General features: G+C 33.9%; 1 protein-coding gene across 1 annotated transcript; it reads left to right on the top strand.

The window, feature by feature from the left end:
* The first annotated feature begins 39,903 nt into the window (after positions 1-39,903).
* LOC129218158 (peptidyl-prolyl cis-trans isomerase FKBP4-like) lies at positions 39,904-71,784 on the top strand. Its single transcript, XM_054852373.1, has 7 exons — positions 39,904-40,524; positions 46,853-47,116; positions 48,109-48,356; positions 50,718-50,801; positions 52,106-52,342; positions 53,485-53,670; positions 71,553-71,784. The coding sequence occupies exons 1-7, from the start codon at positions 40,092-40,094 to the stop codon at positions 71,706-71,708; spliced, it is 1,608 nt and encodes a 535-aa protein (XP_054708348.1). The 5' UTR covers positions 39,904-40,091; the 3' UTR covers positions 71,709-71,784.
* The last annotated feature ends 305 nt before the right edge of the window (positions 71,785-72,089 follow it).

The raw sequence follows: 72,089 nt of genomic DNA, 5'->3' as shown, positions 1-72,089 counted from the left end.
AACTGAACTCGTTCCTTTCCAGCACCACGTTCCCGGTGCCGTCGTCGCTGGTGGTAAGTGCCGGGGGAGGAAGAATTGACCTACCTCCGAAGGAACTGCGAGTTAGCGTCGACGAAACCTGATAACAGGCAGAAGAGGGAGAAACGTAAACGCTGGGACGAGATCTGTACCCACCATGAACCGAGGCGCGGCGTTTGACGCAATTGAAGAGGTGCTCTCCTTGCTGTAACTTTGTTCCGAACTCCCAATGAAATCTCAAACACCACGCGCAAGACATGGTGCTATTGTAACCGTGCTGCTCTTTGACGTGTCTTTCGAACTTACGGATGAGAATCCAAGCCCCACACCAATGACAGATAATTTCGGATCCGCTCGAGCTTAGGAACCTTTTGTAACGAGTGTAGTCACTGTACGGAAAATGACTCGCCATGACTCTCCCAGGAGAGGGAAAAAAAAACGATGAGAACCAGAGTGTTTTCCGTTCCTTTTTAAGCGTTAACCCAAGAGAGGGAGGGAACTCCGAGAAACGAATTACGTCGAGCATTTAGTATTCGCAAAACGACCGAGAAAAAAAAAAACGGCGGGCGGGGAGGTCGGAAATACGAATTGGAAGAGAATTCAGTTGGGAAAGAGAAAAATTGCACGAGAAGGTTGAAAAGAAAAACAACGCGAGCAACGTGACGCACACGACCCTCCCGCGAAAAAAAAAATGACAAGGTCATTAAGTGAAATCAAACCAATTTTGGAACGATCTTTACGAGTTCCAATATTCTCGTGTTTTGGGTTCTTACATTTTTACCAATCATCTTAACGCAGTGATGTTGGCATTTAAAACTTTACGATTAAAAAAATGACAAAGTCCAGCATTTGCGAAATAAACGAACATTCAAACCTCCATCAAACACTTTGGGAAAATATATATATATATATATATATATATATATATATATACACACATTTTTTTTTCCTAAGAGATGTTTTTATTCGTTGGAGATTCTGAACCAAACGCTTTTTCAGTTTCAAGTTCAGGACTTTGTCATTTTTTTACGTCAATGATTTAATTTACCATTTTTTAACAACAATGACTTTTTTTTAAAAGCTTGACAAAGAAAACAATTCCATCGGTCGGAGTTAGAACCGCAAACGTGTTTCGCGCTAAATTTAAACGAATTCGTAACTCGAGAACGAATCGACGCACAGAGGGGCATTTGAGCCAAAAAGCTGGCCAAAAGTCGAAAATGCAAACTTCAATGAGTAGCTTTGACCTTAAATTTCAGAAAAGGTAGATAAATTTGGCATCACGTGGAAGTGTTCCCTCTGCACTGAGACTAACCAGTCGAATTTACCAACAGTCAGAACTTAGCGCTTTCGAAATACGGCTGTCTTCGTTTGAGTCATTACTTATAACCGGGGTTGCAGTGTCAGGCCAATTTTAGGTTAGGTGATACAAGTTGGAAGCTTTGAAATTCTAGAAATTTGGAATGTTTTTCCCTCTAGACTATAGCTGTTTCAGGGATACGGAGTAATAGTGGAAATTGGTTTGCTTTTGGAGTAAAAGCAGGGCAGCTGAGAGCCAAGGCGAACCTGTTGTTAGTTTGGTCCCCAGCCCCCACTCTCCTCATAAAACTGAGCTGTGACCCCTAGTTTTCGACTAGGCTGCAATGGTCTCTCGTTGACCCTGCGTAAACAAGCATGAGATTTAAAAATTCAAATGAATTGCTGTAATACAATTTTCCCATCACTGCCGCACGTAAAGGCATACATTGGCCTTAAACCAGCCATGTACTGCATGTAGTATTACAGAGCTGCATGCTGTATAACGCGCCACAAGTCGAATCGCACCATGCTGCGGACACTCACTGGTGAGAAAAATTTACTTTGTCTACCAGTTTGTTGGCGTTCTCAGCTCCAATGAGTTGATATCTGCCTCCAGCTCGGTTGTTCACACTGTTCCAGACTGATGAGTTCTAATAAGAGCCAAACTGCAGTCTTTGGATGTGATAAACAGACTGTCTGGTACAATTGCAGGTTATTCTCTCGTACATCAAGTGCCGGATTCAGGGCGAAGGAAGCATGTTGTAATATAACTAGATGCAAAACTCAGCTGCAGCCACCGACTGTGCAAATTTTGAAGTAAATGGGCAAAAACATAGCCATCGAGGATACAATGCTGTTTCCATCTTATCATCAGAGGCTACGGCAGAAGTTGTTTCTGCACATCTTGTCAGGGGCGGATCCAGACTATGGATTTGGGAGGGGAACTTTTCTAGCAAGTATGTTTATGGGGGTGGGAGAGTTATATGAAATTACTCATTAAAAAATAACCATAAATATTGAGTTTTACAACGTATCTACTGCTTCTTAATGCCTCTTATGAAAAAAATGTATTCATTACAAATTCTAAAAGTACAATTCTTAAATAATTAGTTTAAAAAGTTTGTTCATTTTTCTATTTGTATGTGCTTAAAGGAAATAATATTTGCACCAGTGGTTCAACCACAAAAGTTTTATAGAGGGTGCACTTTTAAAATTTTCACCATCTGATAGGGCGGTTGTTGAAAAAAAATGTTGAAATTTTAGTCTTAAGGACGCAGTTTTAGACGGCCTCTGGTGATGTTTCGAAAAAGAAAGGTTTGGGGGCCGCCTGCGGAAATTAAAGTTTTAAAAACGCAATTATAGGCGATATTTATTGAGGGTAGGGTCAGAGATGGGATTTTTTTGGGGGGCTGCCTCCGTTTTTTTGTAAAATAGATTCAAATCGAAAATCCCTCCGCTAAATTTTCTGAAATTTAATTTCCAAAAACGCAGTTACAGAACTTCGAGCAGTACGGTTCTGGGGCTTTTCCCAAAAAATGTTTCGAAATTGAAGTCCTAGAAAACGAAGTTTTTGAGCGATATTCGGTGATAAAAGATTTAAACGCTTTCCCCATTAAATTTTACAAAACCTTAATTTTTTAATGTTCAGATTTTCTACAGGAGCATTCGGACCCTTGTCCGGAAATTTTTCGTTATCGACATCTTAAAAAAATGACTGTAGACCATATTTGGTAACGTCAGGGGTTTGGCAATTTTTCAAAATTGAAGCTCCAAAAAAGCAATTTTAAACGATTCTCGATGTTATTAGAATGCGAGGTGTTAGGTAGTTCTCCCCTTTAAAATTTTCAAAATTGAAGTCCTGAAAACAAGATTTGAGACGCGCTTTAAAGGTATTGGCAGAGGAAGCGGACTTCCGACATTATGAAGACTTTCTTATTTTTAGACCGACTAAAAAAGGCGACTGTTTCCAAGGTACGTTCTATTGTTCTCTTTAATTATAGGAAATGTTTTACAAAAACATTCTACTCGGCCTTCTGGGGGATCACGGATCCTGTCGCCCTGTGTCCCCCCCCCCCTCCAGCCTCCACCTCTAATAGAGCCACTGAATTGCAGTAGCTTTAAATATAATGATCAATCCTTCTCCAAATAAATGCAAAAAACAGTTTAAACAGGTTTGTCTTTATTTATTTATTTATTTTTATGCAGGGAAGAGGGGAACATTCCCCAGTTCTCCTCTTTAGATCCGCTTTTGCAATTCTCTCCTATCTTTTTCTTGCGCCGTTCTTCAAGCTAAAGTTCTATATAACTGGAACACTTCGCTGTAATACGTTGTGAAAATTTTTAAGTACACATGAGAATTTAGAGGAAGGGGAACGTTCCCCCAGTTCCCTTCCAGGGATCCGTCTCTGCTATTGTTTGATCGAATTTTCTGGAGCTTTTCCTCGAGTTTAAGTTCTATAAAACAGAAGATTTTTTCTACACTCTATTCTGAAAATTTTTAGGTATATATGTGGGTTTTGAGGGGAGGAGAAGGTTCCCCCAGTTCCCTCCATGGATCCGTTTCTGTTGTTGTCTAATTGCTTTTCCTGGTGCCTTAGTTCACGTTCTAAAGTGTGTGTGGGGGGGGGGGGGGACATTCCAGCAGTTCCTCTTTTTAGATCCGCTTTTGAAATTCTCTCCTTACTTTTTCTGGCGCCTTTCTTATAGTTCAAGTTTTGAAAAACGGAATTATTTTCCCGTACTCTCTTTTGAAAATTTTTAGGTACACTTGGGATTTTGGAGGGGGAACGTTCCCCCAGTTCCCCTCCCGTGGATACGGGCCTGCATCTTGTTCGACCACTTGTCTATTTACTAAAAGGTCTAAATTACCTACGGAACCATTTCTTGTAGTGTATTACAGTCGAATTTGCTTATAACGAGCCCTGTTTTAACAAGAACTTGGAGTTAGCGAGGGAATCAAAAAGCTTTGGCTGGTACAATGTTAAGCCTATAAGAGCGTAACTCACCTTATCGAGCAAACCCCGCTTCAAGCGAGCAATATTTTTGTCAGTCATAAAATTTCTGTCAATTTCCACTGCAGAAAACATTATTCTATTTCTCGAAAAATTTCATTAACATTTTAAATTAAAAAAAAAAGACATAAATCCTGAGAAAAAGTGACACAGCCTTTTTAAAAAAAATTTGTGGAGTTTAGGAGGATTTAGAAATTATATTTGTTGAAGCGAATGTTAAATCATTTCCGAGATATATTTCCAAGGATATTGTAGCTCTAAGCCTTAAGCCTTGGACATACTGTCAGACCGGCTTAATCGAATATCGTCAGTTCCAAGAAATATTATTTGATTAAGCGGGGAAATTTTATTTATCTTTTTAAATTTACAACTTGTCTTAAAACATAATAATAAAAAACAAGTTTTTAAGGGAAATAATTAGTGTTATTTCTTAAGTTTTAGAAATAACCTAAATAAACAACAAAATAATTTCTTATATAAACAAGTATATTACAAGCACGTATGAAAATTATGAAAAGTAGCTTACAACTTCAGTAATGAAATCTTTATTTTTGGCACTTTTTTTTCAGAACAACATTGTTTTTTGAAAAATTTCATAATAGGCGATTGCTCGCTCAAGATCTTTTGGGAACACTTTCTGACACCCTTTTCCCCCTCCTTGTCTACCGTATCTTACATTAAATATTTGTCAATTTATCATCGTCTAAATTGTGTACAATATTTATTTGTGTTATTTAATCAGGTTATCGACTGCGCTATTTTTCTTAATGTAAAGATAGTTGGCAATAAATATTACTTTATAGTTTAACTCGATGCTTGCTTGCAACCGGCTCAACCAGTTAACCGATCACGTGCTTTAATCAACCAATCAACAGCTTAAAATGGTAACCGAAAGATGATAGAACGTTACGGTTAGTAACCCGTTACTCACCGGTCGACCGGTGAGGTTCGTCGAATCCAAACAATAAGTGTTCTTACTTAATTTTTTTCTAATGAATTCAAAATGTTTCTCATCAAAATTGTTTGTGAAAGCTGATTAATATTTTTCGATTATCTGGGGAAATTATTCGATTAAGCGGGGATCTTTAGTATTGCATCTATGGGGAAATATTCGGATCCAGGAGGTTTTATTCGTATAAACGGGTTATTCGTTTATCCGTTACCCGATTAAGCGGGGCTTACAGTATTCAATAGTTTCTAAAGTGCAGAAAAAATTCAAACTATTTTAAGCCGCAGATGCCATTGGCGATGTTCTTCATATCACGAAATCCTTGAAAAAATAACAAGAAAGAGAGAAATAAGACAGTTCAAAGAAAATAGCTAACTTTGGTGTTATATTGAAATATAAAAATAACTCAGTATGTATAAATTTTCATGATTTTTTCCACAAACCCTTTTTTTTACGAGCACTCTGGTATATATAACAAGCAAATGCTGCAGTCTCTTTGCGCTTGTTTTTAGTGAGTTGGACTGTACTACATATATGGGAGCAAGCCCTTGCTACAGGCGACAACTTCTGAAAGGCGGCAAAATTCACCATAATTATTTTCTTCAAATTTGTTCAAACTTGATATAAAACCTTGAAGGTAGACGGGTAAGGACTAGTGATGGGCATAATCGAATCACTCGAGAACTCTTATTGTCACGAATTCTTGGGTATTGATTGACTCAGCTGGAGTTCTCGATTTCAAAAGATCTGGATTATCAATCGCTCAAGTTCTCGATTTGGAAAGATATTGATTATCAAAAGGTCTCGATAATGCCCATCACTAGTGAGGGCATCAGTTTCAACATTTGCCACAGACATATAAAAATAACAGAAAAATTAAACATCTGGCACTGCTCGCTTTTCACCATCACCCCCTCCCAAACCAGTATTTAACGACTGAATTCGAAATTTGCCCCCCTTGTCTGACTATGTTTTGCATATGCACCTTTGTGAAGTACTGCCATTATTTTTTTCCTCATTGGAAAAAAAAAACAACGGGATTTGAATGGTCATTTATTTTTTCATTTACTTACAGCGAAATGTTTCTGCCAATTACTTTTTTTTTAAATCATGGATATGCAGTACATATATGTTACTGCAAAACACCAAAATTAAAGAATTTACTGACGATTCACCAGAAATTGTAAGTATATCACCGATGCCTTTGGTATGTGTATGTTGATATGCACTGACTAGTGTTGACATTTACCAGATTTCAGACTTTCACAATTTACCTTTTAATGGGAGTACAATGCATGTCATAGTAGGAACTTATGCCGGGGCCATGTAGCTAAGTTTGATGCATTTTGTTATTGTACCATAATGCGCAAGTAAATGCAATTTTAGCAAATAATTGAAAAATACTAGCCTAGAAAAATACTAGCCTTTGCCAATGAAATAAAATTTTTAAAATTATGAAATAAGAAACAGATTTAAATTTAAATGGCATTAATTTTTACTATTTAAATTCGGGGACTTTTGGGAGTCACTTGTCAGCTAGGGGTTGCCAGCCCTCCATAAACAGTCACTTTGTCCTCCAGTCACCTTGTCAGCTAGGGGTTGCCAGCCCTCCATAAACATCACTTAGATTCCAAGCTTGGCCCACTATAATTGGGGCAAACCTAACCTGGGAATATTCTGAAGCCGACGCAAATCCTAATCACAGCATTACAAAGCTGCCAGTTTAAGTTTACCTTAGGCAGACATGGCCTCTTCCCAAGCAGCACAAAGGAGTTCAAAGCTCGTTCTATAACACGTTCAGAGCACACCAGCCGACACGTTCAAATTACGTTCTCTCAGAACGGTCTAAAAAGCGTCTATGTGTCTCGTCGATCGATGTCGTATAGCACGTCGAAATATGATGTTGTACCACCACTTTTACACCAATTTTGAACGTGGAATATTACGTTATGTTAAAGTGGTAGGATGACGTTTCATTTTGGTGCTAGCAAAACAATACTGAATATTCTGCTTTCACAAGTAAAAAAAAATTGAAAAAAATACTTGTGTACCTCATAAGAGGATTTTCCATTGACAAATTCAGTTTTCGTCAGATCTCTGCCGAATTTCGAGCTGAAGCCTTTTGATGATCGAAAATTCCTCATAGAAAGACCCCCCCCCCTCCAAAGAACACCACAATGAGGATTTTTCTTTACAAAAATAAATCCAGTTTCTGTGGGATGTTTGACAAACTTGGCACAGTCAATTTTGTTAAATCATTTGATTGTCGAGAAGTGTCATAGGGGAGTCTTCGCCCCCCTTCTATGGTGTGCAGATGCTCACATTCAGGACTTTTCCTTTTACAAAGTGAGTTTACCAAATCTGACCCGTAGATACTTTGATGCTCAAGAATTCCCTTGGGGTTTTCGCCCCCTGCCGATGGGGAACGATGTATAGAGGGTTTTTCCTTGTACACATTCAGTTTACGTCGGATCTTTGCCAAATTTGGCTCATAGGTCTTTTGATGCTCAATAATTCACATAGAGGCTTTCGCCCCTCTCTATAGGGGCGAAACTCTCCATAGAGGGTTTTCCTTCTTACAAAAATCTAGTTTACACTGGGCCTTTGATAGAATTTGCACATAACTTTCTTTGATGCTGAAAAATCCACATAGGGGAGTTTTCGCCTCCCTATGGGGGTGGAAATTCCCCCAAAGAAGATTTGCCCTTATGCAAAATTCAGTTTATGTTGGATCGTTTAAGAGATCCTTTGATGTTCAGGAATTCACATAGGGGAGTTTTCTCCCCACCCCCGAGGGAAGAAAAACCCCATAGAGTGTTTTTCTTTTAATAAATCGAGTTTATGATCTTTGCCAAATTTGGCACACAGTTCCTTTGATGCGCAAAAATTTACAAAGGGGGGGGGAGTTTGGCCTTCCTTCATAAAGGGTTTTTCCTCTGACAATTCAAGTTCACGACGGATCTTTTCCAAATTTAGTACATAAGTGTTTTGATGCTCGAAAACTCAAGTAGAGTTTTCGCTTCTCTAGTAAAATGCAAAAATATCTTATACAAAATCCAGGTAATATCAAAGCTTAGCCAAATTTAGCACACATAAATTTAACGTTTTGCAAAATTTTGGCACATTGAGAGGAGACTTCGATTCCTCCCGTAAATACTACCTTGAATTACAATACTCAGATTTTGTGCAATTTTAACTAAAAGTAATTTTTTTTTAACCTTTTGTTTACAATATCTGCTAAATGTGTACAGTTTTTGTAAATTAGGGTTTTATATTTTCTGTTCTGCAGACTAAATAATAACACAAAATTTACAAAAATACCGATTAATTTACAGATTTTGATGAAATGAACACTTGTAGAGGCTTTACTGTCCTGAAATGCAACTCCCTAGAGCAGTTTATAGCAGTGCGTCTTGCAGCCACACCACAATTTCGAGGTTCGACTCTTGGGCTTATTCAAGGTGTATTACAACATCACTTTAAAAGTAATTTCCCATGAGTACATGAACAGGGTTTGAAGAAAAACCGGGGTAATTTAAAAAACCTTAGTTACCCTGGATTTTTTTTTTATGAAGTACCCTGGTCATTGTTGAAAATTACGGACTTTTGCGGACAAGAAAAAAAAATTAATCTTGATCACTATTTTAACATTGTTTAATCTGTACTACTTTGTTACTTTTTTTTTCATAGAGATATGAATAATTTTAAATCCTGAATTTATTTCTACTTAAATTTATTACAAAAATCGTCAAAATTGAAGAAAAAAATGAATTTGAAAAACCATGTGCATTTACATAAAATACATAAAATACACCGCTAGCTAACTTCTGAAAAACTTACTGAAAATATTTAGCATTTAGGTGAAATATTATCAAAATTAATTTTTCTGAAACATGACCACACCATAAATAGAAAACAGATTCATCCATAGAGAAGCAAGTATGTCACATTTTGAGAAAAGCTTTCCTTTTAGTCTCAAAAGGCATTTAGTAGTATTTTATTTCTTCAGTTTGTTTAAAAAAAAAAACCTCTGACTAAATTTTGCGTTAAAAAGAGCCGCATGAACCATAACCATGAATCATATCAAGTATTTTATATATCCTTCCACACAAGAAGTTGGAAATAAAAATTTGAACTGTATAAAATATTAAAATTAGTAACTATAAAGTCACAAAATAATTTTGCACACAATAATTCAGAATATGTGAGAAAATTTTCAGGTATGATTACAGTTCATGGAATCTGGAATAGTCATCACACAGATTGGTTAATTTTATGTGATTATTGTAATCTACCTTTACACTTTGCAATCTTGCATTAAACATCTATTAAAAAAAGAGATTTCCTGATGCAGTTAATCAAATCGTTTTTTTTTTTCAACAATACAAAAAAAAAAAAAAGGAAAGGAAATAAAATAAAATCTTCAAAAATGATTGAAATAAATTAAGTAAATTGCTTAGTTTGGCTTCCCAGCAAAAATATATTTTTTTAATTTATCGTGAAATCCATATGCAGTTTTAATTCCTAAAACTTAAGAAATTGTTCAGAAAGGCAGATGCCAATTTTCATACTTGGTATTATTTATTTTAGATCTAATATGTAGTTTGTTTCTGAAGTAAATGCTTCAATATGCGGTAAATTTTGAAAAAAAAATTAACTTTATCGAGATAGTTTATTTTTTTTCAAGTGGCCCGTGTTAACAAACCCACGAGTTTTTTTTTTTTTTTTTTTTTTCGTGCTGTGCCCGGTTTGACGAATCCTGTACGTTAACAAATTTAAATAATTCAATAAATAAAATACATATTTTAAGGGGAGTTAGTACCCCCTATACCGTCAATGTTAATTTCCACATGTTCATATACCTTTTTCTGAAAATCTATTAAAGATACAATTATGAATTTTTTCTTTTCCTTAAGTAGACTTTTTTCTCTATACTGAAGTAAAATTTTACAGAAATAAAGCTTTTTTTCTAATTAGATGTATGGAATTGGTGGCAAAAATTTCAAAACCTAACACAATCTAGGTTCTGAGAAAAGGAACATTTAGTTTCAAAAATACCATTTCTCGATATAGCAATTTAAAGAAGAAAATCATACCTTATCAAAATATATTTACATTTTTTTAAAAGCTTATTTTAACTTACTTCTCATATGAGCACAATCAAAAAGTTTGTATCATTAAAAAGGTATTTAAATGGAGTATCAAAATATCTAGAAATCAAAAAATCGAATTTTTGAAAGTATTTAGGGTATTGACTCCCCTAAAAGTTCTTACAATTTTCAAATGATGCACTATAATGGCTAAGATGTGTCTACTACATATATGGAGATATAAATTTTAAAAATGAAATACAGCGATATTAGTTAAACTATCACAAATGTAAAAATTTGCAAGGGATTTTTTTTTTTTTTTTTTTTTTTTTTTTTTTTGAAGTGCCTGCTTCTTTTTAGTTGGTCTGTGATGAATAACATTTGGATGATAAAAAAATTACTTTAGTTGAATCATTTTATGATTCTACTTGAAAAGGGTCTCAAATTTTCAATGGACTTCCCTATTAAAGCTATTTTACGCCATTAACTTTTTGATTGATTAAAGAATTTTATGGTTAAAACTCTGAATTTACTCTACTCCCCCTTTTCTCTCTCACCAAAATGCAAAATGTTCCTTAGACCTCAGAAAAACTCATGTGAATTATATTCTTCTATTCCTTAGTTAATTGCAAAAGAATCACGTAAGTCACACAGAAAATCAATGAAGTAATACATACAAGTTAATAAAAAATTTAATCACAAAATACCCTTCATTTTACATGATAAACTCTTACACATATTTTGATTTTAGGAACAACCGAAAAGGAATTAAAAAGAAATGCGTTGATCGTTTCGTCCCATTAATGACCTTGGCTGCCTGAAATTAAAATACAAATAAAAGGACAAAAATTGCAGCTTATAATAAGATTAAGTGCGTAAAAAATTTGAAGTACAGTCAGAAATCACCTGACGTAAACATTCTTATTTTTTGAATGATACAAATTAAACTAAATAAGTTGGAAAAAAAAATGTAACCCGAAATGTTCAAATCCAATAGTACAATACAACCGTTGATCATACCTTGGGAGCCCAGTATGTTTATCATTTTTTAGAAATAGTCATAGAGAGGCAATACATTATTTAACAAAAGAGACAATTTGACTTTGATTTTCTTTGATGAAAAAAATTACATAATAATGTATGTGAAAGAAAAAACATAAAGGATGATTCTAATTTTAATCATGGAAAAACCATGCTGCTTTTAAAGGAATTTCAAAATCCAACTCGAGTATCCGTGTTTGTGACTTGGGTGCTATATATCGGTCAAGACCCTTAATTTGTCCAAATGGGGAAAAAAAATCACTAAGAAAGTTCTATGCGTTTCCTATGACAGTACTTTTTTCCCACCATTTCATTCTGCAAAAAACATATTTTCATTATTTTAAAAATAGATACTCTTTATTTCTGCATTTATGCATCATTTTCGCGTGTTTATTTGTTGTTTGATTTGGAACCTAAGTTGGTTAGTATTTTTAGTCTGATTGGGTAAAAATATTAGGTGTCATAACTTGATTCTACTTCTACACAGTAAAACTAGTTTGCACACATATAAAACATGGCTTGCTGCTTTCAGGAGAAGATGCTAGTTGCATTACTTAAATTATCTATTTTGTGCACATCTCAGAGTAAATAATGAAGAAAGGTAAGAATCAATGTACCACACATATATTCAGAGATATTACTAGAATTATTTTCAAGATATGAAAATATTCATTGATATTTTTCCAAAATCTCGTTTATTAAGACTTATAACAAAGGATGAAATGGAAGTTGTCGGACAAATAAGAGATGTGCACTAATTTGTTTTTTTCATTGTAAAAAAAACCCAGAAATGTTCCTAGAAAATAACGGACAGCTAAAGTATCTTATTCCTGCCGGTAACATATCCTGCGAAAAACAGAAAAGTTTTTGTCCCTATCAGAATCTTCCCAAAATTAACCTAGTATTTTTTGGAAGTATTAAAAACCTTTCCAATACAGACAAACAAAGCCTCTTCACTAAAAATGTTCATGATTGGATGGAGTAATTTTCTCTTTCTGATACTATTCACTATTTTGAGGTTGTAGAAGACCCATTATGTATAGAAAAGCACATGCTGTATCTTTTATATTGAGAATACGTGGGGTTTAATGGGAAAATGTCATTTAATTATTTGGCGTGACATATAGTTGTTTTGATTATTTTGTATGCATCTTACTTTCATGTTTTCAAGAAACAAAATTATATGCGAGGATCACATGTCTAATTTTAGTTGTTTTTTTTCCCCAAATTCATGCTATAAAGTATGTAATTTAACACACTTGTCTTCCAATAATTTTATAATTACGTAACGAATTATAACAAGTGTATTAATGAGCAGTGGCGGATCCAGCCGATTGTTTTGGGAGGGGCCATCCGAAATTTTTAAACAAACTCCCCAGGGCCGAATTGAGCTCCATTGTGTCACTAGGCAAATTTGAAATCTGCCCCCTCCCCTAAAAGAAACAAAATTTCCTTGACTCAAAAAAACGTAAAAAAAATGTTCCCCACATTCAAACTGTCAAACTTATGAAGAAATGAACGCGTTTCACATTCTGAGGCGCCCCGATGAAATGATCACAGTGTTCTCCCAAAAAATTTTTTATTCGGCAAATTTTGCGGACGATTCGGCAAATACCATGATTGAAAAATATTTGACTTTTATAAGATGTGTGAAAGTAATCATTATTAAATTACAAGAAAAAATAGTCTCTGTGGAAAATGAAAGAATGCTAATATTTTACTTTCAAGAAACAATTTAATTTAAAAAATGTGTTTTATAATAGCAAATTTGCCGCCCTAGGCAGCTGCCTACTCTTCCTATTAGGAAATTGGGCCCTGATAACTCCCCAAAAATTTTATTAAAATGAAGTTTTAAAAACTCTATTTTCGGGGTATCGAGACATTAGGTGAGGGGGTAGATTTAGGAATCTCCCTCGAAAATGTTTCAAAATTTAAATTTCTGAGTAGTTTTTGAAAATTAGGAAACTAAAAACGCATTTTGTCTTTTTGATGATGTACGGAGAAAGGTCAGGCTTCGGGCGCTTGCCCCAAAATACTTTTTGAAAATAAAGCTTAAGAAGCAAAATATTCTGTCATTATACATTGAGAAGTTAGAAGAGGAGGGGTGCTCTTCAGCTGTCCAGCCTAAAAATGCACCGTTCGGTAATGTTTGCTTACATTAAAAGAAGTGTGAAGCTGCTTAGAATCCTTCCTTCCTGGAAATATTTTACCTTTGAGGCTCTAAAAATTCGATTTTTAACTATATTTATACATATTTTAGAAAGGGATGGAAGATTCGTGAGCTCCTCCGAAAACTCCTTTTAAAGCTATCATCACGATATAAACTAGGGAGGGAGGGGGTCCTATCAAAAATCGTTTGTAATTGAAGTCCTAAAAAATTTCATTTAAGTTGCTTTTAAGCAAGTTAAGTGATAAGGGCTGGATAAGCTAGTTTCCGTTGACATTTTTTCCAAATAAAAGACTTAAAATGCAATTTTTGGCTATCTATCAAGGCCTTTGTGAAAGGGCATGGGAAAAGGGGGTTCTCTCCGTAGTTTCGAAATTAAAGTCATAAAAACGAAAATTTAGGCTCTCTTTGGTCTGGTGAAAAATAGGTATACTCTGAGAACAACAGCATTTAGAGATCTAGAAGTGTCTGTATTTGGAATCAAGAAATGATGTAATAAAGGAGACAAATTTTGGAAATAAAAGTTTTGCTTTGAGGATAGGGACATAATTTGTCTCCCAATTAAGGCCTATAATTTTTCAGTAAAACACATATGTTAAATTTTGTTATCTTCTCATAATATTTTTTTCTTTTTTTTTCTTAAAAAAATTCCTACAGTCGCAAGGCTTTGGGAGGGGCCATGGCCCCCATGGCCCCCCTCTAGATCCGCCCCTGTTAATGAGTGTTTAGATGCTTTTACCTGTTATTTATTTTGCAATACATGTACTTCCTTCAACTATTTTATTTTGTTTATAATTCGAAAGATGCAAAGATTTGTCATTGACTTTAATGTCTAGGAGTTGTAGACAGTATAATTCAAAACGTATTAATAAGCTTATTTCATTTGTTACTGTATTAATTTCATTGTGTTCTATTTCGTATTGGGTGACTTCATGTTAAATCAGGTGGGCACTGAACCTGACCATTTCATACTAACATAAAACTTTCAGAAATATTGCTCTTTTGTATCATAAAGATACATATGGTTTTAAAAAAATCTTTCCTAAATCATCCTACATAATTAAAATCTGAGCGTCTGTACCTATCAATCTATTATTAATCTATATACATATGTCCGAGTAACTTCTCCCGAACGCCAGTAAACTGACCATCAAACCAGGTACAATTGGATTCGTAATTTTCCCGTCTTATATTTGGCTGTTTAACATAATCCTCCGATAATAATTAGCAGAGATGTCAATTGAAAACTATTTATTACTAGAATGTCATCCGTCATAGTATGACAGGTGAAAATTTGCTTCTACATTTGAACGCAGCCATTGCCTGTTTGGTGATATTTTGGTACTTTTAAATTTTAACCCTAACTCCAGTGGATCAACTCTAAACTCTAGTGAAAATTTGTTTCGATATACATTTAAACGCAGCGAATGCCTGTTTGGTGATATTTTGGTAGTTTAAGTTAAATTTGGCAGTTTAACCCTTAACTCCAGTGGATTAAACATTAACTCCAGTAGATAGTGGTCATTGTTGACCATTTTTACGTTTCTTTATTCTCCTAAAATGAGTCTTAGTACCAGTAAAACAGTTAAGTCATCGGATCGAGTTCAGCCTTGTCACGATTAAGCACTTCCCTGCATGTTAAACATTACCAAAACATTCTCAGAGTTTCATTGTTGAAACACGCGGGTTACTTGATCACCGACTATTATTTATATGAGGATAATACATAGGATAATACTTAGATTTCTCGACATGAAATCTCTATTTTTCGATGACTTTCATCCATTCAAGTTATCAGTGCTTCATCTCAACTTTCCTTAACAATGCTTTTATTGAAATTTATAGCGTGAAGAAAACCAAGGAAGATCTGTTGCCATTTTATTTCTTGAACATAAACAAATAAAATTCTGGGTTTTGCTTTGAGGCTTTTCCTGCAATCGGTAGACTTAAAACGTTTCCTTTTCGGTTATTTTTCCGGAATTTGTCGCAAAATTTTACTGTGTTTTTTTTTTTTTTTTTTGAGCAATCACGATTGCTTATTGTTCTCATTTGACTGTTTTTGATGTTCCGTGCCTTTTTCAGCTTGGACCAGAAGCCTCTGCAGCACCACCGCCCACCCTCTAGACCAAGAGCCGAGCCCCCAAAACACGATTTATCTCTTTTATGGCTTGTGACCGGTTAAAATAGTAAAAAATGCAATGAAAAAACTTTGGCTCTAATGCCCCCCACTAATTTTGGGTCACACGGCTGCGTGGGTGGATGAAAGGTCAAAAAAAAGAAAAATATTAAAGTGATGAGTTAAATGGCTAAAAGTTATATAATAACATTAAATTAATAAGAAAAAACACGTAGCAAATTTCTCCCCCAGCTATGTTGGGGCAAACGTGGTGCCCCCCAGGGGTAAAGTATCGATTATTAAGCTTTAAAAAAATGATCACTTTCGTGTGGGGGAATTTTACAGGGTATTAGTTTCATTATTTTGATTGCCAAACCCCCCCCCCCCAGTAACTATGGGTCAATTTGTCAAAAAAAAATTTTTTGTTCCTCTTTATTTAGTCCAAGTCGAGTATTATTCGAACTTACGCATGACTGTTTAAGTTGCAAAAAACCCCAGTTTGAACGTTTATTCGTTAAAAAAAAACTCGTAGCAATTCCCCCCCCCCCACACACACACCTATGGAGGGGGTCGCTACGCGGTGCGCGGTTTTACAACGTGGTGCCCCCCCCCCCCCCCAGGGGTGGATTATCGATTGATTAAATTAAAAATAAATGATCACTTTCGTGGAGGGAATTTTACAGAGCATACATTTAATTGTTTTAATTTCAAAAAGAAAAAAAAAATCTCTCCCCTTCCCCCTCCAGTAACTATGGATCAATTTGTCTTTTTTTTTTTTTTTTTTTGTTTTTTTTTGTTCCTCTTTATTTGATCCGAGTCGAGTACTATTTGAACTTTAGCCTGACCGCTTAAATTGCAAAAAACAAAGCTTGGATGTTGATTCGTTAAAAAAAACTCGTAGCAAATTCCTCCCATCTATTTGTTGGGGGGGGGGGGTTGCTACGCGGTGCGCGGTTTTACAATGTGGTGCCCCCCCCCCCCCCCAGGATTGAACTATCGATCGATTAAATAAAAAACAAATAACTGTCGTGAGGGAATTTCAGAGTATACATTTAATTGTTTTAATTGCAAAAAAAAAAAAAAAATCTCCCCCTACCCTAGTAATTATGAGTTTATTTCATAAACAAAAGTGATTTAATGTTAAAATTGCAATAACGATTTTTTTTACTTGTAAATTTTAATGCGTTAATCCGATGCGTTAAAAGAATTTTTAAAATAATAATTTGGTAATTTATATAGATTTATTTACCTTCATCATATTGGTTGTGATAGTTCCTATCTAGTTTGATAAAAAATTTCCTACAATCTCGATGATCTGCTTCTGTTAAGAACTCGGAAAAATCTAAATCACGGAATCTCAGTTTTCAGTGTTTTCGAATCTTTGAAACTTTTATTCCTTCAAATAAAGTTTCTGTCAAGACATTCAATCTTTTATCTAATGGCTGGCTTACACTTAAAATTACCCTTTAAAACACTCATAATATAAAAACATCAAAATTTATTTTTGAAAAAAGGACTTTTTAACGTTTTCAGTTAAGGATGGCGGTACAGCGTGCTCCGAAAAGAAAAAACCAACAGCTATAACGACTTCACTGTGTTGGCTACAGTTGAACACTGATGTACGGACGATGAATTGCTTCCTTTCATTTTGAAAAATATTTCAAAATTTCTAATTTAAATTAAGAAAAAATTTGGGGGTGGGGGGGATTTTTTTTTTTTTTTTTTTTTTTGCTACAATTAAATGTAAACTCTGAGAAAATCGCCCCTCTCTACGAAAGTAATCTTTTTTTTTATTTAATCAATCGATAATTCACTGCTGGGGGGCAACAAGTTTGCCCCAACATAGCTGGGGGGGGGGGGGATTTTCTACCTGTTTTTTTTTACCGAATAAATAATTGCAATTTTCTTTTACAATTTAAGAGGTCATGGGAAAGTTCGAAATAGTACTCGACTCGGACCAAATAAGGAGAAACAAAAAAATTTCTTTTGACAAATTGACCCATAGTTACTGAGGGGGGGGGGAGAGATTTTTTGGCAATCAAAATAATGAAACAAATACCCTGTAAAGTTCCCCATCCCCAACCCCACGAAAACGATCTTTTTTTTTTAAATTTTAACAATCGATATTCACTTCTGGGGGGGGGGGGGCTCCCACATTCGCCCCCAACATAGCTGGAGGGGGGGGGGATTTGCTACGTGTTTTTTTTTTTAATTAATTTAATGTTATTATATAATTTTCAGCCATTTCACTTATGTTAATATTTTTCTTTTATTTTGACCTTTCATCCACCCACCAAGCAGCGTGTGACCCAAAAATTGTGGGCGGGGGGGGGGGGATTAGAGTCAAAATTTTTTAATTACATTTTTTATTATTTTAATCGGCCACCCACCATAAAACTGATAAACCGTGTTTTGGGGGCTCAGCTCTTGGTCTACAGGGACGACGGGTTCGAACTGAAAAATTCATTTTGTGTTGAATAGTCAATTTATTGAGAAAGGCTATACTGCCGTGCTAAGCACAAAAGTGGTATCTACACTTTTTGTCAAAATTGAGTTATTGTCACGAGGTGGTTCTTTATAACATGTTTTTACCCCTATGCAATGTTTTATTGTCATTTGTGAACTGGAACTATTTTTAAAAAAAAATCTAAAAAAGTGAAATCTGGATCAAATACATGGAGGCGTAAAACTTTAAAATAGTTGTTTTTTCGGTTTGACCTCAGCTGCAGATACGACTTTTGCGCTTAGCACGGCAGTATAGGCTATATAACATTGCGCTTTGACTAATAGCAGTGGAGCAGCAATAAGAAATGTAATGAAAACGGGAAAATTTATATAATTGTATAAAATGTTTGGAACGCCGAATACACGTACATTTTTGAGGTAGACCGTGCAACGCCGGGCAATGCAGCTAGTAGACTCATAATTGCTGGGGAGGGGAGATTTTGTTATTGCAATTAAAACAATTAAAACTCTGTAAAATTCCCTCCACGAAAGTGATCATTTTTTTATTTAATCAATCGATAATTCACCCCTGGGGGGGGCGGGCACCACGTTGTAAAACCGCGCACCGCGTAGCAGCCCCCTCCATAGGTGTGTGTGTGGGGGGGGATTGCTACGAGTTTTTTTTTTAACGAATAAACGTTCAAACTTTAGGGGTTTTTTTGCAACTTAAACATTCGAATAATACTCAACTTGGACCAAATAAAGAGGAACAAAAAAATTTTTTTTTGACAAATTGACCCATAGTTACTGGGGGGGGGGATTTTTTTTTGGCAATCAAAATAATGAAACTAATACCCTGTAAAATTCCCCCCCACGAAAGTGATCATTTTTTTTTAGTTTAATAATCGATACTTTACCCCAGGGGGGCACCACGTTTGCCCCAACATAGCTGGGGGAGAAATTTGCTACGTGTTTTTTCTTATTAATTTAATGTTATTTTTGGGGGGTCAGCTCTTGGTCTACTCCTCTGCAGGCGGCGCGACGCGGCTGCTCTGGTCCTGAGCTATCCGCTTCTCCTGGTCGAAGGCGTCCATGTCCTACACACACACGTACACTCACACACACACGCCTACGTGCATACACACAGGTCTACGCACACACGCACAAGCCTACACACTTACACACACAACTATGCACACGTAACCGCCCAGGAGGAGAGGCAGGCTTGGGGGGGGGGGGCGGAGCTGTTTCTAGAAACAATAACTCCAATGAGGAGGGTCCTGTCTCAGTTCGTGATTGCGAAAAACATAATTTGAATTCAAAATTTCAGAATTCAAATTAATTTTCTTTTTTTTTTTTTTTTTTTTTTTGTTTTGTTCAAGCGTGATTGTTGAACACGCGTCACTTGACACAACTTTCATTTTCGAGGTAGACCGTGCAAAGCCGGGAGAGCAGCTAGTGCGTAATGAAGTTTTGAGGTTTGTTAATGTACCTTCCTTCGGTGCTTTTGAAATCATATCTCAAAGCTATGGGAGCATCAGGATTGTGTAATAGCTGACAATTACATGCACTTTGATTTGTGTGTGGTGGTCAGTAACTTAAATACTCTTCAAAAAAATTTTTTCACATAATTTAATATTTAGAAAAAAAAATTCTCAATTTTAAGATATTGTCTTTTTGAGATTAAAAAAAAAAGGATTTTCACTGGAACTATTGAGAGATTAGCACCAGGGGTGATAGTGAATTCAAGTAAAATTTTCTGGAAACTGAAATTTTTGGAAGTTCCCCCCCCCCTTTACCCTCCCCCCCCCCCGTGAAAAAAACTTGTCAAATATGCATAGAAAAATAATTTGAAATCATTTGAAAAGTACCACTTTAAAAGATTTTTTTTTAATATTTTTTTAGTTTTAGAATCTGTGGGCCGAAATTTTTCGGAAATTTGAGATCACAAACAACCCTGATTAGCACTCATTTTTTGAGATGAAAGACAATATCTCAAAAAATTTTGAAATTTTGTGAGAAGCATTTTTTGAAAAGGTTTTCAACTTACATATCGAATTAAAGAGCACGTAGTTGTCTTTTAAAAGGAGCTATTTTACAAGACTGAAGTTCCCATAGAATTGAAGTTAAGCATGAAAGCACTGCCGACCAGCAAAACAAATACTTTTTAACGAATTTCAAAATCATAAGTTATGGATGATTGAATTCTTTTTTAAAATTATTTACAAATTTAAGATGTGGAAGAGTAAGATTTTTGAAAATTTCACGAAAATATGAAAAGGTCAGGTTGGGGATTTTTTTTGCCCCTTTATTCGACATAAATTCGATCCCATTTAAAAATTGCACCCAAAACATACTCAACTCATAATTATATACAATTTAATTCCACATATAAGATGCCGATTGATTCAAGAGCAAGGCTGTTTTTTTCCCGTCAAAAAGATGTTACAAATTTAAAACCCGAATCTAAAACTCTAAATAAAGACTTAAAATTAAAAAAAAATTAAAAAAAAAATCTGAGTTCAAACACTTTATTACACGGCGAATATTTTTCTAATGCAGACAAAAATAGCAGATAATTTTAACTCTTAAAGCCAACGCTTCTGTTCAATATTATTTTTCTTTCCCCATCAGTTTCCAATTCATTAGTTGATTTTTGCCAGTCTTTTTTGTTTGTTAAGTCTGTGAAGAAATAATAAACGCAGAAAACTTTCAAGCACCAGGTGATGACAATCAACAGCTGGTAACCGCTCGCCATTTTGTTTTGTTGCGATAAAATAAACAAGAAATACGCATTCTGCATGGATAATAACTAAAACAACCCCTTTTAAGGAAATAAAGATAGCAATCATTTCGGATTCAGATCAGAAATGAAAATTTCACAAAGAAATGTTAGCAAAAAATGTATCCGCGAAATAGTTTTGGAAGCCCAGTTAGCATTAGGGTGTAAGCCAGTTGTAGAGGGTATAAATGTTCCAGAGATTCAGGGGGAAGTTTCAAATGAGGAGTTAGATTGGGAAACTAAGGGTGTAATTTTGGGGGACTCTATGGTAAGGGAGGTGGGTAACACAGTTGGGAGAGTAAAGCGTAAGGTGGCTAGGTGTTGTTTACCAGGGGCTCGGGTAAAAGACGTTAATATGGTTGCTGAAAAGAAGGGAGTATTGAATAAGGAGGACATGGTTACTTTGTGGGTGGGAACAAATGATGTAGGCCACAGTAAAAATGAGGAGTTTTCTAGGGAATGGGAATCCCTGTTGGATAAAGCAACCAGCTTTTCGACAAATGTCCAAGTGGTTGGTTTGCTTCCCAGGTATGGAGTGCATAGGAGCTGGCTAAATCAACGTGCGAGGTGTATGAACTTGCTACTGAAGCCAATTTGCGAAAAGCGCAGTATCAAGTTCATTGATGTATGGAGTCATTGTAAACGGGATTGGATTGCTAGGGATGGCCTGCATCTGAGCTCTACAGGGGTCAAAATGGTTAGTGGATTAATTTTAAGGGCTTTGGAGTCAAAAAACTAAGTTGGAATGGGGGGCATGGTTCAAGCACCAGGTATCGAGAGAATGATATGTTTTTGGGTATTGCTAGAAATGGAAATAAAGTGACAAACAAGAGTAGTAATGTTAACAATTGTAATTTAGGAAATTTCAGGGTGTTAAATAAAAGCAACTTAGGCATGCTTAAAGTTTTCTATACCAATGCTCGCAGTATTAGGAACAAGATGGATGAATTGAAAAGCATAGTTATGGATGAGAAGTTGGATGTTATCGGAATTACAGAGACATGGGCTACCGAATCTGATGCAGAGTTATTACATATTGCTGGGTATAATTTATTCAGACAGGATAGAGTAGGTAAAAGAGGTGGTGGGGTTTTATTTTATGTTAGAGACAATTTTATTTGCAATGAATTGGTCATAAATGATAAGCCTACTGATATTGATATGGTTTGGCTGGAGTTGATGAGCAGTAAGGGCATAAAGCTACGCTTTGGAAACATTTATAGGCCACCTAATTCAAACCAGGGACAAGATGAACAGATGTACCGTATTATTAGTGACATGTCCAGTAAGGGATCCGTTATCATAATGGGGGATTTCAATTTTCCGGGTATTGATTGGAATAATTTTTATCCTGGTAATGGCAAAGAAGAGGAATTTTTAAAAGTAATTGGTGACTGTTTCTTAGATCAAGTTGTAACTCAGGGAACTCGAGAGGAGGCCATTTTGGATCTAGTTTTTTGTGACATAGGTAGTTTTGTTCAGGGGTTGAGTGTAGGGGAGCATATTGGAGATAGTGATCATAACAGCATTAGGTTCCTGGTTAAATTTGAAGTGTGCAAAGATGATAATTTTAGGTTTGTGCCCGATTTCAGAAACACCGATTTTGTTGCACTTAGGCAGAGCTTGAAAGAGGTTTTTTCGTCAGGGTTGGAAAAATAGCGACGTAGATCAGCAGTGGACGGAATTTAAGGATAAACTTGCTAAAACCATTGGGGACTATGTTCCATTTAGGAGAAAAGGTGTTAGTACCAAAATTTGGCCCATGTGGTTCTCCAGGGAGACTAAAGAAGCTCTTAATTATAAGCAAGCCACTTTCCGTAAGTTTAAAGAAACTGGTCAGAGTGCGGAAAGGCTCCAGTATGGTAAGGCAAGGCGAAATTTTAAGTATTTGGTACGGATTCAGAAAAGGGAATTGGAGCAAAGGCTGGCAGATGACATTGATGGGAACCCTAAGAGGTTTTTTGCTTACGCTAATTCTGGGAAAGCTCGAAACAGTCAAATTGGGCCTTTGGTTGATGAGCATGGAAATTTAATCCAAAACGATAGGGATATTGCAAATGTTCTAAATAACTTTTTTTCCAGTGTGTTTAACGATAACTGTATCTCAACAGTTGACACTAACAAGACACAAGCTATTATACAGCTTGAGGATTTTGTATTTTCCAGGGAGGAGGTTTTATTTCATTTGAAAAAGATTAAAGCAACTAAAGCTCCGGGACCAGATAATATTTATCCAAAAATTTTAGTTGAATGTGCAGAGGAATTAGTGGATGTTATTTTGAATATTTTCAATGCTTCTTATAACTCGGGGACGGTGCCAGAGGACTGGAAGCTGGCTAACATAATGCCACTCTTCAAGAAGGGGGTCTAAAGGTATTGCTGGGAATTATAGACCTGTAAGTTTGACTTCGGTGATTTGTAAGATTTTCGAAACTTTGATCAAAATTAAGATCATGATGTTCTTAGAGACTAATAGTCTGTTGACTAGTTTGCAGTATGGTTTCAGGAAAGGTAAATCCTGTACTACTAATTTATTGCATTTCTACGACAAGGTTACCTCAGCTTTAGATAACAAAAAATGTGTGGATGTTGTTTATATTGATTTTCAAAAAGCTTTTGACAAGGTACCGCATGTTGCTCTTCTCAGCAAGTTAGCTGACATTGGAATAGGAGGAAAAACTTTACTTTGGGTTAGAAATTGGCTTACTGGTAGGAAGCAAAGAGTAGTTGTGAGAGGAAATCATTCTAATTGGAGTGATGTTTTAAGTGGGGTTCCTCAGGGATCAGTTTTAGGGCCTCTTTTGTTTATTATATTTATGAATGACATCAATGATAATATTTCTGGAAGCATGAATTGTTTTGCTGACGATGTAAAAGTTATGGGGATTGTCGAAAATGAAGAACAAGTAAAACAGCTGCAAGAGGATTTAGATCATATTACTAAGTGGGCAGATAAATGGGGTATGGCAGTTAATGTAGGGAAATGTCAAGTGCTACACTTAGGTCATGGAAATAAGCGTATGAGATATCGTTTACAGGGTTCAGTCATAAATCAGGCAGAAAATGTTATGGATCTGGGTGTCTTTATAAATCAGGACTTCAAGTTTAGTCAACAGTGCAGTATTGCTAGTAACAAAGCCAACAAAATGCTTGGGTTCATCAATAGATCTATTTCAAACAAATCTAAGAAAGTTCTTCTGCCTTTATATAGGAGTTTAGTAAGACCTCATTTGGAGTATGCTGTTCAGTTTTGGTCGCCTTATCTGAAGAAAGATATTTTTGTATTGGAAAGGGTTCAAAGAAGGGTAACTAAATTAGTAAGGGGACTCTCAGATTTAGATTATGATACCAGACTTAATAGGCTTAACATGTATAGCCTGGAGCAAAGGAGAGTCAGAGGGGACATGATTCAGTTATTTAAATTTATCAAAATGAAAGATGTAAATGGATTAAATTTTTGCGGGGAAAGCAGGACAAGGGGTCATTGTTTTAAGCTATTTAAATCTCAGGCTAACTTGGAAATCAGGAAAAACTACTACTTTAGCAGGGTCGTGGGCAGAATGTTCGAAGCTAAGAAAAAAAAACCAATAAACTCAAAATTCAAATGAAATTCGACTTATAGACAAAATTTACATGTGAAAGATTTAAAAATAAATATAATTAAATGAATCACTTACTTTTAATAAAAGAATATCCTTTGCTCCGATTGTTTTTGAGCAGTTGCTCCGAAAGCTGTTGAAGTTGGCAAGCAAAGAAAGTTTCTGGAACTATTCCAAGGTATACCCATGCATCCGAGCGCCCTCTATATCTGTATACAGATATAGAGGGCGCTCGGATGCAGTGATATCGGAACGTCAAATATTACGTTATTTTAGCACAGGAATAACACCGTGGCATTAGAACGTTTTTTGAACGTCTAATATGACATCACCTCAGAACTAAACTGGCACCGTGATAATATCACTGTTGCTGTACGTCTAATTTTACGTGCAAGTAACACTTAACACGGTCATTCGACCAATAACACGATTTCTGTACCAGATTTGAACGTTCTGGTGCTACTGGGGTTGTTAACCCCGTTGAAATTTAAACTTCCTATAAGCAGGCCTGTCATTTAGGAGGGTCAATTGCCTCACCGCTAGCTTTGAGAAATTGTTACATATAAGGGGTTGTAGTTTTTGCAATGAAATTCACATTGAGTAAACACCCTCCCCCACCCCTCAAACCCTGGAAAAATTCAAAATGACAAGCCTGCTTATACGAAGTGTTAGCACAAAACGCTCGGCGCCCAAAGTTCCCGGCACCCAAAGTGCTCGGCGCCCAAAGCTCATGGCGCCCAATCTTCCCATTTCGTAAATGGGGGGGGGGGCAAAAATTGCCAAAACCGGTCAAATGGTTGCTTCCGATGTCGTTTTATGAGCCTCACCGGTTGATCTACCGGTCGACCGGTACTCTAGGGGTGCATTCGGAAACAAGGATCGGTCGCCTCGGTGGAACCGGTGACGTCACTTAACCGCGTTCGGAAACGCTGCGGTTGTTTTCTGGCGGTCGACTTGGTAGAAACCTGTGGCACCGCTGTCTGGAAGCGGTTAGCGAGATCACAAACGTCACAAAGTCTGTGTTGGCCAATCCGGTCGTGTTTCATGTTTTGATCGTAACGCACGTGACTTGCCTATCATGAAAGTTACGCTTTGATTGGAGTTTTACCGCGGTTTAACCACGAGCGTTCGGAAACACAGCTGTTCTACCGGAATTCCTAGAGAAATTCCAAATACGTCATAACTAGAGTCCCTATATGAAAACGTAGTTTTCAGAGTTGCGACAACAGCTACGCTCGGAAAGCGCAACCGGTTACAAGGGAAGATAGGGTTGCCGCCGAGCTGCAAGATTGGCTCCTTGTTCGCTTTCGAGTTTCATTTAAAAAAATAGTCGCAAACGGGAGCGGAAAGAGTGGCTGAAACGGGTTCTGAAGGATGTAAGCACGCAGATTCGAAAATGCATGCTGTTCAATAAGTGAAACGCTCGATTTTGATTCAAACATTAAAAAAAGACAAAATGGCACTGTGTTAATAGAATTAAGAGCAGATTTTTTTTCTTAAACCTTATTCTCTTTAATACGATCAATTTTAAATTAATCAAAAGATTCCGAGACAACGAAAATTATATTATAATTTTAATTGATTCAAAATGAATGAAAGAATAAAGACTGATTAAGAAAATGAAAATAAATAAATAAATAAGCAACAAATAACGAACATAAAAAAATTGCTTGTTTTTGCTACATTAAATTAAGTTTTATAAAGATTTTTGAACATAGAAATATTTCTTGTATTGATATCAAAAGCATTACTTATTTTTTTTCTATAAAAGGAAATATATACAATTTTCTGATTTATATGGAACAAAGTTTTGCATTAGCTTAAAAATTCCGAAAGGAAATATATGCCTGGGATGCCCACCTACGGGGGGAGGGGGGCGCTGTTAGGGGTGTGGCACCCATGTATATGCAAAGGAAAGTTTGAAAGAGTAATACTAGAAATATGTAGAAGCTTAAAACAAGGTATCCTATCCAGGCCAGGATCTATACATTTTAGGCCTCCCTGCAACAAAATCTGTATAGCCCCTCCTCAGAGGCCATCAGTGTATATTTGTAACGTTAAATAAGTCTTAGTGCTAGGTTTTTTCAATTTTTTTCTTTAATTTCAGAGGCCGTTGGACTCCTTTTAAGACGCGGGGATCCTATCTCGCCTCCCCCCCCACTCTAAAAAGAGATTAAGAACCTCTGAATATTTTAATGGTTTAGTGGGCACACCTAGTTAATAGATTAATTTGTATAAAGTTGAAAACTGAAATTATATTAATCAGAGGTCATTTTTATTTGAAACTAGATGCAGATAGAAATATTCAGAAATAAATTGGGAAGTTGAGGGGGGGGTGTATTTTGACACATTATATTTTTTCAACATTCTTATATGCATAAGTCTCCATTATTTTATATTTATTTCTTAAAAGTACACTATCTATTATTTAAAATTTTCAACAACATTTTTATACCAAAACAATACTAGAATGAAAGGTGTTAGATAGTAGACATTTTTTTAATGAAACAAAATTAAAACAATTCAGAGCACCAAAAAAGGACTTTTACTTCTTTTGAATTTTAATGACAAAGCAAAAACTAAAAATTGAAAACAATTTAGCATGAGGAAAACTCATTTATTTCATGCTAAGTTTTCAGATCAATAGCATGATCTTATTGTTGTAATCTTGTTGTTGTTGTAAACAACATAGATCTCTGTTGTTCAATTTACTTTTTGGTGTTATTATATCAATAAACTTTATTTTAAACACAAAATTTTCAGCATTTTCATCCGAAAAAGAAAACATTAGTTTAATTAAAAACTTCAGTCACTAATGGGCTAATCTTCAAAAAGTGCAACTTTGCTGTCACATGCCTTTTACAGTGAAAACTAAGGAATAATTTATTATTTTTTAATTTCTGCAAAAATATATCCATTTAAATCTGCCGACAGTTTTTTTTTTGTAATAATTTTTATTATTATTATTATTTTTTTTTTTTTTTTTGGTTCGAAGCATGTGAATTCTCACCTCCATGTGTTAGAATTTAATTGATTCAAAATAAATAAAGAGATAAAAAAGGTAAGAAAATTTGAAAGATAAATATGCAAAGGAAAATTTGAAAGTTCAATACTAGAAATAGGTAGATGGTCAAAACGAGGTAACCCCCTCCCCCCCCCATAAAAAAGAAAGAAAAGATACCAAGAACCTCTAAATATTTTTGTGGTTCAGTAGGCACTCCTGGTTAAAATATTAATTTGAATAAAGTTCAAAATTATTACTTTAATTTGATGTAGATAGAAACATTCAGAAATAAATTGAGGAGTTGAGGGGGTGTAATTTTAAACACTACTTATTTTCAACTCATATGAATAAGAAACAAATGTATCTATTGTTATTTATTTATTTATCTGCATTATACATCTATTACTTAAATTCTGAACAATATTTTCACATCAAAACAATATTACAAAGAAAGGAAAGTAAACACTTTCTTAAAGAAACAAAAAAAAAAAAAAAAAAAAATCATTCACAGCACCAATCGAGGACTTGTACTTATTTTCAATGTTCATGGAAAAGCAATGTTTACATTTAATTTTGACAGAGATTTTAAATACAACTTAGCATGAAGAAAACTCATCCATTCCATACTAACATTCTTCAAGTCATTACCACAAAAAGATTACAACATAAGTCTCTAATGTTCAATTTATTTTTTTGTGTTGTTACATCTGTAAACATTATTTCAAACGTAGAATTTCTAACATTTTTACACACACACAAAAAAAAAAAAAAAAGAGAAAACAAAGACATTTTTCTCAATGAGGCAATTAAAATCAAATTCAGGGTACCAAAACAGAATTTGTAGTTTTTATAGATTTCGGGGCAAACTATTATTGTCAATAACTGCTTAAGTAACAAAATAAGCAAAGATTAATCTTTGTGTTTTCTGAAATGCAACGTAACTTTAAAATATTCACATGTTCAAAATGTGGTTATTATTATCAGATTTTTAAAAATTCTTTACTCCAAAGTATCACTTCCTAAAACTAATAACTATGGACAAAACACAAGTTTAATCAAAAATTTCAGTCACTTATAAGCATAAAGAAAATAAATTTTGCAATAGGCTTTACTCCCATCTACTCAATTAGGGAGTTTCGATTAGACAGGGCAAAATATACTGATGCTTGTAATTTATTTTCTTTTATACTATTTGTAAAGTGAATGTTTGAAAAAAAAACCCCTTCATTGAAATAAATTGAATTTTTTGTTCAGATTTTTTCATATAGATTGCAATTCCATTCATTACCCTGTATCATGGATGGATGAACATGACCTATATTCCAATATCCTGAAAAATGCTTCCAGAATTTAGTCAGAAACAGAAGATGCAGACAGTCGGAAGTGGACTAAGATAACAGTTGCTACCTATCCCTTCCGAAATTGGAGTTATTTTCAGTTATTCAAATCCTGTCCTGTAGTTTAAGTGGGGAGAAAAATCTCTTCTTGAGAGGGGGGGGGGGATTTCGGGATAACTACACAAAGAGAATAAGCATCAATGAACTGTTCATTTAATGCTGAAATAAACAAACCTAAATATATCTTTCATAAATTTATGTATACTTAAATTTTTTTAGCCTTGCATTGAATACCGAAAAATGTATTAAAAATCTAAATTGAAAACAATATTTTTGCATGACAAACAAGCATAAACCTTAAAGCATTTGTTTTACAAAACAAATTCAAAACTCTAAATTTAGAGAATCAAAACAGAAATCCAGCTATTTCTCAATTTCTGTTGCAAAATTGTTTGTTTTACCTCTTTACATTTCAATACTATTATACAAATGAAAGATAATAAATATGATAATAAGCGTGACAAATCAGAAATACAGCACTGTTTGTATGAAGAAGATCAAAATTTCATTTAATTACACTATTTAGCATTTAAACACAGAATTTTTGTTGGTTTGTATGTCATTGTTGAAAGTCCAAAGTCTATTTTGCAACAAATTTCCTGAAGTCATCAGCACAATAAGAAGCATAACAAACATGAATGGCATATTATGTATGGAAGTAAATTGTAGGGGGAGGTGATTGTGATTGAAAAAATGTGAGTGCATACTAAAGAAATTAATTATAAACTGTTTTTGTTTGTTTTTAATATATAAATTTAAGTGAAGTAAAAATACAGAGAATGCAATATACTGATGCTTGAATTTAAATTCTTTAAAATAAAGCCACATTTTTTAGTAAATTCATTTATCTATACCTGATATTTCAGCTGGCCCCATGAATCAATTTTGAAAGCCGTATGTTGGGCACCACTGTTTTAGAGCATTTGAATTCCCCTTTATTTCAATGTTCTATTTCCTGACAAAAGTATTGATTTTCTAAAGACTTCAACAAATTAAGATAAGCTCAGATAAATTGAATATTTATATATTTATATATTTATTTTTATGAGTGGTTGAAATGAACTCAAATGCAATTGAATTATTTTTTGAGTGGGTGAGGCAAAATCATGAACATGTAATAAATGAATATAAATAATGAAAGAAAAATTACTTTTAAAGTTGATGCATTATAATAATAATATAAGAAAATAAATAACTCTGATTTAAGGAAGCAGTTACTAAACACTTTATTTTGCATTGGTTGAAAACATCGGATAAATATCAAAATATCCAATATACAGTCGACTCCCGCTACAAAGCGATCCGACTTATGCAAAATGGCTATAACCCGATTTTTTCAACAGTAAAGAATTTTTGAGCTAGCGCGAATTCCTCGCCCGCAACATGAAAATTTTCGGAAAGGCACCGAGGTGAGTGTAAGTTGTTTTTGTGAACGGACCTTCATTCCTTTAGAATCACTGAGAGCAGAAGTACCCACACTGTACTAGTCTTTTATCACTTATATAAATAACTACTTCTCATTTTCCATTATTTTTTTTTCATTCTAAATGCGAAAGTTAACGAAATATAACGACACCTAGGAGCGCTGCTTTATCTAAAGTTGGTGAAGATAGAAAGAAAAAGAGAACGTTTCTGACAATTAAAGAAAAGGTAAAGCTTCTTGAAAAGCTGAAGCTGAACCAAAAAATGCTTCGAAGGGTAGCACAACAATTAGGTATGACGGTATGAGTGAATCTTCCATACGTACAATTAAAAGTCAAGAAAAGGAAATCCATAAAAGTTCACCGAGTAATAGTATCCAAGCAAAATGCAAAAATTATGAAAATGGAAGCTGTTTTTTATTGTAAATAAAAGAAACCAGGAAGAGGGGTAATGCCATTTATAAAAGAACCAATGAAGCAACTGTATTTAAAAATATATTAGAATAACTGCAGCATAAATCATCATTTTCACTTTTTTTAAGTTACAAATATCATTACTGAATGAACTGTACAGTACAACTATAGGGCATTTGTTCTCCTTACTACATGCCGTACGTACAGTACTGGTTTATTTTATGTCTTTCTTTCCCATTGATCATTGTTTTTGTGCATCATAGCAGTATTTTATGTTGAATAAAACGTTTTTTTTCTAAATACAAATAAAAATTCAGTTCTTTATGCAAGAAACAGTAAGGTATGGTTAAGAAAAAGTTTTTAACTGTTTAAGGTTGTGTTTACACGTGTCTAAAATAAAATGATTGGTATGTTTATAAAAGTTTTTACACATACTTTTTCCACAACGCGAAATTTCGACTTACGCGAGGGGTCTTGTAAGGCATCCCTCGCGTATAAGTCGGGACTCGACTCTATATCAAAATATCGGATATTTTCGAACCCTGATCTTTACAGATAATCTCAAAACCCTACGATGACAGCCTTTATTTTAAAATGCAATCCCACACTAGTTAAAATTTAACTCCACATTAATCGAGATAGGATTATTTAAAAATCATTTTCCCACCAAATATCGAAATTTTTACGAACTTGATGTGGGGTGAGAGCTTCATGTACTTTATTTTTCTACTGATCTAGAAGAGTATAATTCTTCTAAAGTTTGATTCCAAGAAACAGGTTGTGTCATAATGACACACGATAGACGTGAAACATTTTAACTATTCATCAAACACTTTTGAACAGATTGTGTTTCTTATTCATATTTTTACATAAAATTATATGCATGTGTCCACTGATAATGATCTTCTTCCTTCTTAAGAAGAGAAATGATCTGTTTACGATAACTAAAGTAAGTAATTACAAATGTACATATTGATCTCCGCACTGCCTGAACGCAGTACATGCAACCATACAAAATGAGAAAGGAAGCGAGAAGAGTGTAATGTCTCACTTTGCTCCAATACCTGAAGGCAAGCAAGCCACTGCTTTCTTTCTAACCAACATTGCTTATCCCCACCACTTTTTGTCACACAAAAAGTTTGGATCATAACTTCAAAGCCCTCTCATTAAAAATTTCACTTAAAAAATCTTTGATTCAGCATTTTATCATAAAAGTATTGATATTTCAACCCGCAAAACTTTAAATGTACCTAATTTCTGACAAACAAGAGCTGTGGCTGGGAGGACTTTTACAATCTCAAAAACCCATGATAACGGTCCTGAGATCAAAGGTAATTCAACACTTGTTAACACTTAATTATGTATCAATCATGGCCATAATTATTTAAAAATCATTTTCTCAATAAAAATAGAAATTTTTACTAACCTGACGGGGTGATAGCATGCACTTTATTCTTCAGGTGATAAAGAAAGAGTAGCATGTAAAGGAAATAACTAGGCAACCTAAAAATTAGTAAACCCTAATTAGAGCATAATAAAAAGTACCAACACACTACTTGAAACGAACTTAGAACATCTCAGTTTTCTGTTTATGATGGAACACACAGCGAGTGACATGCTTGTTGAATAAAAAAGAGTAAATTACCAAAATAACCAAAACTGCCTACAATTCATTAAATTTTTAATGAAATAATACATTTTAAATTGGCTCGCTCAACCTAAAAAATCGATAAAAACTGCCGTGTGTCAAGCAAGTGTTCTACTTCATATCTACCTCAAACGCTTTGGCAAATTCATGTGGTGACATTAATTTCATAATCGAATTGACATTTTTTTTTACAATTTTTAACTAATGAATATTTGGCAGAAAATCATAACAAATCGTTTCCTTAAATCTAAATGTTATTAAAAGATACTGCCAGCAAGCGTTGAAAGTTCTATAATTTATAAGCATTTTATTTCCTCTGCATCTCCTTTCAAAAAACAAAAATTTGACACTGTAAATACTTACGTTGCATAAAGAGAAGATTTTACTTTGAGTTTTATAGCTTGAAGGAATATTAAAAACAATACATAAGTCAATTTTTGTCAATGATCAGGAAAATTAAAAACCCTAACATTAAAACATAAGTTAAAATGGGTTTTAATATCAAGTCACATTTATTTAAAAAAAAAAAAAATCTGCAACATACAGCATTTATAATACAAATCACAAGTTAAGACATCCCCACGTACATCACAATGTATGTTTTGTTTACTTCCACTCGTCGCCAAGCACGAAATTGATCGCGCCAAACCGAATACAGAGATCTATCGTTAAAAAATTTAATTTACACAATTTAAACTTTTGCCTTGTCTTAAAGTGTTGTTTTTCAATAACGTTGTGATTGGAATAATCGATTTAACAGGAAAACTAACTATAAAAGACCCAAATCAAGTGTCAGAAGGGAATTTTAGCACACCGGAACACATGTTCTTGATATAATTACGCGATAGTTAAAGAAATAGGAATGGACTCACTCAAGTAAAGCTACACACGTATAATTTGAACATTGTAGAACAGTAATATGAGCATTAAAATCTTGGACTCACCTTTAATTTTCCATATTTTGGGTTTTTCCACAGCACTGTCATACGCTCCATGTTAATCCTACGGGAGAAGAAGAAACATTGCCTCAGGCGGTCTTCGACCAATAGGAAAATGATGCCGCGTTGTCGCAACTCTGAAAACTACGTTTTCATATAGGGACTCTAGTCATAACCATACCGGACTAACCACGCGGTGTAACCGGTGGATCGTTTCCGAACGCAGCCTAGATGGGTAGCTAGTTGATTAGTTGAGGGAACCACGTAACATTTTTGACCAATTATGTGTATTTTTCACCTGCGCGTTATTCGTCTGCGTCATATCTGCACAAGTAACTGGTGATCAACCGAAAGCGTTCGATAAAGCATTGGTTCGTGAACAGCCGGTTAGTAACCGCTGACGTCATTGCTGTCACGTGATGAACCAACCGGTCGCTACCGGTCGTTCTCGTCGAACGAAAGCAAGAAGTTGACAACTCCACCTACTTTTATAAAGAATATTCGTGGTGTTTAACTTGTCTAGTTTTTGATTTTGCGAAAGCGAAGGCGAGAGAAGGTCTCGGAGGTGCGTTTGTTATGTGAAAAGGGTGGCTTCGAGCAGATTTCGCGGGAGGAAATGTTTGTTTTCTTTTTGTTAAAAAATGTATAGAACCTCATCAAGAAAGTGAAAATGTGTTGAATTTGGTCGCTTCTTTTTCCTTTCGAGTTTTGTCCGCTTGTTCTTTTGCTAGTTAACACTCAGGACTTTGGAATGCATCCGAGCTAGGCCTAACTCGGAAATTTTGTCTAGTGATTGGCTGCCGAGCGAGGTGGTCCCGTTGTATGTCAGCCTATTGTATATAAGATTCTACTCGGCCTTGGTCTTTCTCTCCTATAGGCTTCGTAGTTCTCGGATACAGGACTGTTTTCCACGAATGAATTTTCTACTTGCCCTGGGGAGCAAGCAAGTTCCCTTTCGGTGGTGAGTTTGCCACTTCATGTTTTTCGTTTCCTAGGTAAGGTACCTTTTGCTTTTTCTTGCTTTCTCCTTTTTTTGCATGCTCTCCCATCCCCATGGAGCCCCACAAGTACACCAAAGAAATACCAAATGCGGACATAGTAAAAACAGCATTTGAAAATGGCGTCACCTCGTTCCCCATATTTTTATCGGGTATCGACGCAGAAAAAATTCCTCGTAACAAACCAAAGCTTATCAAGGCTGAATTAATGGCTAAAATCAAACGCTCCAATGAGATAACTAGCATCAACTTCACCAGAACTGACAGCCTTTTGATTATCACTGATAGCTTCGAATGTGCTAAAGAAATCACGTCAATAACGACCATACTTAATATAAAAGTCCAAGCCCATCTAATCATTGAAAACTACACCTCCCGCTTCCTCCTTAGGGACATCAATAACGACATAGGACTAACTGACCTGACATCTGAACTGGAACTAGAAAATGAAATTATTATATTGGAAGCTCGTCGCTTTCAGAAAAATACCCCTCAGGGGCAGATTCCGACAGAAATGATACTAATCACAATCATAGGGCACAAAGTGCCTGAATATATCAAAGTGTTCATGATGAGAAAAAAATATCTCTATTCATTGACAAGCCAAGACAATGCAGCAACTGTTTCTCTTTCTTCCATATCACCAGCAAATGCACAGAGGCAAGTAAGTGCATAAATTGCGGAAATAGACACAAAGAGATATGTACTTTCCCTCCAAAATGTATCAACTGCGAAAATGCACATCCAGCAAATTTCAATTTATGCCCAAAGAGGATAAAAGAAGCTGAAATCATGACATTCAAATGCATCAATCACTTAAGCTTAAGTGAAGCTAGAAGAAGAATAAAAAGTAACAACACCACTTATGCTAAGATTACTGCTAAGGGCGAGGAAAATAAATTCATAACCAAAGAGGTCATGGATAAAGCCATTCAAGAAAGAATGGAAATATTTGAATCCAAAATTAGGGCTGAATTCATCAGCCAAATCAGCCAGCTACAAACATCAATTGAAATGGTGATGAAAAACTGTATACTTCAAATAAACACCAACGTGGCGAAAATGCTACAAAATCTAGTTACCAACTCTGGCAATAAAAAAAAAATATCCTTTCAAAATATGGACTCAAAGATCGACTGGAACGCCTTTAAGAGGCAAAGAGGAGACACGGATTGTTTAGAAGACGAAAATCATATGGAACATGAGGCTCTTGGGCCGGTCCCTGCTGCTTCTTCTTTTGTGGAATGTTAGCTTTTCCGGCCGCTTTCTGGTGCGCTTGTACTTTTCCTTTTTTCGTCCTTTTTTCCCTTTTGTTTTCCATGGCAGGTTGCTACTTCTTACAGTGGAACGCTAGAAGCGTCTCTAACAAGCGCACCTGGCTGAACACGGATTTTTTTTTGGGCGCTGATGTTATCGCCATTCAAGAAACTTTTTTAAATAATCAAATTTATTTCAATCTGAAAGATAAGACCATCTTTCGTAAGGACAGGGGAAACCGTCCTGGGGGCGGGCTCATTACGGCCGTCAGTACAAAATATTCTGCTAAAATTATCAACATCACCCTACCTATCTCCAATGTTGAAGTACTTGGAATTGAAATCTTTTACAAAAAAAAAAACCTAAAAATTTTTAATATCTATTCTCCATCCGGCTCATGGAACAAAAACTGGCTATCTACCTTTCAACAATATCTGACCCCTCCTTTTTTAATTATGGGGGACTTCAATATCCACCACACCTCCCTTGGCAGTGATAATGACTCCCGGGATGCTGAAACAGTAATCGACTGGATAATTAACAACAACATGGTTCTCTTAAACTGCAGTACTCCCACATACTATTCAATCAACAATAAACCTGCTATTCTGGACTTAACAATCACATCTCTGGACCTTTACAATCATCTATCGTACGAAGTAATTGCCGATACCTTTGACAGTGACCATCACCCTATCAAAATAAATATTCCGCATCTCGGGAGTCATTACCAAAACAGATGGAAAATAAACTGGAATAATTTCAACTCTGATTTAAACAAATACCTTAATGATGCCAACATTATTAATATTAACGACTTTAATAATATCATAGAAAAAACCCTTTTTAAAAACAGCAAGAATGAAATTATAAAAACAAGCAGCAATAATCCCTGGTGGAATAGAGAATGCAGTTTTCTCCTGGGCCAAAAAAGAAAATATCATCGACTTTCAAGAAACTCTCTAAACCGTGATGCATGGGGAAAATACAAACAAATAGGGGCAAAACTAAGAAGATTATGTAATTGTTTACGAAGAATTTATTGGAATAAGACCATTAACATGGCAAAGGAAAATCACAGCATTTATAAAATTCTAAAGAGCCTTAATAACAGAACGTACGAAGATACAAAATCTCACTTTATCCTAAATACGCCTGCGGGAGAGCTCCATTCACCTGTTGCCCAAGCAAATGCGTTCAGCAAATTTTTTATGCATCAGAAAATCAACGAATTTATTCCCCTAGACCTCAGTGGAAACTGTTACTTAGATGCACCTTTCACTTTAAACGAACTAAAGGAAGCAATAAATAAAAACAGGAATTCTGCCCCCGGACCTGATAAAATATCTGCAAAAGCATTAAAAAATATTTCAGCAAATAACCAGATTAAAATTCTGAATACCATTAACCATCTCTGGAATACCGGAGAGGTCCCAAACTCCTTTAAAAATGCTCATATAGTTCCAATTCACAAAAAAGGGAAGAATAAAGAAGACATAAACTCGTACAGACCAATTTCACTCACATCTACTCTCGCTAAAACTGTCGAACGCATGATCTTAACCAGGCTGACAAACCATAGTATTCAACAGAATCTTTTCCCTCCCAATCAATACGGCTTTATACCTTTTAGGGGCTGCGATGTAATTTTGACAGAAATCCATCATGAGTTGTTCCGAGCAAAAAATGAAGGTCGTTTCACCTTCCTCGTCGCATTGGATCTTAAGGGAGCCTATGATGCAGTTTGGCATGATGGTCTAATATGGAAATTACTACAAAACGGAATACAAGGAAAAACTGCACAATGGATACACAACTTCATCAGCCACAGATCTGCCCAGGTCCGATGGAGAGAACATTTTTCAACTAATATAACATCACAAAGAGGAGTCCCCCAAGGTGCGGTATTGAGCCCGTTTCTTTTCCAAATTTACATCAAAGATCTTTGCCACCTACATCTCAAAAACGTAAAAATAATCACCTACGCTGATGATATCTTTATCTTAGGCTCAGGTGTGGACATTGACAACACACTTAATGACGTTCAAAATTCGCTAAATAAAGTATATTCCTGGTGTAAAACTTGGCACATGACGATTGTACCGGAGAAATGTGTGGCAGTTAATTTTTCAAGTAAAAGAAAGAAGACGGATCGTAATTTATCTATAAACCAAGATACCATCGAATGGAGGGAAGATATCAGAATACTAGGCATTTACTTCAATAATAACCTCACCTTTAAATCACACATAAACTACTTAGCCAAAAAAGTCTTTAAATATACTAACATTCTAAAAGTGGTCGCCTCGAACAGATGGGGAGCAAGAACAAAAGATCTTTTAAAAATTGCGAATAGCTGCATCAAGAGCAAGATTAATTTTGGCAGTCACATCTATTCATCTTCTGCCCAGACAAATAAAAATAAAATTGAAATTATATACCATGCTGCTCTACGAGTAGCAACTGGCCTCCCAAAATTCACCCCAATCCCTATCCTGCTTAGAGAAGCAAATGAGACCTCCTGCAGCCAAACTCATGACCTCAAATCTGAGATGTTTTTTATCAGACAAGTTGCCTTGGACAAGCTCTCACCAATCAGAAAAACACTTCTCTCCTATGAGATTAAAAAAATTCCTACCAAATTAGAAAAAACTCCTTTAGGAATTCGGAAAAAAAATTTACTGACAGACCTAAACATCTATCCCAGCCAATGCATACCTATTTGTATTCCGTCAATTATTAATCCAAACAGAACTACAATTTCCCTCAAGTCCCTTCCTTTTCAAAAAGAAGACATTCCAAGACAACTAATTAGCAAAGCTTTTGACGACTACTACTCCACCCACTGGAAAGACTGCCATATAATAGCAACTGATGCATCAAAAACCCAATATTCTACCGCAATAGGGATCCATAATTCTAGCTCAAACGAAAATATAAAGGGAAAAATTTCAAACATGAACTCCATCTTCACTGCTGAAGGACTCGCTCTGTGGCTCGCTATTGTTCGTTTTGGAAACACAGGTCCAAAGATAGTATTCTGCTCCGACAGTTTGTCAGTCCTTTCTGCCCTCGAAAAAGCTAACAATAAGTCTCCTCACATCATCACGATGATTTCAAAAAGTATTGCCAATCACAATTCAATCGGTCATACACTCGAATTCGTTTGGACCCCTGCCCACGTGGGAATCAAAGCAAATGAAACTGCAGACAGACTGGCTAGCTTGGGACACGGGGAAAATATCATTCTCCACTGGATTGCCCCTGAAGACGTAATAAATAACCTGAAAAAAAAGTACAGAGATAAAGCTACAACTTCCTGGAACAGATCTAAATACTATACCGGATACAGCCACTTAAATGGTCAAGGAAACAGCAAACACAATTTAACAAAAAATCGTTATGAAGATGTCCTGCTATCAAGAGCTCAGACCCGTACCACTCTCACTCAATTCAATCAGCACCGAATCAAACATAGTAACTCCCCTTTGTGCTTAACATGCAATACTCCTGATACAGTAGACCATGCCATTCTAGTCTGCAATAAATATAACAAGGAAAGAGACAAAATTCGTGCCTATATGGGATATGTCCCCTTGTCCTTTTCTCTTGTTTTCTCGGCTGCTCATGCTTCTCGCCGCTTGATGTCCCTTCTCATTGATTTGCTCAAGGCTATTGATTCATAATTTCCTTTCCTTTGGTGTTCTCCTTGTCTTTCTTCTGGTTGGGGTTCAGCTTTGTTCCTTTTTAGCCTCTTTCTTGCCCTCTGCTCTCAGCCTCTCGTTTTTTAATTTTTTGTCTTATTTTCTGAATATTGAACATTGTCCTTCCTTTTGTTTCAAGTAGAAACATGGAAAATTTTGGAGTAATAGAGGTGAAGCCACTGTGTTAGAGTGAAGCATATACCTCAAAATAGAGAAGGGCCGTGGTAGCCTGATCGGTAAGGCATTGGACTCGGGGCCGGAGGGCCTCGGGTTCGATCCCTGCTGGTCGAAGACCCACCGTCGTCATTAAAGGGGACTGGGCGACGTTAAATATGCTCGTGGTCTCAATGTCCTCCAAGTGAAACGATACCTCTGGGGGTGCTAGTACCAGGTAGCTATTAGCTCTTGGACTAGTTCTAAATTCTCATTAACTGCTCGATCCGGTGATGGTGCTGCCATCTATCGGTATATAAAAACAATGGAGGCAAGGCACTTAGTATGCAGTCCTCGACATAAATGCAGTTGTAGTCAGTTGTGACTCTTGAATAGAATAGAAAATAGAGAAGAAGAAGAAGAAGAACTTGTCTAGATTGAGATGAGCGATCGCGATGTTTTCCGTCGGTTTTGAATGATGTTTTGGTTAGAGTATTTTAAGGTTTCCTGGAAGTAGATCTTCATAGAAAGTTATTTTCTGATGTTTGGCAATCGTCTAGTTTCTTGCTAGTTTTATTTCATTCAAGCACACTAAATGTTACTGTTTGGTTGCTTCTATCAAGAAGATTTTAAAACTTAGATGGCTTCGGTGTTGGAGAAGGCTTCGAATTTAACTGTCACTTTCGATACAGAAAAAAATCGAAATGATTCAGGAACTATAATTAATGCAGAAACTAAATGTGAAGAATCCAAAAAAGATTCCAGTTCAGAAGGTATACAAAATGGAAACGAAACAGTTGAAGTTAAATGTGATGAAGATCAGGAAAGAAATGAAGAAATAAGCAATACCACAGATGATGGATCTCTTGTCATTAATACGATCGATATTACTCCTGAAAAATCTGGAGGCGTGTTGAAACAGATTTTTAAAGATGGTGAAGGTGATGAATATCCTGGGATTGGAGATAGAGTGAGTGTTCGCTATAAAGGATGGTTACTTGACAACAAGGAAAAACCAACTTTGTTTGATAGCACTCCTGATGGTGAAAAAATTGAATTCAACATAGGGCGAGGTATGGCAGCAATTTTCCTACTTTTCATTAGAATTATTTAACTTTATTTGGTTTATTTTATTTTTCGTCATTTTAAATTTCTTGGAATTAGTAAAAAATTACAATTCTTGCCTTTTCATAAACATGATCTTTACTCTAACTTGTTGCATTATAAACGTAAATATGTGGTGTGCGAATGTTTGCGGTCCCTCATTTCCCTTTACATTTTTATAGCCCTTTCAATTTTTCAATCCTCAACTAAAGGCACAAATTGACCCTATTAGGGATAGTTTCAATGAAGTGGTTCACCTTTCTATGCCAGTTATGTGATCATAGGTGACTGTTGCACCAAAGGAGTGGGGAATAAAAGAAGTGTGGGGGTTAGGGGACTGCATCTGAAGCTGATGTTTTTTTTTTTTTTTTTTTTGTGAAATTAAACGATATTATTTGATTTTAACATTACTGATAAAACAGCTATCCACAATCATTAGTCGTCCATTTGTCTAAGACAGCTGAAAATAGCTTTGGACTAGCAATGCAACTAATATTCGGCCCATCTGCCAAATATTCGGCTTCAACCGAGTATCTAGTTTACTACTCTGTGCAAAAAAAAAAAGTTTAATGTTCATTTTAATTGAAATCTTGTTATAACTACATAGTGCATTGCAATTTTAAGGGTACTCGTTAATGAATGACAATTAAAAATGTCTCTACTGCAAATCTTGACTATCTATTAACACATTAAGTAATTCTTTTCAAAATTTTCAGCTAAAGCCAAAGTAGAAAATACTTTTTCGGGCATATTAGGAAGGTTGATACTTATTTTATCTCATGAAACTAATTCTAATTCATAAAGAATTTAAATAGATAAAATTGATCATACATGAAGCATAAATCATACATGAAGCAAAGGTTAGTTTTTTCTCACTCAAAATAAAATACATAAAATTGAATATTATAATATAAATAAATGTTTTTTCCCATTTTTTTCCTTATTAAGTATGATAATTAAAAATATAGAAATATTCATTAATGTTATGATTTCCTATATAACATTTAAAAAAAATTCTTTATTATACTACATGCAATATATCTACTTCCCGGTTATGCCATCCAGTAACTACAGTTTCGTCTTTGTTATGGATTCATCAGTCTGGAATAAGCATGTAATATCTACCTAGTAGGGGGATGTAGGCAAAGTGAAATGGCTAAGATGACTGAGCTTTTTCAAAATGAACAAATTGGAAATTTGTTTTAAAAATCACATTACAAAAAGAAAGAGCGTTGTTTTTTATAGTAAAATTTTCATTGAAGCATTATTTTTTATCTTTGGTAGTAATTTTTAGCCTTCAAAAAATAGTGAAAATTTTTCACTTTTTTTCTCATGGGGCAAAGTGAAAAATGAAATATTTTTAATGATGGAACATTTTATATTTGATTGCAAAAAGTATTTTTGATTAAATGAATCAGTAAATAAAGTTTGGAATGAATAAATGAAAAGAAAATGAAACAATAAATGAATATTTAAATTAATTAATAATGAAGAAAAATGAGTGAATAATAGTGTGAATGAATAAATAAGTGAATAAGTAAATAAATCAATTAATACAGTGATATATAAGTATTTTAGTAAAAGATTGAGTGAGTAAACGAAATAAGCTATTTCACTTTGCCCCGCATGTAGCATGTACTCGACTACTTGAGCAAAGTATTTAAAACACAAATAAGCTTAACATTAACTAAATAAATATTGCAATGCATATTAGAAGGTCTCAATTAATACTTAAAGTGTTAATAACAAGAACTTTATCATTTTATAATATGAAAAATAAATTTTGACTTTGAACTATCATTACAATAAGAATATTGATTTTTAAAAATTGCCTGTATTATCATATGCCTTAAAATTCATTAGTATTTCTTTCCTAACTGGAATAGACTACATGTGCAACTACATTGTTAAAATATTACCAGATAGGTGGCACTAAACACAGATTAAATATTTCACTTTGTCCTGCTATTTCACTCTGCCCCACATTCCCCTATATTGTGTCAGAGGAGCAACTGAGAGAGCACCTACCACCCCTGAATGCTGAGTTGAATGTGTTTCAAATATATTATTTCTTGCTGCAGAGAAGAAAAGAACATGTCTTGGGGAAAATGACATGTTCATTTAAATATTTAGTAAGAAATATATTCATATTTGTTAATAAGAAAAAGATAAAGAATATTGCGAAAAAATTTCAATTATTTTCAAAAAGAATCTTTAAATAAAAATTTTCAATTAGTTGCAGATCATTAGTCATGTAATTATGTTCCCCTTCCCTCCTCTTTTCATTTCCCCCTTTTCGAGTTCACATAAAATAAGAACACCTTGTCCTGTAAAAACACTGAAGATCATATGCAGATTGTTTTTTGGAGCACTTCAATTTCAGAAAATTGCTGGGCACCTAATGTTTAAAGCTATGTTCTACTATCACTTTTTTAAGACTTCAATTTCAAAATATAAGAGACTATTACCCTATTGGGCAAATCCACAGAAAAGGGGGAAAATGGAAAAATTTTAAATTAATTTTTTCCTCACAAATTTGTTATCAATGGAAACATAATTATGTGAAGAGTATGAAAATAAGAAGAAAAAAAAAAAGGAATAAATAGCAAAAATAGTAGAGTTATAAGCAGTGGCACCACCAGAAAAACTTTCTGGGAGGGTTTTTCAAAATCGGATTTTTTTTTGCTTTTTTTCTCATTCATTAACAGTGCAAAATATTCAAGTTTATTTAATCAAATAGTATCTGTGGAATTTATTTATAACACCCATATGAAAATAATTAATAATTTGTATTGATATCACTATGACTTTAAAACGAACAAAAAAGTGGGAAAAAGCACAGTAGGGGAGATTAGGGATGGATGGGACAGTTCTCACAAAAATATTTCTTATGAATTATTTTCTACTGGTATAACACTGAAAGTTTCAGAATAACAAATTGAAACATTTTAATATATTTAAAAAATATAAATTTCATGGTAATTATTAAAATGGTCATTTCTGAAGACAATTACAATAGCAGTAAAAATGTCCCATCCCTCCCTCATGTAAGGGAGGGATGGGACATTTTTGGAAGTTAAAATACATATACATAGTTTTCAAGAATATTATGAAAAATGACAAAGAGAGTATGTCATTTATTTACGTAAGGTTTATTGAACATTGGGAACATCTATTTTATCTAACATTATACTTTAATAAATCAGCATCAAATGAAAATTTTTTGTGCTCGACTAGTTCCACCAACCATATTTGGTGGGGACAACTTGGCAATAATGTCTATTTTATCAATCACAGAACTATGTGTTGTTTGTGGAAAGATAAAGTTTCCTTTTTCATTTTTCCTCATAAAGAGTACTTGAAAGGTCTCATCAATTATCCTTGCTTTCAACTCTTCCAACATAATTGAAATTCTTAGAGTTCTATTATCAGGGCCCGATTCAATTCATAAAATACATTCATCAATTATTTTTATTTATTAATGTTTTAAAATGTCTAATCAGAAAAACAAAATTAATTAGTCTGAAACTTTAACACAAGTCATTAAAAAGGTACTTATTTTATGGTTTATATTTGAGTAACTGGATGTTATTTTCCAATATAAAATTTCATTTTACAAAAATATACTACATTTTCGTAAACAATATGTTTTTTCTTCGCATAATGTGCTTCATGAGAAAACAACCTGTAATGAAACCACTGTTATACTTCTTGCAAAGAAGTACAGCTAACCAATTGATTGAAAGTATATTATATATTACATAAAAGTAATAATAACATTGATAAATATTACAGGAATAAGGAAAACTTAGTCATACTACTGTAAACTTTCAATGTAAAGAAATTAGTTTTGAAAAAAATCATAGAAGTTGATACAATTCTTATATATCAAGTTGATGATTTCAATGGCCTTTTTATTCTGCAATTCAATTCCAAAACAAGATAGTATGCCAAAAATAAAATATTAAAAGATTTGGACAATCAGTATAATTATTTAGCGGCAGATATTAAAAGGGAGGGATGGGACATGTCCCATCCCTCCCTAAACCATACTGTCCCATCCCTCCCTTTACACAACATTTCAGTAAAATAGCTTGTTACTAGAAGCATGCTACTTTTAGGTTTAACTTAACTATTACTTTATAAAAGCTGTATTATTAGGTGTATAAAACAGCAAAAAGAATTATGTTAACATCAATAAATAAGATTGAAAACTTATCTTGAAAACAAAGTAGTTATTTACTTTTGGTGTTGTAAAATAGCTTTTTTCTGGTATACATTCATAGAACTCTGCAGCTAAAATGATTTATAGCAACAAACATGGTTTTATGGTTGCTCCATTTAGTGGAAGAGTCAGAAATCGAAAACAATGTTTATTTTAAGAATAATTGAAGGAGTCCCATCCATCCCAGTGTCCCATCCATCCCTAATCTCCCCTATATTTATCATTAGTTCTATTTTAATCTTACATGCATTTTTTGTTGGGGGGTTTTGTGCGATACCATTGAGAACTTCCTTTTCAAATACATAAATGTCTTAATAAATGTTAAATGCTAATTAATAATGGTTTCAATCTTTCAACAAGAATTGGGAAGGAACCTCAGAAAATCTGGTATGGTAGGCTTCCTCTCTATTTTTCCCAAAAAAAGATTTGTGCAGTGCTGGAAATGCTGAAAAACCTACTCTCTTGTGCTTTATTGTGAACATTTTAGCAGTCTTATACCCGTAACAGTGCTACCATGATGAAATATTACTTGTATATTTAAGAATTGGGAAGTAATTTGTGACTGCTTCTGGATCATTAAAAAGCAGTAAGATATTTTTTTGAAACCTATCTCACTTGGAAAAATTCTAATACTGTTTTTTTCCCTTGATTTGCACAGGGGAAATGAATGTATTTGAGTTCTGGGAGGGGTTTTATCCCCAAAATCCAGCCTGTGACTGCTCCATTGGTTATAAGGGTTCAAATCAGGCTGTTTAAGCATGTTCTTAGGAGTAATTTTTTTAAATACATTTAAGAATTGTGCATGGGGTCCATAATATGTTTCTCTCTCAGATAAAAATAAGTTCACTTTTGTCTTTCATTTTGGGCAACTATTTAATATTTTGCAAATGACTATTTGGTGCATCAGGGCTTTCAATGCAAGTTAAGGTACATTTTCAAATACAGTGAAACCTCTCTGAGCGGTCACCCCTCCGTTCCGCAAACTTTCGGCCATTGAGAGGGGGTGGCCACTTTAGAGGGTTTTTGTTACAGTTGCAATATAATTCTACAATACTCAAAAGAGCAAGGCTAATGCACAGAATGAAGTTTGAGACCGTTCTAAAAGGGAAATAGTATATTATTTAATTATTGTTTACATTTTTCGAAGAAAGGATACAATTTGTGACTTAAGTTTTTCATCTTCTCCAACAATTGTTTTTAAAATCCAATTTAAGATGTTGCTTGTTGCAATTCAAAATGATAAATAAATTGCTCTAACCAATTTATTTATCATTGCATTTGAATTTCCAATGACTTAATTTATTATCCCCAAAATCACTTTAGTTGAAAGTTTAGTTTGCTCATGATTACAAAACGCAAATTGATTTTCAAAGGCTGAATTTGTGCCTGAAAGGCATAAAAATGTATTTGCTCAAAAGTCGTTAATAATACGCACAGAGAACTGATTAGTTAATTAAAACCGATCCCTAACTAATATTAGATTTGATTGAAAAATGCTTATTTTCGCAGAATCATTAACCGGAAGATGTTTCTCTCAATCATTAGTTTCATTATCAAAGCTCTCCTTTGCTGTTTCGTGCTGGAAAGAATTCGAAATCTTACTCTATTAATTCTCTTGCTGATTTTTCACGTTCAGATTGCTTAGAATTTCAATACGTAGTTCGAGATTCATAAAATGATTTCTTACAGTGTTGTTTGCAACCCAGATTACAGGTACACACTGACCAACTAATAAAGTAAACATAAGTGACATTTTTACTCGAAAATTATCGGAATTTGTTAAAGGCCAAAAAGAATTCTCCTCTTTGAACTGAAAAGTTGCAGATTAGACACAGAAAGTGAGTAGTTTTTCCTGAAAAATGGAATAGACGCATCCACTCGGTGGCCGTTCAGAAGGTTTGGGTGACCGTTGCTAAGGTTGCTTTTAACATTAAGTCTATGGGCTAAAAAATCCGTGCTGCAAAAAAGTGGCCATTTAGAGGGGTGGCCGCTCGGAGAGGTTTCACTGTATAAAATTCAGTTCATATGAATTTAATGACTTTATCATTTTATTGAAAATGACTTATTTTCAGGGATGGTCATCCGTGGATGGGATTTAGGTATTAGTACTATGAAAAGAGGCGAGGTTGCAATTTTTATTTGTATGCCAGATTATGCCTATGGTCCAATGGGACATCCACCCAAGATCCCAGCATATACACCTTTGCTATTTGAAGTTGAGCTTTATGGATGGAAGTTAGAAGATCTAAGTCCAAAGAGAGACAACAGTATATTAAGAAAAGTTTTAGACAAAGGAGATGGATCTAATTTTCCAAATGAAGGTGCCAAAGTGAAAGGTATAAAAATTAATTTTGCATTGTGTAGTGTAACGTTCAAAAATTATAATTAATCTTTCTTGACCAGAGATTGAGAGAGGTTATAGTACTGCAAGCTGTATTCTAACAACAAGATTTTAATTGTTTAACCTTTTTTTTTCTATTATTTATTAGTGCATGAATTTTTAAAGTAATAACTAGTAGCATAAATATTCTGATATTGCTGGTAAAATATAAGCTGCAAGCATTGTTATAGTACATGATGCTTTATTTTTTCAACTTTACAAAATTCATGGCCTCCAAGGCACTTCAGAATTAGCAAAGTTTCAATCATGACACTTATTTCAAATTCTCCTTGGGGCAAGATAATAGTTCTTAGACAGAGATTAAATAATTGAAGTGAGCTTTTAGTGAACACTTAGAGCTTTTTAAAACAGTAGGTTAATTTTCAGAAAAGGTTCATGAGGCTGAACATTTTATTTTTGGTTGGTACAAAAGAATGAAATTTCTTTTACATTTATACAAGTATTTAAAGTATTATAAAGCATCAGCAAAGTCAACAAACAATGTTCTTTGAATTGAAAAATGAATTTTTTAGATAAATTGTTCTTTAAAAAAAAATCATAGAATCCGCAGCAAGATATAATGTGCACCCAAAAAGTTTTACCTTTTTTAAACAGATTATCTGCTGATTATAATGATATATAGGATTGTAATTGTTATGATTCTCACTCTTGATTAGCCAATAAGGTAAGCCCTAAGGTTTGAAACGAAGAAATATTGTTTTGTCTTTATAAAATAGTTTATATTGTATATGTATATCACTGTGTTTTATGATTCACTAATCCGTTGTGCTTTGTTATGGACATTTTACCAAAGTCAAACTCTTAAGTTAAATGCATAAATTTTTTGTGTTTCTAATATAGTGTCTTTCAGTTTTCTTTAATTTGTACTCTTTGGTTTATGTAAATAATATCTGCTCTGATTTCAATCTCACCTGATTTTTCTCTTAGTGAAATTGATTGGTTTCTGTGATGATGAGATATTTGAAGAAAATGAAGTTGATTTCATTCTTGGTGAAGGATGCAATGAAAACATTCCTGAGGGTTTAGAAATAGCTCTTTATCGCTTTCATTTAAAAGAAAAATCATTGGTTTATTTGAAAAACAAATATGTCACTGACATCACAGTCTTGAAGGATTTAAATGAAGTTGAAGAAAAAGAAGTGAAATATGAAGTATTGCTTCTTAGTTTTGAAAAGGTAATTGCTTGTGCATTTCCATTGAACTTGAGTAATAGTTAATGTTTGAAGGTCTGAGTTGTTAAACTAAGTAGATCTAAGTGTAAAAATATATAACTTATTTTTTAAACTTCTTTTGGTATCAAGAGTCGTAGAAAAATATATTTAATTGTTTATTATATATTAAGTTGAGTTAAATATTATATTGTTTTCTATGAATAAATTTTGTTTAAATAAAAATATGTAAGAGATGATTATTATTCATTTGTTAAAAGTTATTTTTGTATTGTGTAATTTATTCTATAACTTATAGCTTGTAAATAATTATAATTTGATATAGGGATGCCCCAGATATCTGGTAACTATCCGGTATCTGGCCTATCCGGCTGATTTTTTAACTATCCGGAACTATGAGGTATCCGATCCGGCAAGCCACTCCGGATCCGGATATCCGACAGTTTTTTGCAGGATATCCGGGCAGTTATCCGGTAAAAATGTGAGAGATATCCGGGGTTGATGTGGGATTATCCGGTAAGAAATAAGGGTTTAATTTTGAATTTACTTTTGCAAAATTTCCAGTTAAAGCTTTCACTGTTTCATAAACTTTTCGATGATGCTTTCTCTTTTAATTGCTGCTTCAAAAACGACCATTCCTCTTCAAACCTAGCTTCTGGCATTCCCCCGCCTCGTCTCCCCCTCTCCTTCGCGAATCTGCTGACGGTATGTTGCCAATAATTTCTCCCTCCCTCTCTCACTCTCTGCTTTAACACGCTGAAGTGAAAAGTCGACCTTGAAATGGTTCATATCAAAGCGCTTGAAGTTGGAGGAGCGGCCGTGTTGAAAATTAAAATACAGTCAAGTTCCGACTTGCGGGAGGAATACATTCCACTACTCCTCTCGCGTAAGTTGAAATTTAGCGTAGTAGAAAAATGTATGAATTCGGATTTTTAGAAACACACTAAAAAATTTTAGGCATTTGTAAACACTTCTCACACTATTTTGAACCATTTCTTAACTATATATTACTGTTTCTTGTATAAAAAAGCTGTATTATTCAATATAAAACTCTGTTACGATTTACAAAATTAATGGTCAATGGGAGAGAGACATGTAAATAAAACAATAATATAGTTACAGTGTATTAATAATTTAATAATGCACGCTTTGGTGCCATTATATCTCATGAACATTAAAACGAAGAATGAAAGAAACTAATGAAAAATGCGGAATAGTTGCACTGAAACAAAGCAATGTTTAGAGTAGTACGGTGTGGAAACTTCCGTTTTCAGTGATGCTAAAAGGATGAAGAACCATCAAGAAACCAATATGTAGTGACCAATGACGTAGTCGATGCTTGCACCCAGCGCGCGCAGTTGTACAAACAAACTATTTTCGAAATTATATTTGCTTGTATATTTCTACACATGCTAAAATCCTTTCATTGCATTCATTTATATCCAAAATTTTGTGTTGCGTTTGTATTTTTTCCATTTTTAGTTATCCGTAAAAGTTTTCTCCCCTTTTTTTAAATTATTCCACTTCCGTAAAAATGAGTTGAAATCTACCTGAAAAAAGAAGGGGGGGGGTGTTTTAGGTGTATATTCTCTTTATTTGGGGGGGTATTTATGGTTTTAGGGGGTGCGCTCTTGCTCTTGGGGGGGGCACCCCTGTATTTAAGATGCTAATTTGCATCTTTAGAGAAAATGTACCTTTATTTCTGGAATTAAAGTAAAATTTTAAGCTGATTATTTAAGTTTATTTATTTATTTTTTGACTCAAACTGGCCCTGTTTTAATATTTTCTTTTTTAACTTGTATGTTAGAAAAATTTTACACATGTATTATCTGTAATAAAAATGATTTCAAAGCAAAGTTTTTTTTTTTTTTGTGATTTCTAAATTGGAAACAAGAAAATGTATTACTTTATGATGAAGTTTAAAAAAATTTCTACACGTCATTCAAATCTAATAACACATACGACTCATTGTACGACCTTTAAGATTTCAACTATGAATAATTAAAAGTTTAAACCATGTGTACATTACATACAGAATTAATTTTTGCCGAAAGTTTGTCTCTTTCGAAAAAATCTGTCGAAATAAAACAATATTTTAATGTTTCATTTTATATATAGCACAATTCCTAAATTAAGACAGAGAGGCTCTAAAAAAGTACATTTGAATGTACTTAACATGTTTTTAAAGAAATGATATGTGGAAGAAGTTTGATTTATTGTTTTGAAACGGCGTTGTAGAAAAATATGCGAACATGCAATGCAATCGAAATGCTGGGTATCCGAATCCGGCAGGTAAGAGGGCATCGGATATCCGGTATCCGGCAAAATCACTATCCGGTGCATCCCTAATTTGATATTCTCTTTCAGGCTAAAGATATTTGGGAAATGAATACTGACGAAAAATTTGAAAAAGCTCAACAATCAAAGGAGAAAGGAACTTCATTTTTTAAAGTATGTGCTGTACCTTTTGAAATCTTCTTGTTTTTACTTTTTGTTTATATGTGATTCATTTAATACTCTTACAAATCAAATGAAATAGACAAACAAATCCCAAGAAGGTTATTTGAACAAATTGTCAGTTAAAATAAATGCATAAAATAATAATAATGATAATATTAAAGACTTTTTGTTTACGTTACTTTTTTTTATTCACTATGTTTTTTACTATTCACCCCATTGAAAAGTTAAACAGCAAAGTTTTATCCTGAATTCTTCATTATAGGATTCAACACTTTTATCCATTTTACTATTATTTTGGAGAAAAAAAAGCAGCTAACACATCCTCCAACTTTTACGCATTAGGCAAAAAATTTATGTATTCCATTTTTCATTACACTTTCACATGCAAGCCCCAATTTTTATGCATTTTGAAAACCATTTGTATGCACTTCTGTAAAACTTGCTAATTTTTGTATACTATGCGATGTGGAGGTCAATAATTTTGCTTTAACCATTACTTTCAACTCTTTACAGTTTTATTTTGTGTGAAGGACATATAAGCTCATCAGTTTGTTGTGCCCTTTTGAAAAATATTTCAGTCTAGTCGCATTTGAATTGGTTCAAGTTATATCAATTTTTAAACCTTAGTTCCCAAGCTTTATCTTTGGTTTTTAAAGATTTAAAGAACATTTCATCAATCTAAAATGTATCGAGGAAGTTTTGGATTGCAATAAATCTCTACTGAAAAAATAGGCAGCGGTCTGAAGAATAGAGTTACTCAATTGTAGGATTTGTTTTCAACATTTCATCTGAGTTTTCGAAATCATATCAGTTGTTATGATTGTGGAGTATCCTAGCCTGAATAATACTAGTTCCTAAACTATTTTTGCACAAAAAGGACTATGGATAGAGAATGGAAATGGATGATGTTTTTTTGCGATTGTGAAAACAGCAATAAAAATAAGTAAAAAATAAAATAAAACTTAAATGAAAAATAAAATTGTCTTCTTAAAATACCAGTATGTTATGTGCAGTTTCTAGAATTTATAAAACTGCTTTGTGTTTTATTGGTGAAGCATAAAAATTATTTTATGCATTGAGATTTTCCCAGGAGAATCGGTACAACATAAGACATTTACCTTTTAATTGTGTGTGTGTATGTAAATGTGTAGCAACTTAGTAAGAAAGTAACATTTTATAGTTAAGCCTGTTATCTCAGTCTCTAAATTGTAAAAATAACTCTTAAAAATAGTTTTTCTATACTATTTTTGATAAGTATAAAAAATTATACATTATACTTTTCTTGTTATTTTCAGTCTGGAAACTACAGAGTTGCTCTGCGTCAATTTAAATGGATACCTACTTTATTAGAAAAGGAGCCTGGTGTGCCTGAAGAATCTCAAGAGTCTAGAAGATCTTTATTATTATCAGGATTTTTAAACATAGCCCTGTGTTTGTTAAAAATGGAAAATTATTTTGAAGCCATAAAGTATTGTGATAAAGCTCTGCAAATTGATCCTGATAATGAAAAGGGTCTTTTCAGAAGAGGAAAGGTATTTCACTTAAATTGGTATTGTAAATTATCTCTAAAATCAGTTAAACCTGTTTGCATGTAAAATGTTCTGGCACATCAGTAATTACATTTTTCTTTTCAAACATTTGTTCTAAGGTTAGCTTGTTGTATATTTATATTCGAAAAACCCTTATACTATTAAAGATTGTTATAACCATGCCTGTCATTTGAAATTTTTCCAGGCGGGGGGGGGGGGGGGATGGCGGCAAAGGGTTATACTCAATGCAAATTGTAGCCAAAACCATGCCCACTTACAAGTGAAAAGATTCATTTTTCAAAACCAGGGAGGTTCGCTCAAAGCTGGGAACTGATTCTGTCTGGAACTTAAAAACAAACAAAAGGGACTAGTTAATGAAACTATTTTGGGGCAAAAGTTCCATCAGTAAACATTTATAGCAATTAAGGACCATCCAAAAACTTTGACATAAGTGGAAAATCGAGTTAAGCAATGTCTAAATATTTAGTGTAGACTGCAGTATAATATTATGTGTGCAGGGTGGTAACACAACCTGGAAATCAGGGAATTCTTAGGGAAAGTTTAATTTCTGGAAAAAATCTCGGAGTTATCAGGGTATTTTTTAAATTTTTCAAAAAACCAGGGAAAATTATAATTTGCAATCACCAAATCACTTCGCTGAAATTTCTCTTCATACAGACACAATAAAAACACTTTTTTTGTGTGTCTGTACGACCCTTTTCAAACAAACTCTTAAGATTCAGCCCGACAAAAAATCATGAAAATTTGCAAAAAGAACCCTAAATCAGATATTTTTCTCTTTATTTTTCTTTATTTTTCTCAAAAGTTCTGACTATCATATGGGTAATTATTGATACTGATACTTTATTTTTATTTTATTTTTGCTTTATGCAGCTGATGAAAATTGTTATTTTTTTTAATCTGAGTAAACTTTTATGAACCAAAATCTACTGTTTTTCTTTCCAAAACAGCAGGTAGGCTATGTTAATGTGGTTCTAATTTTTAGATCTGGGTGATAGTCACAATTATAGAATCAGGGAAATTTTTGGAGCTGAATCAGGGAGTTATAAGGGAACTTTTTTTTCCAGAATTTTGTTACCACCTTGGTGTATGTACGTAATGTTTTAGATATTTTACTTTTTTAGGCTAAAATGATGATTAATGACTGTCAAGATGCTTTAAAAGACTTTCAAACACTATGTACTTTGAGTCCAGAAAATAAAGTGGCTAAAAATTCCATCGTACTTTGCCATGAGAAAATTAAAGAGCAGAATTTGAAGGATAAAAGTACATATAATAAAATGTTCGATAAGTTTAAGAAGCAGGATGAAGTAAGTAAATTTAGTTTATCTATATTAAGTTTATAACAATTTTCTAATTATTTTAACGTTTTCTTTTTTTCTTTCTTTTTTTTTTTTTTTTTTTTTTGAAAATGTGAACCTCAACAGAGCCATTTTGAAATTAGTTCAACAGTGATTTCGGATTTCCGAATTTTTCTCATGGGTGCACTTACAGTTGCACTATGGTCTTTATTTCCTACCTGAATTAAAGTTCTTAACCTAAATTTGCTTTTCTTTGTATTTTGACTGCTATACCTTCATCAACTACTTATTGATTCCCAAAGATTCATCAACCCCTATAGACCGGGATCTGAAGGGGGTTGAGCATGCATGGAAAGGCTGACGCAATATTATTTCTGATTATTGTTTCAGGCACGATAGTGATTATGAAACCTCGTGTCATCGCACCTCTGGGTGGTTGACAACCTCGGGGGAGGGGAGAAAGCAGTGTGGGGGGAGCCGTTTGCTAAAATACTTATAACTCGCGAACTATTTGAGATAAATCACTGAAAAAGGTGGCAATCGACGCAGCCAAACAAGGGCTTTATAAAAGCTTAATATGATTATGGTCCTATCTTTGTTGTTTTATGAGTAAAACTTCATTTTTTGCAAACAAGCAAAAATTTTGAATAAAATATGAATTTTTTTTTTTTTTCAGGTGTCAAAATTAGTTAACTGTTTTGAGGACCAATAAAATCTGAAACATCATTATCCAGTTTGTTTAAAATTACTTAATTATTATCAAAGCGTTAAAAAACAAACAACAAGCGTTTGAGGTAATTCATGAAAATAACAAGCTTGCGAAATGCACCTTGAAGGCTTGACTTAAACCGAAGCAAATTTTGTGGCTCCCTTGTTTTGGCGGGGTTTTTTTTTGCTATAATATCAAAACAATGTCCTAGTTAAAGTAATTATTTAACGCATTATAACTGCTTAGAATGGGTCCCAATGGCACTTTTTTTTAAATTAAAACGTGCAAGTATGAAGTAATTACGGAAAAGGAGCCTTTTTTTTCATTGTGTTTAAACAATTTTTGAAAGATATTCACTTTCTTACAAAACCTTCAAATAGAGGTTTAACTATTTTGAATAATTTATTGAAATTCTTTTAGAAACCTAGAGTTAAGAGAGTTAGAGCAGACAGTGATGAAAATATAATCGTGCCTTTCCTTTTACTGTTAAATCTTGGTAACGATGCAAGGGGATGTATATTTTTCCTAGTAGATATATCCCGTTAACCTAAAGAGTTAAAGGTAGACTTCAGTCAAGGATATTTTTCTGTAAGAATAAAAGCAGGAAAATTTAATAATGTTGCCTCGGGTCATGTTTTGGAGCAGTGCTAAATTAGCTCTTCTAAAGTACATTTCTAAGGTCTCATTGGAGTTCATGGAATGAAAGTGCAATGCAAAATTGGGGTTCATTGTATCATTTTAAATCTGGCATTTTTCGACCCCAACAAGAATTTTGAGATAAATTCCAACATCCTACTGGTGAGGTGGAGGAGTTTGTGCATTGAGAATTGAGCAGAAAGTGATGTCAAACTTATTACTAAGTTCATAAATGATCATGACATCCCTTATATGTCTAACTTTACACCTGAGTATGAAACACAGTGAGTGGGGCTATTGTCACAAAAGCAACATCAAAATTTCAGTAGAACGTTAAAGAAAATGTGAATAATCTCTTATTCAGAGAAGTCCTGCAATGACAATGTCTTCAATAGCAACTGCAAAACAGCAAAAGCAAACCAAAAAAAAAAAAAAACATTTACACTGGGAAACGTAAACTCAAAAGTGATGTTAGTAAATCTGGAAGACATTCTTATAGAATAAGCCCTATGCTAGGTTAGGCTCATCAGAATGGTTTACTGAAGAAAAGTGTGAGGTTCAATTTCATGAATGTAATTGAGAATGAAACTTCTTGCTGAAAAACTCTGGAAGAAATACCCTAAGTTCAAATTATTGATGGAATGACACTGATCCATAATGTCCATAAACACTACTATCAACTGTAGCAAAGATTTGGCAGATCTCCAAATAAAAAAGTAATATTTTCTCTTCTACAGTCAAACTACACGAGTGGGCCTTATATACGGTTGTTACAGCAATGCCGTTTCATAACTTAAAAACCAGAAGTTCAGGAAAGTCTCCTTTTGCTCATAAAAATTCATAAGGTACCAAACCAGTGCATAGCCATTCCTGATAATAAAAGGCACCTTTTAAAATACATTTCAAATAACATATCCGTTCCTGTGTCTGGTAGCTCTGAAAACGAAAACGAATATTATTTAAAATCTGAGATTCAAGTAATAAATTTATTTCTCTGAAATGCTCAAGTCCAACCAGGATGAAGCACACAACAAAATATGTTTTCCTGCATATGAGTCAGTGCAAAATAGGGAAAAAGTAACGAATAGTTTATAGATTAGATACTGATGACTTTGTATTGGCAATATCATATTGACCTTTATTAAAGGCCAGAAGGTTGCCATTTTATGAGCTTAGCCACTAGTATTAGAGAGTTTTAAGATGGCATCTAGCTCCAGAAGCAGTTACAGAAAAAATATCTAAAACTTTGTAAGCTTTTCACGCATTTTCCACCTGCGATTCAACAAGTAAAATAGGAACAAAAAAGTATACTTTCACTTTATCAAAAATGTCAGAAATAGTTTTATGTACACTAGAGCTATTATTTAAACAATATCTGAGTGCTTCCGAATTTCAACTATTAGAGGCTGTATTTAAAAAATTGTCAAGAAAAGGGGTATTTCTTGCGACAGCAACCATTATATTAATTTCTTGTCATTTCCATCAGAAATAAATAATATCAGCTCTCGACAATGCTCCTGCAATTCTTTCTGTCAACATGTGATAAGAAGTATTACTGAACTGTACTATTGGATCAATTCCCCTGTACCTTAGCAGAGACTTTAAATGTCCACCAAGTTTGGATTTCACTTCAGTGAAAATAAAACAATAAAGCCACACCTGATGATGCAGTCAGTGTTACCAGAGAGTTTAATTCCATCCTGCGAAGCAAGAACTGTAAATAATCATCTTGTAAATGTTTTATTAATAACTCATCTTGCTGTAAATATTGTGCTTTTAAGGCTAAAGAATAAACCCATGAAATACAAAGTAATCGGAAGACAACGATTCAATTGAATAATTACAAGTCAACTAGAAGGGCTAATTGATACTAAGATTTTTAGTATTAATAGAAATTCAGCTTTTAGAATGTCTGATATATTAATACTAAAAATCTTAGTCACTTTATGTATGCATATTGATATTCTACAATTATTTTTAATATGCATTATTTTACTAATTTTATTCAATTGGTGATTTTTTTAAAAAAGAAATCTAGTTTATAATTTTATTTTTATATTTGTTTTGATATAAGCTCAAAGAAGCTTCTAATTTTTTTTTTTTTATTTATTTAGTACATATTACTTCTTGTAATATTGTTCTCTGTTGGGTAAATTATATAAAACAATACCCGCAGTATTCATTTTTCCAAAGTAAAAATATAAATTAATAGAAATAAATTAAAATTACATTTGAATTGAAAATACTGTGGGCCTGATTTCCTAGTTAATCTCAAATTTAAAGCAGTATATAACAAAATTATTATAAAACAAAAGCCATAAATGCATACTTTACAATTAGAATAAGTTCGTTAACTGCAGAATGGAAGGTTTGTCATAAGGATAAGGCTATTTTTCTTCTTAACATGCTGCCGCTTTATTCAAAGCGCTAACTTAGGCGGTGCTTCTTGCTATTTCTATTTGGCATTTTAATGCATTTTTTCATACTTTATTGATTCTCTAAACGGTTTAATAATTTTAATGGAGAACTAATCTTTGAAGAAAAAAAAACTTTTGCATATTTTATTCAAAATTTTTGCTTGGTTGTGAAAAAAGGAATTTTACTCAGAAACCAACAAAGATAGGACTATAAACATATTAAAGTTTTTCAAGCCCTTGTTCTGTTACATCTATTGCCACTTTTTTCAGTGTTTTACATCCTACGGTTTGCGAGTTATGAGTGTTTTAGTAAACGGCGCCCCCTCCCCCGGGAATGTTGACCACCGAGGGGGGAGACGACATGTGTTTTCATAATCACTATAGTGCCTGTAACAATAATCGGAAATAATTTTGTATCATGTTTTCCACGCATGCTCAAAACTTCCTACAGAACCTTAACTATACTGTGAATCGTGTTTGAGCTTGCTACTGTCATTTCGTTTTTGAACGCATTAACAATACATAAATAGTTTTAACAGACTGAATAATGATATTTAGGGTTTTATTTATTTGAAAGATAATTAAGCAATTTTGTTTTATAATTTATCTTGATAAAGAAAGTTTGTTTTGCATACTTTATACAAATTTTTTGCTTGTTTGCAAAAAATGAAATTTTACTCAGAAACCAACAAAGTTAGGACCATAATCATATTTAGCTTTTATAAAGCCTTTGTTTTGCTGCGTCGATTACCACCTTTTTCGGTGTTTTATCTCAAATAGTTTGCGAGTTATGAATATTTTAATAAATGGCTCCCCCACTGCTTTCCCCCTCCCCCGGCGTTGTCGATTACCCAGGGGGGCGACAACATGTGGTTTCATAATCACTATCGTGCCTGTAACAATAATCAGAAATAATATTGCGTCAGCCTTTCCATGCATGCTCAACCCCCTTCAGATCCTGAAATCTTCATAGGCACCCACGGGGTCAGTATTGAGCACCTAGGAAGACGCTCGCATAGATTGTCCAGTTATGAATTTAGGTAGTTTGGAAAACTAGCTTTTCAAGTGACGGATCATTTACAAAAAGACAGCTGGGTCATTCCATGTCAAGTGATCCAAAGTTTTTCCATCACATTTTTGTATTTTTTTTAAATTTGGCTCATCGATTGTACCCTTCAAGGGAAGTCCAAAATTTTTATCTCTTTTATTTTTTTATTTATGAGACTTTGATTTTTCGGAACACCCTCCTTTTTCATAGATATTTGAACATAAAATGGGTGATAACTCAGTACCAAATATACAGGGTCTATTATGAAAGTAATGAGCATGTTATTGTGACGCGACGATTGATGGCAGCACGGTAAAACCGGCTGGGAAATGTGGTAGCGGATTTGCCCTTTCAATGCATCCGGTCGTCAGTTGAGTTCAAGCAGTGTGAGCGGAGATACGTGCCTCCGCTTGAAGTGTGTTTTCAACTTTTGTAACATAACGCTATAGAGCATTCGCTTGAACAACGATACACCATAAAGTTTTGCGTGAGGCTTGGAAAAAATGTAACCGAAACATTCTAGATGCTGCAGGAAGCCTTCAATGATGATTGCATTTCAAGATCACAGTCTGGGAAGTGGCACAAAGCCTTCAAAGAGGGCCGGGAGGAGGTCGCCGACGGAGCAACACCCCGGTGATCCCTCACCCCCATTACAGTCCCGATTTAGCTCCACGTGACTTCTTTTTGTTTCCGCAACTCAAGAGAGAGATGAAAGGAAAACATTGGGAAACCGTGGAAAACACCCAACACCTTGTTGTAACAAGGAGTTTCAGAGTGCCTTTCAGACGTGGCAAACACATCTCCTCAAGTGTATTGATGCAGGAAGAATGTATTTTGAAGAATATTGAACATTTGTACAAATTACGATCAATAAATATATTTTGCCAGTAAATGCTCATTACTCTCATGATGAACCCTGTAGATAGAAAGATTTGGTAAAAGCATTTAAAGTACATTAGTCACTGTTCAATATGATATGCAACATGACTAATTTTGTAAAAACTTTCATTTTAAAAAACTTAAATTAAAAATTTAAAATTTAAATTTCTCAGAAAACACATAATGATTTTTTTTTAATTACCAAAAAATTTTCTGTATTTTATCTTTATTTGTGCAAAATTTCAAGTTGTGATCTCAATGGGATCATATTGTTATGAATTTTTTAATAAAATTTAACTTAAGAAATAAGGATATTTTCCAGTTTCTGTTTAGATTAATATGGGGTTCTCTTAATGGGGGGGGGGGTGATGGTCTAGTGAGTAGTAAGTAAGCATTACTATGCTTCATATGAGCTGGGATGAACTTGTAGATTGGTAAGTGTCCCTCGCCGCCGCTCCACCACTTTTTTATCTTTTTTTTTTCCAAACTGTTTTTAAAATTAAAAAAAAAATGGAGAAAAGAAAGCTGGTGCCTAAGAGTAATTATCATAACAAATGCTGTCAATCATCAGAAATGACTGAGGCTCATAAATGGGGGGGGGGGGGGGGAATCACAAACATTAAAAGTTGGGAAAACTTTAACAGACAAATAGAACCAGGGTTATACTCCATACTCTGCAGGGATGCCCACAGGGGGAGATTATGGAGCAAGTTGTGCCATTAAAATTTTTTGGGGGGATTTTTTTTTCCAGAAGGATTTTTTTTTCTTTAGAAAATGAAATTTTTGAACTTTGGAAAGAAAAAATATTTAAACTCATTCAACAAGAAATCGACGCATTAATAATACTTTTTTCATGTACTCTTCATGCCCGTCGCCATAGCATCTCGCCCCCCCCCCCCTTTTTTCAAAAGTGGCGCCATCAATTTCATTTTAGTGATACAACTAACGAAGAAAAAGGGAAACTCTTTGTTGTTTTTCAAAAATAAAAGTTATTATAAAAGAACAATTAAAACAATAGTGACAAAAAGTCTTTTTGTAAAATTTGAATAGAAAATGTAATCTTAAAATACAATTTAGGAACATCCATGATTCTCTTTTATTAAGAGTATCCAAGTATGGGCCACGGAAACGTACGCTACAAACACTTTTATTAACTTTTATTTAAAATATATATATATATTAGGGTGTCCCAAAAAAATGAAAGTCTTTTTTTTAAAACGCATACCCTCTTATTTTTTTCCTTTTATAAAAAAACCATTGTAAAGTAAACCGTGCCGACTTGCGCCTAAAGACTTCAACATGCATATAGCACGTGTATTCATAAGCAAGCGAACGCTGGTGAAGCGATACTTTGTGAAGCTCAAAACAGCTGTAAATAGTGCACAGAAAACAAATGAAAACAGAAAAACATATGTTGAGAGGGGGGGGGGCTTATCCGTGGCAATTTGCAAACCGTCAAATGTGTCGATACGAATACATTACTGACAGCGAGCGCAGTCTAGTCCTTCCATTGAGAACGAAACATGGCAGTGGAATTTCAAAGTTCGAAAAAAGAGATATTTTTAATAGAAGTCGTAAAACACCAAATTACGGACTTGAAACTTTCCTCTAACGGACAAATTCTGTCTGTTTTGTTTTATAACATTCGAGAAGTAAATTTAACCATCAGTGAAAGTGCAAATCTCGCTATTCGGGAATGCATCATCTTTTGGGAAAAGGCACGCATTTCCCCCAAATCGTTGCCAAATTGTGTGAATATACTTAAAAACCTGTATCAAAGTTGTAGAGACTTTTTAAAAAATGCAAAGAAACTGCAAGAGTATTCAGGCAGAGTCAACAAGAATTTGAGAATAATTTAAACGATTTATTCAATATTGCACATGCTTCTTCTATTTAAAAAACTGGCCATCAAAGAGGAAAGAGCTCGACTTTGAGCTGTCAAAGAAGAAAACAGGCGCATGAAATACGATTACGCTTCAACATCCTCGGAATTGTATGAACCTGTACAAGAAGATTCCTCTTCGAGCTCTAGTGAAAATATTAATTCAGAAGATTTCCCTGAAACATATAAATCAGTACCTGGAACAAGTTCATCAGAACCTGGAACAAGTTTATTAGAACCTAGAACAAGTATATCAGAACCTGGAACAAGTATTCCAGAACCTGGAACAAGTAGATATGTAATGAGGAGCGATTTTATTACTTCAAAGTCAGTTGCTGCATTGGACAGGTGTCGAAGTATACGAGATTATGTGTTTATTCTTGAAGCTACTATTGATGCACTTGGTGTAACATTGATAAATTTCCCATAGGTAAATCTTCAATTCAAAGAATTCGAACCGAAAAGTGGAAGGAGTACGAGGAAAGAATAAAAATTGGTTTTCAGTACATGGTATACCATATGTAGTGAATTTACCTCGGGATATGAAACTGTTGTCTGCTTTGAGTGCTCAAAAATCAAAAGAAGATCGCTTATCTATAGTTATTTCATATGGATGTGACGAACAACTCATTGCTGAGTCTAAACTGGATAATTCTACAGGAAAAGAACAAACATAGGCTGTTCGAAAGGGAGTTTTAGATTGGAATCTCTAAGACAAAGTTCAAAACTCTCTGTTGTGATACTACAGCTTCCAAAACAGATCCTTTAAGTGGTTATTGCGCTATTCTTGAGTAAAAATTTGATAGAGAAATGCTTTTCTTTGCTTGCCGCCGTCAAACATATGAACTGATCTATTCCACTAAAATACACTGCTATGGAGGAGCTGCGGAGTTGTTCCGAACTTGTACCCTAACTTGGAAAATTTGCTTGACTTTTACTGTGCTGAACTAACTAATATTACAGTCAGGGATGACTATCGAGAGTTGATAGAACTGCCTATCATATTTTTAGGTGGAGATACAGGAAATGAATTTAAAATAAGATCACCGGGAGCCATGCACCAAGTTCGATGGATGGCTCGAGCGATTTACTCCCTAAAACTATTACTATTTAGTTCACAACTAAAATTAGATACGAAGGAAATTGAAGCATTGTTTGATGTTTGCTTGTTTGTAGTGACAATATACGTGAAAACATGGCTTCAATGCATTTTGGCAGTCAAAGCACCCAACAAAGATTTGTGCTTCTTGAAAAAAGTGTAAGATAATGTGGACCCAATTATCTCAAAAGCTGCTCTATAAAACTTTATCCAGCTTTTACGGTATGGTCAATAATATTTCATTCCTTGATGGGGACAAAGACGGTCTCAATGCTTAGAGCAGTAAACGATGTAGCTGAAAGAGCGGTAAAAATGATGCAGGACTTTCATGGTTTGCTAACAGCTGATGAGGAACAAAAACTAATTGTTACCTTGTGTTCAAGAGCACCAGAAGTTCTATCCTGACTGCAAAAAGCAAACATTGAAATAAAAATATGTACAGTAATGTTTCTTGTAGTCTAATATTGTTGCAAATATCTGCATCAAATAAATCGATGTCGCGTGTAGTAAGGAAATATACAGTTAGCAATCTTTCCACTGTAGTGGCTGTACAGGATTTCAGGTCCAACTTTGACCTCAAGTCGGCACGGGTTCCTGTTATTTTATCGCAATAAAACTTTTTTCTCACGTTTCTGAGGTGAAATGGAAAAAATTTGGAGGGTATGCGTATTCGATTTCACAAATTTTTTTTTCGCCATTATATCTTGGGACACCCTAATATATATATATATATATATATATAAATAAATATCACAGCTTTATTAGGACAGCCCATAGGATATTGGTCGCCGAAAAATTCCCATACGTTTCTTTTTTTGAAAATCATTGCTAAGTGGAGAAAAATGTATGGGTCGCCGAAAGAAATTTGAAATAGAGAGAGAGAGAGAAAAAAAAATGTTAAATGCTAAGAGAGATTCAAAGTATTGTGTAATGAAGACTCACACCAAAAGTTCCAAATGTTTGAATGTAAAAATTGTAAGTAAATCAAAGCTTGATCAAGAGATGCAGGTGGCATATTTAAAATAAAATGAAGTGGAATAGAGACCTAAGGCACCACAGAAAATTACCTCATTCGTTCAAAATGTTAAAAGTCCCTTTTCTAAGGCTAAAAACGCTTGTATTTGCAAGAAAACAAAAATATTAGACGGGAAATTGAAAACTTTACTATGGAAAATCCAAGCAAATAACCGTGTTTGGCAAAGGAAAATTGAAAGAAAATATTACCACAATATGTTTATCAATAATTAAAATTTACAATGAAGATAGGAGGGACGTAGCCAAACTGAAAGGAAGAGTAGGGAACTCCAAACCCTTCTTTTTACATCCCCAAAGCTGGCCTGGAAGTGAGTTTTTAAAACTTAGGTTGTGAAAAAATCCCAAGAAAACTTTCTCAAACACCATCCCTTACCTTAAGGTCATTAAGGATGGCCTACACCTGAGTATTTAGGACTGCAATTTTGAAAAAACCGTGAGAGTGCTTCTCCAATGTAACCTCCGAGAAACGCCCTCTCAATTAATTATTAACTATTATTCAAGGCAGAATAAATTTCGTCTTTTGGACTTTAATGTTAAAAAACCTCCCTGAGATGAAACGAAACTGACATCCTCCAAATATTACCGATGATCCTCAAAAATTTCATTGTTAAAGCTTCAACTCAGAAAATTTTTCGGGGAAGATCTCTAAAACCTTCTACAGTATTTAAAATCATTTACGATTGCATTAATTGAATTTCAATTTTAAAAATTTGAAAGGGGAGGACTCCAAATCTCTCCACCCATTAACATTACCAAAAATCTTCTAAAACTGCGGTTTCAACAGATCTAAATTAAATCTCGCTTTTAGTGCTTCAATTACGAAACATTTCTGATCGCGATCCCTTTCAAAACTCCCCCCCCCCCTTTCATCGATGGTTGGCTTAAATTACGTTTTCGGAGTTTTACTTTTAAAAAAAATTGGCGATGCACTAAATTTTAGCAAAAAAAGTCTACAATTGCGTTTTTAAGGCTTCAAAATTTAAAAAAATTTTGGGGGTGGGGGCGCTTGCATCTTTCTTTCCCTTAATATCACAATAGATCTCTAAAACTGCATTTTTCGAACTACAATTTTCAAATTTTTCCTGGGGGAGAGCCCTGGAAATCCCCTTTACTTGGCACAATAAGAAATAATTCACAATTGGGAATGCGTGCTTGAACTTTGCATTTTGAAAAATTATAGAACGATGACCCCAAGTTATTTCCTTCCTTAACATCACAAAAAGGTAGTCTAAAACAGTGTTTCAAATAGCAATCTTGAAAATTCGCGGGAGACATCCCCCGGACCCCCTCTTCTGAACATAATTAAATACAACACACAATTGTGTTGTGAACTTAAATTTGGAAAAAAATGTCGGGAGAGTCTATCCTGGACCTCCTCTCCACTTCCTCCCAAACTTAAAATATAGTCGAAAACTGCATTTTTATGTCTTCAATTTCAAAATAATGCTAGAAGGTAGCCCTCCGACACCCCCTAATTCTAACTGAATATTATCCTTATGATTAAATTTATACTGCTAGTACTAAAAGGTCTAGTAATATGACTATCTCTGCTAAACCAGAAGCCAAATCTTCTCTCTCTGCATATTGAAACATGCGTTTGAAACAACTAAGGGGCCGCCAAAAGCATCCCCCCCCCCCAGTTTTTTTTGACTTAGCAACAGCTCTGGTACTCTTTCCAAAATTTAATGACCATGTCTCTTTATCAATGAAGGGAACATCACAGACGGCATGGAGTTGGTGTCCGTTTCAAAGCAGAATTAGACGATTTGATTTTTTTTCAATTTTTCATAAATTTTCTGGAAGTAGCGCAATTCTGCATGATGAATACATGCAACAGTGATGAGAGGGAGAGAGGTTAAAAATGTTTTATTGTTTCTAATAATTCTGACCAGTATGCTCTACTCTTTCATTGATTCATTTGACAATCGTTAAGAACTACAGTTTTGAAATTGGCAAATAACATATTTTTTATCCCTCCAGTTGACAATCAATATATTTTCTTCATTAACTAGCTTAAGCTTATGAAGTTTCAATTTATCATAGATGATTTTTATTAAAACTTTCAGTGATTTTGGTTTTTGCTAATGGAAGTAGAACAGTCTGTTCTGAAAGTGTTAAAATTATTTTTTAATAAATCATATTTACTTTTTTTTCTATATCTGATATGTGTAGATGGATATTTGATTCGTTAAAATTTTCGAGTTCTGATTTTCTATGTATGCTCAATAGCTGAATCCATTTTTGAGGATTTCCAAAAAATATCTGTCACGGTGTGTTTGATCCATCTTTTTTGAATATGCAACTTCAATTTTGGAAAACTTCCAGGAGAGCGCTCCCACTGTAACGGCAGAATAACACCCTCTTTATCACCAAGAGTCATCTAAAACTGCATTTCTAGTACTGCAATTTTGAAAAAATTATAGGAGAGAGCCCCTGATTCCCCCCTCTTTCCTTAACACAATCAAAGACAAGCCTAGAAATGCGTTTTTGGAGTATCAATTTCAAAAAATTGCTGGGGGAATGGCACCCGAAATTCACCTTCCACTAACGTTATCAAGATCCATCAAAACTGTGTTTTTAAAGCAACAAGTTTGAACATTTAGATGAAGCGCCCCTCTCCCTCCCCCACTCCAGTCAACATTATTGAAAAAATGTCTTAAAACTGGTTTTCAGAGTTTCAATTTCGAGAAAATTTCAGGAGAGCTTCCGAAAACTTTTTTTAACGTCTCAAAGGTCAGCTAGAATTGCGATTTTAGAACTTCAATTTCAGAAAATGGCTTTTCCCCCAACCATAAATAGCATTTTTAAGACTTTAATTTTGAAAATTTCCCTGAGGCGAGCTCTGGTATATCTTCTTTCCCAAACATTACCACAGTTAGTCTAAAACTGCGTTTTTAGAACTACAATTATGAAAACAAAGGAGAGCCCTTCTTAACACAATGTTAGACTATCTACAATTGCGCTTTTAAAGTGTCAATATTGAAAAATTACCGGGAAGGGGGCACCAAACCATTTATCCCCCTAACATCACCAAAACTGTAATTTAAAAACTACAATTTCGAAAATTTACCTTGTGAGAAACCCCCTATCTAAGTGACAATAAATTTCCGTTTCAAGATTCATATTGTACACATCTAGTAATGACTCCATCCCGAGCCAGAAAGTTTAATCCACTCTCCCTGTAACTATTCATACATTCGAAAAAAAATAAATAAATGAGGAGTAGCAAAATTCAGGGGTACCAAAAACTTGTTTACCCTAGGTCCACATTGTAAAATTTGGGAAGGCAAGGTGAGTCAACAATCCAACAATATTTCAGTTCAAAAAGGTATTTGTTAGCGCTCCCCCCCCCCCCTCCATGAATCTGACTGGAAATTAGACACATTAAAAACTTACGTTTCACCCGATTCGAAAGTGAGAAAGTTTTTTTTTTGGGGGGGGGGGAATTTGTTCCATTGAGCATGGGGGGCATGGGCACCCCTGATACTCTGTATGTTCTCAAACATTTTTTAAAACATATTATCTATATGATGCAAACACATATTGTGCATAGTGGATTACTGGTAGTATACACTCAGAAAAATTGATGGAAACATCACTGAACCACACTCATTTGCAGCTTTTTTTTCCTTCTGAAAGTAGGATGGTATAGAATGAGGGGGGGGAGCAATCTGGAATGAAGCTTAACAACATGAAAGGTTATGCTCAAAAGAGCAAAGTTGGTTTGATCTATAACTGCTTTTAATGTATGTATAGATAGATCTCATTGCATTACTCTTCTTCACAACAGAAATTAAAAACAAAACAAGCAATAAAGAAAAGAAAAAACAGTTGCACTCTAGATGTTGTAGAAAACAGTTGTGTGGACAGACATATGATCTGATATTTTGATGTATTTGTAGTTTTGTGTGAAAAGAATGAAAAATACATTAAAACAACATGGGGGAAACACTATTTTGCTATGATCTTGGAGCAAACTATTTCTTTCCTCCTTTTCAAATTGAAGGTTGGTAATGCAGTAGGGAATGAAATGAAACATAACTTTCCTTATCAGATATTAAATTAAATCAAGTACACTTTGTGAAATTATGATCTAAAAAAGAGCACTTGGTCTGAAAAAAAAAAGAAAACATAAGGGGTAAAAATAATTCTCAATTCAATCCCCAGGTAAGGCATGATACATAGTGTTAATTGTATGTTTGGGGGGGGAGAGAGTAGGGGATATACTTCATCTTGTTTTAAAGAAGAACATTTACCACATTCTAATAAGTTTACTATTCATTTTGTTTTATTTTATTTTATTACATTTTGAAAAATAAAAAAAAAGAATAAAAGTGGTGGCAGGGGGGGGGGGGGGTTTACCAATTTACAAGTTCATGCCAGTTCAGTTCAAGCATAGTCATGTTTACTTACTACTCATTTGACCATCACCAGTTAGAGAATCCCATATTTAACTAAATAGAATCTGAAAAATATCATTATTTCTTAAACCAAATTTTATTCAAAAATTCATAAAAATATGATCCCATTGAGATCCCAACTTGAAATTTTTCACAAATGAAGATAAAATACACAAAAATTTTTGGGATTTTTTTTTAAAATTCATTATATGTTTTCTGAAAAATTTCAATTTTAAATTTAAATGAAAAATTTTAAAAATGAAAATTTTTACAAAATTTGTCATGTTGCATATCATATCAAACAGCAACTAATGTACTTAAAGATGCTTTTTACCAAATCTTTCTTTTATTTAGTGCTGAGTTATCCTCCATTTTATATTCAAGCATCCATGAAAAAAGAAGGTTTTTCTAAAGTCTCATAAATAAAAGAGATAAAACTCTAAAAATTTGGACTTCTGGTTACCTTGAAGGGTACAATCGACGAGCCAAATTTCAAACTACAAAAATGTGAGTGAAAAAAATTCTCAAATTTTGGATCACTTTACATGGAATGACCCAGCTGTATCAACATTGTAGGAACAATACAAAGCAGTAAAAATTATATCAAACTTATTTTATATCATGTCTTACAAATAACATGAAGAACTGACTATTTAAAAAAGTTCAAAATTATGCTTGAATTTTAACCTACAATTAAATTTTTTAATTTAACAAAATGTTTCAAGTTTCATTTTGTTTATGGACAAGATTAGCAAACCTGTTACAAGGTATGCAAATTTGAATTTTCCACACAATATGGTACTTTTTAACTTAATGTTTCGGTTGTTTAATATTAGGGTGATTAATGCTCTACTGCATGGACATAAATGTAGTTACAGAGAGACTATTGATCCTGTAAATTAGGCAATTTTCTGTTGTACCCAAACATGTTCTGATCAACTAAAATTATTTAAATGATATCATTTTCAGAAAAGAACATAATAAGCATTGCTTTATAGGTCTTTTTATAAACCCTGTTCTTGTAATTAGTCTTCTCTCTTTTTTTTTTTTTGCGACATGGCATGTAAAGTGACTCGAAAAATCAATTGTTAGATGAATGGAAGCTGCACTGTACCAATTTTGTTTAAATAATTTCATTACAGAATTCTGAAAGTTTTCTTTCTTCAGAAAAAAAATGTGAAAATGCATGCTTCTTCTGAAAAAAAAAAAAAATGCTGTTACATAGTTTCAAGTAGTTCTAGAAGACTAATTTCATTGTAGTTGCAGTAAAAATAGTTTTGTATAAGGTGAGCTTGGGTAAGTGCATCCCCTGAGAATTTTGGGAATGCTGACCTGAAAAGACTTCTGCCAGGCATTGAATATGTTGGGAGAATGTCTAGTGATAATTCCTGTAAGTAGAGATTGGCACTGGTACTCATAGATAAAACACAATCAGTGATAACTTCAATGTCTTGTACAGAACTCTAATGTGAAGATTGGGAAGGTTGGAGTTTAGTTTATTTTGTTGTCATATTAAACAACTGAAGTCAGCAAGTGGACGTTGTACTTTTTAGTAACAAGTTACTACTAACATACATGGTATGTTTTAATTAAATACTGTTAAAAGACTTTATAAGAGGGGTTGCACTTTCCCTTTGTTTAAAGTAAGATGGGGTAAGTGCATTTCATATTGTGGGGCAAGTGCAACCCCATGCAATTTGCCTTTTATTTTGCTAATAATTTCTATTTTGAGTTCATTCTTTATTTACCCTTTTCAATAACTTACTTCTACTAATTTCCAGTCGTGCATTCAATTCGGAAAATGGAGACAACCTATGCTCGAAAGAATGGATCAAGAGAAATCGTATTTGAAGGATAACCTATAAGCAACGTTAGTCTTTAAAAACTGAAAAATAAGGTGTCAGTTAGATAATTTCAACGCAGCAGTTAGGTAGTTTGGCATTCCAAAATGAACTTTTTTTGACCATTTAAAGGCTAGGCGAGGTTGCATATCTTTGTTAGGTAGAGTTACTGCGATTCTTCAACTGGTAGAAAGAATACAGAGAGTTTTAATGAAAGCAATGATTATGAAACAGAAATGAGTTTAAAAGCAATCAATGATAAACTTTACTATCCGAAGAAATCAGAAAATATGAAGTAATTAAATATTTAGAAATTCAAGAAAGGAGATTTGGACCATGTCTTCTGTAAATTGGGCAAATCAAAATGTGTATAAGAGAGATCAAGTCAATCTTAAAAATCATAATTGTATACAAAAACTATATGTATAGGTTTCTAACTGAAAATATACTTTAAAATTCATTAATACAGTGTAACCTTCATGCTCAATTCAATGTAAATATAATTGCATGATGAAAATGGCCAAGGCTCACACTTACCCCACCACGCCTTGAAAGTGCGACCTTTAGAAGAAGGGCCTTAAAAGAGATCTTAAAGCTTCTGCTTGTGGTTTAATTGCCATAGTATATACTTGAAAACCTTAAGAAAGGACCTAAAAATGAACCTTAAAAATTTGGTAAACGTACAAGATTTTTTAACAGAGCACCATTTCAGAAACTGATCTTTGAAAATTAGGGTATGCACTTACCAGAACTCACCTTATACAAAAGGGGGAAAAAACACATGAAAACAACAAAAACTTTCTGTTTAGGAGTTTTCATTACCAAAAATCTAATCACAATGTACATGTAAACTCTAAAATGCATAAAATGTTTGAAAGCTGTGGTTTAATGAAGTGAAAAATTTATTTTGGCACTTTAAAAACATACTGGTTCATTTGTCAAACATTTTGTACAATGTATGTTATACAAAATGTAATCTTATGTTATTTAATCTTCAGGAAATGTTCTGTGTTCTGTTATGTAATTTCTTGCTTGATTTTTAATGTGTATTAGATATTAAATAACTGTTGAATAATGTAATTTTTCTCCTTAATTGTCAAAATAATAATAATAATAATAACATTAATAATAATAAAATAATTAAATTGATAATTTCTCTTTGAGATTCAACATCAAGCTCATTAAACCTTAGACAATGAACATTAAATGTGGACTGTATCTACAATGTATCGATTCTATTCTCAAAATATCTAATAGCCCTGAGCTTTAAAAGCTACATCGAAAACTTTAAATAAATTGCTGTAATAAATAGAAGCGTAATGGAATTGAAAATCCATGTCTTAAATAGATACAAGAAAAAAATAAAGATTTTAAACCATTCATTGAGTACATTAATAATAACTGACTGTTATTAATTATAATCCAGACTTTGAAAATACTGCATTTAAAATTTAAAAAAAAAAAGAAAGAAAAATTCATTAAAATAAAAACATTCTTAAGTTTGTTTAAAAATCAAATGTTATTTATATGTTGTCAAATACAGTTAATGAGGAATTTGTTAAATCATTTAACAAATGTGACTTTCCTATTGTATATTTTATTATACTAACAACTAATTGTATGAGAACTAGGAACTAAATAACTCTTTTGTCCATGTTCATAAATATCAGAATATGAAGGAAATTAAAGTTCTTTCATAAATTTACATTACTTGAAATTAAAGATGCATATGTTCTGATATTAAAATATTGTAAATCCATTTTACTGCTCCTCCCTCCACACACACTGAAACAAAGTGAAACACTTAGTGTAGCATGGTAGACTCATCTCAGTGGGAGAATGATTTCATGAGTTTATTGATTTTGGACATTCAATAAAAAAAATTTGTTTGGTATTAAAATCTTTATGCAATATTTCTTTTAAAATATCAACTTCTCAATTTTAGGATAGGAGACGAAATGCTGGTACAGAAACTGGAGTGTGGGATGACGAAAAAGAAGAAGTAAAACGGGACTTAACTGAAACAGAGCGATTAATAGAATCCAATGATTCTGTCTTACGAGATGCCGATATTATTGAACTTTCAAACACAGCATGTTGATGTTTAGATACTAGTCTTAGAATAATAGATTTTTTTTAAATAAATACATAGCAATCACAAAGTCAGTTTTTTCATAAAAGATGTGGGTATAAAATCATTAAAAAAATCTTAAAATTATTATTTCACAAATGTTGGATTCACAATCCAAGAGCAAAATAGTTTGAAACAGAAAACTACAACTTATTGATTGATTCTTATTTAAAAAAGAAATTCACAAGAAAAGGGGTAGTGTATTTGAATAGAATGTATCACTTACCACATGTGACATAATTCAACATAACAAAAAAATATATTTTTTTCACCATCATCTAAACAGATTTTCACTTTATATTTTGCAATTTCCATAAAGTATACTGAACAGAAAATTGAAGATAAGATAAT

Source organism: Uloborus diversus, chromosome 3 (assembly GCF_026930045.1).
Source record: "Uloborus diversus isolate 005 chromosome 3, Udiv.v.3.1, whole genome shotgun sequence".
Classification (NCBI taxonomy): Eukaryota; Metazoa; Arthropoda; class Arachnida; order Araneae; family Uloboridae; genus Uloborus; species Uloborus diversus.
The sequence above is the reverse complement of the archived record's forward strand: the minus strand, read 5'-3'. Positions and strand labels throughout refer to the sequence as shown.

Coding starts and splice junctions, on each gene's coding strand:
- LOC129218158 (XM_054852373.1), top strand. CDS start 40,092: ATGGCTTCGGTGTTGGAGAAGGCTTCGAATTTAACTGTCACTTTCGAT. Junction 47,117..48,108: donor TGAAGGTGCCAAAGTGAAAG/GTATAAAAATTA, acceptor TTTTTCTCTTAG/TGAAATTGATTGGTTTCTGT. Junction 48,357..50,717: donor TGCTTCTTAGTTTTGAAAAG/GTAATTGCTTGT, acceptor ATTCTCTTTCAG/GCTAAAGATATTTGGGAAAT.